The 72,089-nt window shown below is 42.5% G+C and overlaps 5 protein-coding genes across 5 annotated transcripts; 4 read left to right on the top strand and 1 right to left on the bottom strand.

Annotated features, from left to right (window-relative positions):
• Positions 1-9,358: 9,358 nt before the first annotated feature.
• Positions 9,359-12,402, top strand: LOC308376346 (macrophage-expressed gene 1 protein-like; the record flags this gene model as incomplete). Its single annotated transcript, XM_080852641.1, has 2 exons — positions 9,359-9,805; positions 10,699-12,402. The coding sequence occupies 2 exons, from the start codon at positions 9,359-9,361 to the stop codon at positions 12,400-12,402; spliced, it is 2,151 nt and encodes a 716-aa protein (XP_080708767.1).
• A 14,693-nt stretch (positions 12,403-27,095) lies between these two features.
• LOC308376522 (macrophage-expressed gene 1 protein-like) lies at positions 27,096-30,086 on the top strand (the record flags this gene model as incomplete). Its single annotated transcript, XM_080852891.1, is given in 3 exon segments — positions 27,096-27,542; positions 28,387-30,042; positions 30,045-30,086. Coding segments are annotated over 3 exon segments (2,145 nt in total).
• Positions 30,087-34,323: 4,237 nt separating this feature from the next.
• LOC308376525 (macrophage-expressed gene 1 protein-like) lies at positions 34,324-37,215 on the top strand (the record flags this gene model as incomplete). Its single annotated transcript, XM_080852894.1, has 2 exons — positions 34,324-34,770; positions 35,512-37,215. The coding sequence occupies 2 exons, from the start codon at positions 34,324-34,326 to the stop codon at positions 37,213-37,215; spliced, it is 2,151 nt and encodes a 716-aa protein (XP_080709020.1).
• An 8,015-nt stretch (positions 37,216-45,230) lies between these two features.
• prf1.5 (perforin 1.5) lies at positions 45,231-47,806 on the top strand (the record flags this gene model as incomplete). Its single annotated transcript, XM_080852640.1, has 2 exons — positions 45,231-45,757; positions 46,789-47,806. The coding sequence occupies 2 exons, from the start codon at positions 45,231-45,233 to the stop codon at positions 47,804-47,806; spliced, it is 1,545 nt and encodes a 514-aa protein (XP_080708766.1).
• Positions 47,807-49,638: 1,832 nt separating this feature from the next.
• Positions 49,639-64,508, bottom strand: smarcad1a (SNF2 related chromatin remodeling ATPase with DExD box 1a; the record flags this gene model as incomplete). Its single annotated transcript, XM_080852106.1, has 23 exons — positions 49,639-49,742; positions 49,950-50,059; positions 50,213-50,395; positions 50,474-50,592; positions 50,812-51,000; positions 51,238-51,353; positions 51,539-51,656; positions 52,877-52,969; positions 53,340-53,471; positions 53,741-53,876; positions 54,449-54,524; positions 54,626-54,685; positions 55,115-55,214; positions 55,414-55,504; positions 57,383-57,579; positions 59,276-59,768; positions 60,148-60,239; positions 62,291-62,431; positions 62,838-62,935; positions 63,141-63,207; positions 63,312-63,444; positions 63,596-63,692; positions 64,370-64,508. The coding sequence occupies 23 exons, from the start codon at positions 64,506-64,508 to the stop codon at positions 49,681-49,683; spliced, it is 3,042 nt and encodes a 1,013-aa protein (XP_080708232.1). The 3' UTR covers positions 49,639-49,680.
• Positions 64,509-72,089: the final 7,581 nt, after the last annotated feature.

The following is a 72,089-nucleotide window of genomic DNA, read 5'->3' as shown; positions in this document are numbered from 1 at the left end:
CTGTATATCCACTGTAAATGTGTACAATCACTGTATCTTAAGAAACTTGGCCAGCGCCATTTAGAGGGGCATAAATTGGATAAATAAATTTGCAAACACGCACACGCACAAAAAACAGACCAAAACTCGGTCTGAAGAAAATGCTTTTTCAAATGTGGTCCGCATAAAAGCTAGTCACTCTGTAATCATTCAGACGAAGACATTTAATTTGTGTAACCCCAACTCCCACACAAGTCAACCTAACAGGAGGTTGAACTAATTTCCCAAGGTTTTTCGGAAACATACAATTGCCCTGCATTCTTATCTTTAATCAGGTTTTCAGAATGATTTCAAAGACAAAAAGTAGCTGATAAGAGCATATAACATTTTTTTTTGTTTTAACTTTATTTTTCAGAGTTTTCACAGTACAATTATACATACAATAACCCTGATCTCACCCACCAACGGTACATATAATACATACAGACACACACATACACAACGTCAAAGAAAGAGGACACTTAAAAAAATATATGTATAAAAAAAATAAAAATAAAGATAAATAATAATGATAATGCCACCTTTGAGGTCAAATGTAACATTGTAAACACACCCTGTATAGACTAAGTTTTGATAGTGAATGACTGTAATGTAAGTAATGCAATTGTGCTGCACGCAGCGCCCCACCCGTCCAGCTGTCATGTGTGCAATTGAGGATCAAGAGAAGGATAGATTATCTGCAAATTGTAGAAAAGGACTCCAGGTGTTATGGAATCTATCTGAGGATGTACCCCTAGAGTACCTCAGTTTTTCCAGGGGTAGAAAAGCGAGGACTTCTTTTACCCAGCAAAGGAAAGATGGGGGATTAGCAGACTTCCACTGCCGCAGGATAAGTCTCCTAGCTAAAAGTGAAGCAAATGCAATGGCATATACTTGGGATGTAGAGGTCTGAACCTCCTCGGCTCTAACACCAAAGATAGCAGTGATAGGGTCTGGTGGAATGATATGGGGCGCCGTTTGTAAAATGTTGCACGTTCTAAAATCCTGCTCAGTTTTGGCACATTTAGCATTATAAAACGGGGGAAAAAGCACGACAATATTCACATGTCACCTTTTCAAACATTTAGAGAGAAATTGTTGTTTAAGTTTTTGTAAATAAATGTTAATGTTAATGTTAAATGTTATATGTAAATGTTATATATATATATATGTAAATGATAAATGTAAACGTAAATATTAAATATAAACTTAAATGTTTAATGTTATATATAAATGTTAAATATAAGTGTTAAATGTAAATGTAAAATATAAATACTTAAATGTAAACGTAAATGTTAAATGTATATCTAAATGTTAAATGTCCGAATTATGTTCAGTCTACATTTAAGATTTGGCGCCAGAACATTACAATATTTACGGTAATTCGCTCGTGAAGCAACGGGTTTTTTGAATGGAGAAAAGCACGGTCTTTTATTCACGAGATAACGACAAGACAACAAGATGGCAAGTCCAAATTAATTAGATTTAGCTTTAATTATAGAGAGAGCTGTTGCAGCTGGCGTTAGGGCGGCTCTCCAAAACCGACCTACATTGGGAACAAGTGCTGCAACCAACACCATATCCCGCTCCACGAGCGAATTACCGTAAATATTGTAATGTTCTGGCGCCAAATCTTAAATGTAGACTGAACATAATTCGGACATTTAACATTTAGATATACATTTAACATTTACGTTTACATTTAAGTATTTATATTTTACATTTACATTTAACACTTATATTTAACATTTATATATAACATTAAACATTTAAGTTTATATTTAATATTTACGTTTACATTGATCATTTACATATATATATATAACATTTACATATAACATTTAACATTAACATTAACATTTATTTACAACAACTTAAACAACAATTTCTCTCTAAATGTTTGAAAAGGTAACATGTGAATATTGTCTTGCTTTTTCCCCCGTATTATAATGCTAAATGTGCCAAAACTGAGCAGGATTTTAGAACGTGCAACATTTTACAAACGGCGCCCCATAGAATGAGCCTGCCACACATATGTGTAAAAGCCTCAAATATCTGGGTCCAGAAATTTAGAAGAAGTGTTGGGCAGGCCCAAAACATATGCCCAATAGTAGCTATGCCCTGATGACATCTCAAACAATGTGGGTCAGTGTTTGGGGTCAGTGTTTGGGTAAATGGGTAAATGGCAGCCAACCGGTCCCTAGAGAAATGAAGCCTGTGTAGGATCTTAAATTGTATCAGATTGTGTCTAAGGCACAAAGATGAAGTATGGATGAAATCTAGGCAAACTTCCCATGTCTTTGCTGAGAGTTGAACGCCAAGGTCCTGTTCCCAGGCGCATCTAATCTTCTCTGTTGAAGGCATACTGACATTTTTTAACCTGAACCAAACTCTTTATCTGAGGGGCTACCTTTATGTTTTCGATATCAAGACTTTGTTGACTGACAGTCTTAAATGTCAGTGTCAATGCCATTTCTCTTCCAATGTTCTCCATAATGTTAAGAGGTTCTTGTGCTAGATAAGAAAACCTACAAAACCTGGCATGAATGTGCTGTTTGGAACATAATGGCAGAGGAATGCTGCCACCTGTTGTTGCCACTCCCATGTGAAAATGCCTATAATTAAACACAGTGGTGGAATGTAGCGAAGTATTTTTACTTCGTTACTGTACTTCGTTACATTTTTACGTATCTGTACTTTACTTAAGTAAAAATAATAGTGCATACTTTTTACTTTTACTTCGTTGCATTTGGCAGCTATTATCTATACTTTTACTCCGCTACATTTCTACAATATGTGTCGTTATTCGTTACATTTTATGAACACAGTTTCGCCAAAATGTTGCCTACACGAAAATATGGATTGCGTTGCTTTAGGACGTTTCAACCAATCAGGTGGCTCTATCAGCTCTAATGACAGCAGAGTGTGTATTTGGCAGCAGCACTAAGGTAGCCTTGCCTGTTTTGCTAAACATTCGACAAACAGCCTGACTAACAAACAACTTTTCAGCATGGATTCAGATTCAGCCTCATCTGAGGACATGTTCAAGTTCAGAGGCCCAAAGAATAACTCGTGGAGGTTTCAGTGCGTTTCCCATCTACCTCATAACATTCGCCTTCAAATTTGGAGAAACAGGTCGAGTTATGTGGAGTTCTTGCTATGCTTAGTTAATGTCTATGACTTTTGCATATCGTATGCGGTTACTGACATGATTTTAAACTGTTATCTAGCAAAATACACGTTGACATACAGCAATAGCATAAAAATAACACGATTGTACCTTGATTATTTATTTAACGTAGTTGTAAGATAAAGCTGGTAGTTTAGCAATGTCAAGCTAACGTGAAGATTTGCCTTTTTTTTTATTGACTGGTTATTGCCTGGCATGCAAACTTAATGCCTAGTCTTGGGTTACTCAATATGTTTTTTTTCCTTTTCTGCATTCAATAGAGCATAAAACTCTGCATTGACCAGTTTAACAACTCCATTGGTTTTTCATGATTCATATTTCCATTTTTTACACGTTTACAATAAAATAAAATATTAAAAGATATAAAATTGTGTCTTTATTGGTTTGGCTTAATGGCAAATAATCCCTGGTAGATAACTTGTCATCTGCAGAATTGTAATTATTACTAGTAGTGACATCTCTAGAGGCATTTATTACCAGTCGCTATTTCTTAATCAAAATGGCACAGCCTAGACATTGAGAGACATTGCGTGAGTACTTTTACTTTTACTTTTAAAGTAAATTTAAAAGTGAGTACTTTTTACTTTTTACTTAAGTAGGATTGTTGACGTAGTACTTTTACTTCTACTTTTACTTCCATTTTCCTGGGTACTTGTACTTTTACTTAAGTACTAAACTTCAGTACTTCTTCCACCACTGATTAAACATAAGCTGTCAATTGGTACGTTCAGGGTGACTATCTTTCATATGAAATGCTTTTTACAGGAACAGGCTTAACAGGAAAAGGCTTAGGCCGCAATGATCTGCTGAACATAGAAGCCAGGTATTCCCCTCCACAGATGCACATGTTTCCATATGTCAACAAATCAGAAACATCAACGTTCCTGGTTTAGTGTAACCTGGCGATGGCCAACTCAGTTTCGGCTGCGTGATAATGCATTTGACAAAGCCAAGTAAGCTTTTTATGACTTTGGGAAATTGATTTCTCTCATGCTCTTAAGACGCCCTGTATCCCACGTTAAAATAATCATGCTCATGTGTTACTGGAAACGCATTTGTGCAATCGCAAATATAGTTTTTAATAACAATTATGTGGTGATTCATAGTATTCTACCTCAGACCACTAGGTGTCAGTATTGTTACTGATATTAATAGAATAGCTACTACTGTTGGTGAACAACATGTGGCTCTAACAAATAACATCGTTGTTATGTGATTTCTGTACTGGAAATCAAAAGATAATTAAAAAATCCAGTTCTTTATTGAAGAGAACAAAACATGTTAGCAGGAGTGAAACAGCTGTGAATACAGAATCTGAAGATTGAAGCGGATTGTGAACAGCGACATGATGGAAAGTTTGAAGCCACCGGCACACCTGAAGCTGACTGGGAATGTCGACAGCAATTGGCGTGTTTTTTTTCAGGAGCGGTTTCGTCTATATTTGGAGGCCATGGGACTGGATACAAAGCAGGATGCCAGAAAGGTAGCATTACTGCTTACAACAGCTGGCCCAGAAGCCGTCGAAGTGTACAACACTTTCGTTTTTGATGAGGAGGGTGATGGTGCAAAATTCGATAAAGTGCTGAGTAAGTTTGAGGCTCACTGTTCTCCTAAGAAAAATAAGACATACGAGAGATATATGTTCCGCTCTAGAATTCAGCAGGAAAGTGAAAGTTTTGATAGTTTTCTGACTGACCTGAAGATAAAAGCACAGTCATGCAATTTTGAAACACTGAGGGACTCGATGGTGAGAGACCAGATCGTGTTTGGCATTGGAGACATAAAGGTCAGAGAAAGGCTACTAAGGGAAGCGGAGCTGCCATCAAGATTTGCCATGCAAGTGAGTTGTCCCAAAAGCACTTAAAAACATTCAGTGAAATGGGAGTTGTTAACGTGAAAGAAAACGTGGATGTTGGGGCCATCTCAAGAACTGATAATGCTCGTCACAGTGCGCGCAGCAGAGAGAAGATGGACTCATTCTCCTGCAAAAGATGTGGCACACACGCTTTTGGTAAGCAATGTAATAAATGCCTGGGCAAATACCATTTCGCAAAAAAGTGTTTTTCAAAAAGAAATGAGAAGCAGAAAGGGAAATCTGTTAATGTTGTGGAGGAGACTGATTTGAGCGACACATTTTTTGTTGGCGAACTGAGAGGAGAAACAGATAACAGATCAGATATTTGCTGTTAAATGCTTTATCAATGAGTAAGTTAGATACACTAAAAACACCCCTGCCCCAATGAGTGGTTCCCTAGCGGTGCGCGAAACTAACACAGAAAATCATTCACAGCCCTGCATCCCAGTTTGCTTCCCACGGTCCCGGAAGACACAAGCAACCGGTGAGTACGCAGCTAAACATTTGGGACAACCGATCAATGCTCACAGAAAACCCATCTTGTGTTAATCACCCATCTTATCACATCTATGCACATCACACAGAATAATTACATCATCCAACGTTCATATATCTGTCCATCAGAACGTATCTTATAATCCGTGATCATGACCCGTGCCTGCGGGAAACCACCGCTTTACGTGACAGACGTTTACTCTGTCACAGCTTGTCTGAGCCACATCTGAAACAGGAATTGTGCAGTGAGGAGGTTGGCATAGCGGCAGCATAATGGGACCAGCATGAGAAGTAGCTGGACGAAAGTTCTTTTTCTATTGCATGTGGGGCTTGGATTGTATAGCCTGCACTGGAGCACTATTGCCACCAGTTTTCATTTTGTTAACCTGCTCGGCAGCCGCTTCCATCTCTATCGCCAGCGAGTCAAATCAAGTTCTAATAACAATCTTTCTCTTATTTTGTCATTTATCAAGTGTTCCAGCTGTTGATCTTGAAGCCAGCATTTTCCTAAAAGTCACATTTCACATAAAGCGCGAAGGGCAGCTATGTACTGAGCTACCGTCTCATGTCATAGTTGAGATCGTTCGAAATGTATGGCCACTACAACGCTCACTTTAGGAATAATATGGAGACATAAAGGTCAGAGAAAGGCTACTAAGGGAAGCGGAGCTGCCATCAAGATTTGCCATGCAAGTGAGTTGTCCCAAAAGCACTTAAAAACATTCAGTGAAATGGGAGTTGTTAACGTGAAAGAAAACGTGGATGTTGGGGCCATCTCAAGACCTGATAATGCTCGTCACAGTGCGCGCAGCAGAGAGAAGATGGACTCATTCTCCTGCAAAAGATGTGGCACACACGCTTTTGGTAAGCAATGTAGTAAATGCCTGGGCAAATACCATTTCGCAAAACAGTGTTTTTCAAAAAGAAATGAGAAGCAGAAAGGGAAATCTGTAAATGTTGTGGAGGAGACTGATTTGAGCGACACATTTTTTGTTGGCGAACTGAGAGGAGAAACAGATAACAGATCAGATATTTGCTGTTAAATGCTTTATCAAAGAGTAAGTTAGATACACTAAAAACACCCCTGCCCCAATGAGTGGTTCCCTAGCGGTGCGCGAAACTAACACAGAAAATCATTCACAGCCCTGCATCCCAGTTTGCTTCCCACGGTCCCGGAAGACACAAGCAACCGGTGAGTACGCAGCTAAACATTTTGGGACAACCGATCAATGCTCACAGAAAACCCATCTTGTGTTAATCACCTATCTTATCACATCTATGCACATCACACAGAATAATTACATCATCCAACGTTCATATATCTGTCCATCAGAACGTATCTTATAATCCGTGATCATGACCCGTGCCTGCGGGAAACCACCGCTTTATGTGACAGACGTTTACTCTCTCTCACAGCTTGTCTGAGCCACATCTGAAACAGGAATTGTGCAGTGAGGAGGTTGGCATAGCGGCAGCATAATGGGACCAGCATGAGAAGTAGCTGGACGAAAGTTCTTTTTCTATTGCATGTGGGGCTTGGATTGTATAGCCTGCACTGGAGCACTATTGCCACCAGTTTTCATTTTGTTAACCTGCTCGGCAGCCGCTTCCATCTCTATCGCCAGCGAGTCAAATCAAGTTCTAATAACAATCTTTCTCTTATTTTGTCATTTATCAAGTGTTCCAGCTGTTGATCTTGAAGCCAGCATTTTCCTAAAAGTCACATTTCACATAAAGCGCGAAGGGCAGCTATGTACTGAGCTACCGTCTCATGTCATAGTTGAGATCGTTCGAAATGTATGGCCACTACAACGCTCACTTTAGGAATAAAGTGTTTTGGTAGTGCTGCTACAGCCTGTTCTAAACTTGTACCTGAGTTGGGCAGTGCGTCCTTTGGTGCCAAGGCAGTGCAGTAAAGTCTCTTGCGGGTTGTTGGCCGCTCTTCGTCTAAAGCCAAATCTATTCTTCAGGTTCCAGCATTTTACAAAAGCAAGTTGGCTTTAAATGTGTGTTGTCGATCAAGTTATTTTCTGTCCCGTCGTTTGAAGCACACGTTTTAGCTCCGGCATTGATCTCCCATTATTTTACATTTCACGTTTCGATTGAAAGTCGAGTTTCAGGCTCTCGCACGCCCCCTTCATTGAGGCAAAGTTACTGTTTGCCTCCCCTCAGGCATTAAGCTTGTGAAAGTGGGAAAATCCATTAATAAGCCGCAGCATTGTATAAGCCGCGAGGTTCAACGCGTGGGAAAAAAGTAGCGGCTTATAGTCCGGAAATTACGGTAGTTGGATCTCGACTAATGTCTTCTGTCACTTTATACGCACGCTCCCTTATTCTTCTAAGTTTTTTCAGTTGTCTGTAGCACCGTTAAAGTGCCACTAAAACACCTTGAAACTGCTCTGTTTTTACGCGGTGTTTGTTTTCTCTGAATCACACTTCATTCATTTCAGAAAAGTTCTTAGATCAAATTAAGGATGGCTCCTACGCAACATTTTATAAATGACAACCCATGACTGACAGCAGTCTTAAAAATTATAAGGCTATTTTTTAATTCCCCTTTACTCCCATGTGACAATGCCTATAAAAACATAAGCCGTCCATTGGTACGTTCAGAGTGACTATCTTACATATGAAATGCTTTCTACAGGAACCGGCTGAACAGGCTTAGGCTGCAATGCTCTGCTGATATTAGATCCAAGGTATTCCTCCTGTGGTATTCCCAAGGGCGTAGGTTTGGTCTCAGCATTGGCATGGCAGAGATACTTTTTCTGATGAACCACGTGGCAGAGATACCTTTTCTGATAAATCACGTGGTAGAGTAGCCTTTTCTGATACATCACGTGGAGAGATGCGAATATATTGTAAACTTTTTTTTTTCCTATTAGGCAATTCAAATTAACTAAATATTTGTGAGGACAATTGTTACTTTCCCAAACTTTGGATGTGACTAGTCCCTATGGACCATATGCAAACCTACACCCTTGGGTAATCCCCTCCACAGATGCACATGTTTGCATTTGTCAATAAATCAGAGACATCAAAGTTCCTGGTTTAGTGAAGCCTGGCGATGGCCAACTCAGTTTCGGCTGCGTGATAATTGCATGATTATGGCAGCTTTCACCAGCTTGGGTCGGACAGTCGCTCCAAGTCTGTTTACTAAACGTTATCACCGTCTGTCTGGACGCTCGCAGGACTCACTCACTCACTCACAACCAGCCCAGAGCTTGCCACCACAGTCTCAAACAGCCGGGATTCCTGTGCCACTCAAGACTATTTCAAGACTATTTCTAACTCTAAAAGTTAAACAAAACAAGTTCACTAAATCAGTTGTTAGGTGTGAATTTAAGGATCTCACAATAAAACATAAAAAAATTTTTTGGGGGGGGCTAAGGAAACTTTTAGGGGTGCTCCATTTTGTCAGATAGTCCTCCGGGACATTTTATCACCTGGGTTATCATGCATGTGGGCAAAGTTCCAAAGCTTTATGCTCTTTCATAAAGTACCACTGACTATAATACATTAATGAGGACAAGAGTGGTGCAACTCTTAAGAGCTTTTTTAGAAGCAAGTCAAAGATAAAAACTGAAGAACGAAGAACAATTAGAAAGTCATAAGTTGGAGCTGCAAAAAAATCCTCAGTGATGAAGCGAAAGTGATTTATTTCTAGAGGTAAGTTTCATAAGGTGAAACTGTGGAAACCAAATTAACATTACGTGCTATTGTCTCGTGACTAGGGGCAACCATGCAGGAACATATTTATAACCCTCCCCGCCTTGTGTGGTTTGTCATTAGAGGACACAATGTCTCTCCGACAAGTCGTTTGGCTTGTTCTCTTTCTCAGTAGATCCATTAGCTCTCATCCACTCTCTCGCCAAACCAATGGACTTCGCGACTGTCAGAAAACCGTAGCGATCCCGGCTCTAGAGGTGTTGCCTGGTGGAGGCTGGGACAACCTCCGTAATTTGGACATGGGAAGAGTGATGAACTTCAGTTATTCCCAATGCCAAACCTCAGAGGACGGAGTCTATCTCATCCCCGACGAAGTGTTTGTTATTCCACAGAAGGTGAGTGAAGTGGAGACCACTTCGGATATCATCACGTCATGGCTCGAGCAACACAGTTCCACCTCTCAGTCGATCAACGCAGGTGTGTCTTATTTCTCTGACCTCAACGCAAAGTTCTCCTCAGAGAATCAACGAATGAAGACGCATCAGGTCAAAGAGACTGCTGTTACTGCCCGTATACAGGTAGGTGTATATCGGAGAACTAAATGGCACATGCAAATAAAGAAATGGATACAATTTACTACTGGTCAAGAATGGATTGCATAACATTTGTGTCTGATACTGTGATAGGCTACTATTTTGTCATTCTTTTTTGAGTAGTCTAAATTTCAGTTATAAAATGTTAAGTTTAGAAAAACATAAATCACACCAGAAATAAGCATATTGTAGTTTACTTCTAATCTTGTTTATTCTTCTAGTTATCTGAGAATTACCACCGCTTTTTAATTACCTTTGTAAAGAGAACAGATTGCTCTCATAGAAAACATATTATTGCCCTCATACACAACTCATGTTAAACAGTGTAATATGTTTTGTATGTTAAACAACATCACATGGTAGAATATTAGGCAACCCAGGGTGAAAAACTCATGACGATGAGTTTGTGGCAATTTGAAACGTCCCTGATTATTAAACAAACTCTAGCATCTTATCCTTCCCTGATAGCAAAACGCCAGTGGACCACCGTTGGCCCACTAGGGTCAAAGCTGACGGTCTGCTGGTGATTTAGAGACACACGGCCCACCGTCTTGCAACTCCCTTTCAAAACAGTTTACAGCCTGTATTTATTTATACTTCTTCAGTCATTTTGACAAACCCGTAACATTTTTTATTGACGTTACCGGTGCATAACATATGTCTTTAATTGTCAAAACTCATTTTCACTCTGAGAGCCTTCTAATAGTCTACCATGAACTCTTAAGCGGGTGACATTTTAAATAGACTATGACAGGGATATAAAGAAATTCCAGGAATAACATTTTGTATTATTTTATGAATATCCAATACTAGTTACATTATCTACCAGTGGACTGATATGTTTGCTATTTGGGTATATTCCTATTAATTTGTTCTAGGTGCGGAACCATCTCTACACAGTGAAGGTGTATCCAGACTTCACCCTGGACTCCCGTTTCATCCATCAGGCTGAGGAAATTGCCGATGCTATAGAAAACAATCATACTCGGCAAGCAGCTTACCTGTCAGAGAAGCTAATCCTTGACTACGGCACTCACGTGATAACCACAGTTGAAGCAGGAGCTTCTTTGGTGCAGGAGGACTATCTGAAGGCCTCTTATGTTTCCAATAGTGATACTTCACGGTCCACTGTGAGCGCTTCAGCCGGATTGAACTTTTTCAATAAAGTTAGCTTTAACATTGACGGCAAAGGCTCCCATGAAACGTCAGAAACTCGCAGTTATCAGGGAAACTTGACGTATTCTCTGACCCTAAGCCACGGTGGGGCTTTGTTCTACCCTGGCATCACTTTGCAAAAATGGCAAGAAAGCACCCTCAACAATCTGGCAGCTATAGACCGTGCGGGAATGCCACTGCCTTACTTTCTTACCAAGGCAGCGTTTCCTGACCTTCCTGAACCAACCGTTCGCAAGCTGGCAACATCAGTGCGTCAAGCTGTAGAGCGCTATTATTTCATCAACAGACGCCCAGGGTGTGTCAAGCCAGACTCTCAGAATTTCAATTTTCAGGCCAATGTAGATGATGGCAGTTGTGAAGGCCCAGCAACTATGCTGAGCTTTGGCGGCGTCTATCAGCAGTGCACCAAACTCACACCAGATGCAGATACGATTTGTGATGCACAAGCTCAGAAAAACCCAGGTACTGGTAATTACTCCTGTCCTGAGCCCTTCACACCAACCCTTTTACGATCTCAGGTGGTGGAGGAGGGGTATAGTCGTTATGAATGCCATCGGCAATGCCATACCTGTTGGTTAGTTCAAAGATGCTGCAAAGACGTTTGTGGCGACTCCTATTATGTCAGACGTGCCAAAGTTATTACATACTGGTGCTCTACAAACAAAGAAACAAATGCTTCTTCTGGTTATCTCTTTGGGGGTCTCTACAGCCCATCGGTACAGAATCCTTTAACCAAATCTAAAAGCTGTCCTCCCAGCTACATCCCTCTAAAACTGCTTGCCAACAAACTGATGGTGTGCCTGAGTAATGACTATGAGGCAGGCACTAGATTCTCTGTGGCTTTTGGGGGATTCTTCAGCTGCACGTCTGGCAACCCACTCATGGGAGGTCATCCTCGCTGCCCGCCGAAATTCAGCCAGCACCTAGCAGCCATAAGCGACGGGTGTCAGGTGCTCTACTGCGTCCAGTCAGGTATCTTCACCGGGGGGCAGCTGCTGCCCATCCGCCTGCCGCCTTTCACCAACTCCCCTGTCATGAACATGGCGGCCACCAACACGGTGGCGGTCATGACCGAGGGCGGCAGGGCCTGGGTCCGAATTGGAGACACAAAGATGTGGAAACTGGCCAACGCTGACGAGATCCAAAACTTATCAGAGCTGCCGAACTCAGAGATGTCCGTAGGGGAAAAGATTGGCATTGCTGTTGGTGTAATTGCACTGGTTGCCCTGGTAGTTGTAGGTGCGGTTGTCGTCATGAGGAGGAAGAAGAGGGGAACTAGGCTTCTGATTGGCAGCGGATATGAGGAGTTCTGGGGCAAAATGCAAACGGAGTCAGAGAGAGAGATCCAGGCTGGGCCGCGGTCAGAGAGTGAGGGTGAAAGCCCAACCCAGGACTTGCTCCCATAACTCCTCTCGGTATTAGTCTCAGTGTCTGGGCTCCCCACAAGGTTGAACTAATGAAAGCAGAGAGAAAAAGGTGTCATAATGAATGAATTTCTATTCTTTTTACATGTAATTTTACTCGTATTCTAGTTATTTTGTTAACAATGCTGCTTAAGAAGAATCTGCCTTCTTAAGCTGCCTGCATCAAGATACAGCTTGACTACATTTTTGTGTGAACATTAGGAGCCTATACTGTGGAATAAATGGTAATACGAAAACAAGAGTGAATGGCTTGATAGTTGTAAGAATGCAGGGGAGGGTACAGTAAAAAACTAAGAAAAGATAAAACTTTCACAGCTAGGCTATTTCATATTTGTTCTCAAATTAAATGCACATTTCTTGCACATGTTCCTTTTTATTGAACTTTGTACTAACAAACACTGAAATAAACACAAGTACAATTTTCCAGAACATGTGGATTATGTGGACAGATGCCTGTTTTTCACTGGCTTATTTATTACCTAGTTATATTAAGGCCATTCTGAATGAATGACACCTTTCCCTTTCTCTTGGTTCTTTTAATTGGGCTATATATACATTAGTGTTTCGATAGAAGTTGATTTCATTCACCAAAGTGAGATTAAATACATTTAAATATGCAGCAAAGACCACAAAATGACTTAAAGAAACGGCAAAACTAAAAGAAAGGAGAATAAAGAAAACTTAAGAAGAACAATAGTGTGCTGTCCCTACGGGCAAGCACACTAATAATAATAAGCAACAACATTTGTTTATTGGAAAGGTTGGTGTACTTATTGTGCTTACCCTCTGTAATACTTTTCACACTCTATCTCACAATTCTGCGGATGACAAGTTATCTACCACGGATTATCTGCAAAGTTAATACCACTAAGCCAAACCAAAAAAGACAACATGTTATATCTTTAAATATTGTATTTAATTGTAAACGTGTAAAAAATGGAAACGTGGAACATGAAAAACAAATGTAATTGTATAACTGGACAGAACAAGGCATGGTAGTTGACATAACTAACCTACCAGTTTTATCTTACCACTACAAATATAACAAAGATACAAGCATGTTATTTTGATGCTATTGCTGTATGTCAACATGCATTTCACTAGATAACAGTATAATATCATGTCAGTAACCAAATTAATATTCAAAAGTCAAGGACATTAACTTAGCACAGCAAGAACTCTGCTTACCGAGATATGCTACTTTAAATTTCGAATTCTTGAAGGCTAGCAACTCCGTTTTTTGAGGGAGACGCATTAAAACCTCCACGAATCATTCTTGGGCTTGGCCAAGTGTGGCTCATATCAGGGCTCAGTTAAGGCTGACTCTGGATCCATGTTGAATAGGCAGTTGATCAGGCTGTCGAGGTATGTTTATCTCCATTTTCTGGCCCATCGGCCACGCTCAAGGGCCAAGCTGCTATTGGTCAATCCGCGATTTCGACTTCCGGGTCCAAAAAATATGCACATTTTCAGCGCTTGCATTTCAAGAAACAAAATTAGTAGGTTTCACTCGATAAAATGGTACACAATTAGAGGTTAGGTAGCAGTCGATAAAAACGTTTTTCACGTTTATTCATTTAGCAGGGAGATGGGAAGTGTCAGTCGTCTTACCAGACGCTTCAGCAGGGAGACGAACCTATAGCGAGACGAACCTATAGACGAACCTATATAAGGATCTTCTCATCACTATACTGTTTCTCCTCACTAAACTGCTTCTCTACCTCCTACACCACTGTCTGGCCCCACCGTGAGATAGCTTGGCCCCACCTGGCTCAGCACATTTGAAAAATATTATATTATGCGAAAATCTTGCTCTGCCATCGCGCAATACTTTGGTTGCACTGGCCAATCTGGCAACCTTGTATGTCTGGCAACGCTGCTTCAAACGAGGCTTATGACTCGTCCACTTATCAACTACATTCGACGCGCAGGCCAGTCGAAGAGCCCGCGCAACATGTTTCAAACTGCGCACATTTTTCACACCGCATAAACGATTTTTTTTTAGGGTTTAAAAATCTGAGCATCAAAGGGGATGTAGGCTAGGTAATAAACATTTCAAATACTGACTTGTCTGACAACCAAGCCGGATGTGCGTTAGAATGTTTACATACAACATTTCCTTTAGCTCTCTTGCCGGTCTCTGCTCCAGCAGTTATAGGCTACCATGGCGAAAAGAAAGGCAGAGCAGGTGCCCCAGAAAAAGGTCTGCCTAACGTTTAAAACATGAGCGGCTACATGAAATAATACAAACTGACTAAGGTAGGATAAAACTTTCAGACATATTTAGATATGCTCGGAGGCAAACGCGAAAAGAGTTCGCTAGTGGGAAAACGTGCAGTGAACAAAAGTGACATTATTCTGTTCGTCCTTAAAGTTTGTGAGCACTTGGATGCCCCCTGAATGACGTGACCAATCTGGCGAAAGGGTTCGAAGCGCTTCTGGAGGAAGCATAATATGCGGTCCCGGGACGCATTTGTCGAATTCAAGTTCATGGTTATTGAGGTGGTCGCTGAAAAGTGAGCATTTTTCAGATCTGGTAGGCCTACAACTTCAACATTTGTGGCACATTCCAAGCATCTAGCGCCGACTGTGAACGCGGTTTAAGTCTAATGAATGCCACTAAGACAAACTCGTGAGGCGAGAAGATTTGAGGTAGAAATTTCCAATATTTTCAATTAGACCTATAAGGCCCTATTCAAAGTGATCTTGATAACTGCAACAACATTTTGACATATGTTTAGTCAGAAAGGTGTGTCTTCCATAGGCCTGCAGACAAGATGAGCCAAACAGCCAGATAGGCCTAGCTCCCTCAATGTAATTCAAATGACATGTTTTGTAGCTTAGTTTGTTGCAAACCACTCCAGTTATTACATTTTTTATAAAGGTTCCCTTTAGGAAAAAGTACACCATAATTACTATATTTATTGTAAAGCACTGCATTAGCATTTTTCTTTCAATGAAGTTCTACTTAAATGTTGTACCTGCTGAGAAATGACTAAACACCTTGGATACTTTTATTTTGTGTATATCATTATCATTCATAACCAGTGAACCAGTCATAACCTCCTTAAACCTTATTTCATTTCAACCAAAGATTCTTTAAGTTCAACTAAACTGACTGGTAAAACACCGTCATTAAAATGTTCCAAAGTCCAGCCATTATAAAGGATATTGAATAAATATCAACCTTGTAGACATATTGATGTATTTGCTGTCATCTTTTTTGGAAACCTATGGCAAACGCAGGCTCGTGGTCATTTTCGTAAGGTCGCGTGGTTTACGAATTGCTCACAGTGCTGAAATGTGCGCTCAGAATAAAAAATATTTGCTCAGTGCTGAAAAAAATTAGAGGGAACATTGGTCAAGAGTGCGGCCGAGTGCAATTCCCCGACGTTAAACCGGACATTTTGAGATGTTAATGAAAATTGGGAAAATCTGACCGATGGTTCTTCTGAAGTAGGTTGCTTAGATACTAGTCACTTAGTTCTTATTACTGTATGTTTTTGTGTGAAGTGAATGGGATGTGAGTGGACAGATCTTTATTCCGCCTTTGTCAGGTATATTTGTCTCAGTCTCTCTGTTACCCATCTCAAGCCAGTCTTTTGAAATGAAGAGTTTAAAATTGACTGTTGCAGGGGGAAACACTACTCAAAGCAAATCTAATACTGCAGCTCGAAAATGTATAAATGAACTAGTTCACCTCATATAGCGAGAAATAATGTGCCTCTGTGAGCACTGGGGGCTGGGCCCCCCTAAAGACCAGATCCTAAAATCGCCCCTGGTGCGGCCCGTACAATTAATTATTATTTATTATTATTAGTTAAGGCACTCTACAGGTAATATTGGCATGGCCCTTACATACACGGACCAGTTTAGGCATTGTAGAGGAAATATTCTTATTTTATCGACTGAAACCTAACCTCTAATTGTGTACCATTTTATCGAGTGAAACCTACTAATTTTGTTTCTTGACATGCAAGCGCTGAAAATGCGCATATTTTTTGGACCCGGAAGTCGAAATCGCAGATTGACCAATAGCAGCGTAGCCCTTGAGCGTGGCCAATGCCAATACCTGTACCTGTACAGTGCCTTAACGGCTCCGTAGATGTAAGGGCCATGCCAATATTACCTGTACAGTGGTTTAACTGGTCCGTAGATGTAAGGGCCATGCCAATATTACCTGTACAGTGGTTTAACTGGTCCATAGATGTAAGGGCCATGCCAATATTACCTGTACAGCGGTTTAACTGGTCCGTAGATGTAAGGGCCATGCCAATATTACCTGTAAAGTGCCTTAACTGGTCGGTAGATGTAAGGGCCATGCCAATATTACCTGTAAAGTGCCTTAACTGGTCGGTAGATATAAGGGCTATGCCAATATTTACTCTACAGTGCCTTAACTGCTCCGTAGATGTAAGGGCCATGCCAATATTACCTGAACGGTGCTTTAACTGGTCCGTAGATGTAAAGGCCATGCCAATATTTCCTCTACAATGCCTAAACTGGTCCGTGTATGTAAGGGCCATGCCAATATTACCTGTAGAGTGCCTTAACTAATAATAATAAATAATAATTAATTGTACGGGCCGAACAAATACCTAATAAATAAACTTCTCACTATCAGCCGACAGTGGTGTAGGAGGTAGAGAAGCAGTTTAGTAAGGAGAAGCAGTTTAGTGATGAGAAGATTGTAGGTTCATCTCCCTGCTGAAGCCTCTGGTAAAACGATTGACACTGCCCATCTCCCTGCTAAATGAATAAACGTGAAAAATATATATTTATTTCTTATTTTATCGACTGCTACCTAACCTCTAATTGTGTACCATTTTATCGAGTGAAACCTACTAATTTTGTTTCTTGACATGCAAGCGCTGAAAATGCGCATATTTTTTGGACCCGGAAGTCGAAATCGCGGATTGACCAATAGCAGCTTGGCCCTTGAGCGTGGCCGATGGGCCAGAAAATGGATGTTGAATGTTTAGTATAACATGCAAGACTAACTAGTGCGGCTGCGAAACGCACATTCTGCTATCATTGGAGCTTACAGAGCCGCCTGATTGGTTTAAACTTCCAAAACATCAACGCAATCCATATTTTTGTGTAGGCAACATTTTGGCGGAACTGTGTTCATAAAATGTAACGAGTAATGACACATATTGTAGAAATGAAGCGGAGTAAAAGTATAGATTATAGCTGCAAAATGTAGCGGGGTAAAAGTAAAAAGAATGCACTATTATTTTTACTTAAGTAAAGTACAGATACGTAAAAATTTACTTAAGTACAGTAAGGAAGTAAAAATACGTTACATTCCACCACTGCAAATGAATCATATTGTGCCAAAACCTGTATAACAGCATTCAGAGCATTCTGACAATTGTGCCTATCAGCACCTCCATGCCTAAACCAAGAACACAGATGCACACAGTCACACGCTTTCTCAGACTCAGGGCTCGGCGGTATGACATTGTAACTTCCACAAGACCATCAAAAGCCATGGACAACTGCTGCAGTTTATAGAATAAAGAAAAAACGCCAAATATGATTTAACAAAGTGTGTTGTAATGTGTGTGTTTGTAAAAGCTCTACGGGGCAAGGTAAAGGTATGCAGTGCCCTCCAGAATTATTGGCACCCTTTGTGAATATGAGCAAAACAGGCCATGAAAAAATGTATTTGCTGTTCATCCTCTTGGTCTTTCACTCAAAATATTGATAAAAATCCTACCTTTTCATTGAAGTAAAATTATTGAAAGAAATAAAAACATGTGTGCCAGTTTAAAGCAAGTTTAAGAAACAGCCTGGAAGAGGACGTGTGTGTACATTGACCCCACGCACTGTGAGGAGAATGGTTCGACTGGCAAAAGAATCTCCAAGGATCACAGCTGGAGAATTGCAGAAGTTAGTTGAGTCTTGGGGTCAGTCAGTTTGTCAAATGTTACTGGGACTTTCAATGGGACCGGTGTGGGTAAAATGGGTACCATTCTCATTTGGGAGTACCAGATTAGGTAGGTATCTTACCCAATGAGCAGGCGCCGGGTGAATGTGGGTGCAATTGTGTATGAATTGTGATATTGTCTTCACGAGGGCCACCAAGACACACTGGTGCTGTCCTTGCAACAGCAACAATATGTTGGTAATCTCACCCGATTGGACAGGGATCAACCATTCAACACAAAGGCAGATCAATTAAGTTGATAATCCACAAATCAGTCTCATTAAATATATCAGTCTCATAAAATATATTATACTATCAATTTGGAACTCTGATTAATAATTAAATTAATAACTACAAACACAGTTACCTTATTAATAGTATGGTTGAAGGTCATTGGAGTTCAGAATAGAAGAGGTTGACAACGTCCATTCTTGTGTAACATTAAATAAACCAGCGTATATAAATCAAAGTATTTATTAACACAATGATAAGAAAATAACACACAATATGTAATCTAGCTAAATGTATCTAACTAATGAATTGAAAAAGTATATGTATGTGTAAGGGAGAGGGAGTGTGTGTGTGAGCGAGCTTGTAAACTCGGTGTTGCGCTTTTAGGAGCGCGCCTGAAAGTATGTGTGTGTGTGTCCCTTTGTCCTGACCACCGCAGTTCCGCGTGCATGTGTGCACGTTCGTGAACATAAATGTGTGGTGAAAGAGTACGAGCCTATGTATGCACCGGGAAGTTCGAGTTTGTGAGCTTCGCGTGTGTGGCTACATGAAGGCCAATGTATTTGTTATCATATGTGATTTAAGATGCCATGTTAGAATAAAGAGATGGTTAGTAATGCATGCAAGACTCGTGTGTCTGATAAGCTATCCTAACGATTTCCCTTGGATGGTGTGGCGAAGCCAACTACCAACTAACAATGAAAGTATATAACAGTTATGTTCGGTAAACAAAACAGATACAATACATGAACAATGGCATATGTAAACAGTCCTATGCTTAGCCAGGTTGTGAATAGCTAGCTGCCCAGTCGAAGTTACCAGTCCTTTGGAAAAGTGTTGGCGCATCCGATGTTCCTGAGGCAGAGAAGAGATGAAAAGTTGTCCTTGCTGTGATGTCGTCGGTATTACACTGCAGTTTAGATCGGAGGATTTGATCGCTCGGAATGTTGCAGTTTCCGCGAGGTCTCTGTTGTGCTTTGTTCCCGTTGCAGAGTTAGCTGCAGATCTTTGTTAGCTGCTTTGCTAAAGTTACTTTGTCTTAGTTAGCGGGCAGTGTTTGGCTAACGAAGAGAGTAGGCCTTCACCAGATGACGGTGGAAGGACTGATGAGTCTGGCCAAAGCCAGTGGAGAGAGAGTGCGCAAAGAGAATGAATGTATCGTTTCAACGCAGTTTATAGTGAGAAAGTGCGTCACGGTTTGTAACACCTTGGTTGCAGCCAATGCTGTCTTGCAGAATGCAGATTAGAAAGTTTAGGTGATAAGGGAATTGTGGGTAATGAAGTCTTTGGTTGGACTACCACCGACATCCCCCCTGTGATCAGTTGATTGCACCGGATGTGTGATCCAGTGAGCACAACTGTGCATAGTCCATTTGTGGAAAGAGTTCATTGGTGAGACAGTCAAAGTTGTAACATCAGTACTGGGCATTTGTTGATACTATCTATTCTGGCTTAGCAGGTACAAGGTCATCAAGTTACAAAGACAAAATCAAAATAAACAGTAATGACAATGACATAGCATACAACAAATAAACCAGTGGATCGTCTACTCATCAGGGTTAGTGAGAATAGGAAAAGTTAGTGATGTCAACTTGTTAGGCTGAGATGCAGAGATAGTGGCACCTGATACAATGATAAAACCATTTCTTGAGAATCCAAGAGTGTGTTTGGTGAATCACTCAATAGATTGGATGACAATACTGACTAGTAGATGACTAGTGACTGACTAGTCTTGGCAGCCTTTGCTGTTTTTGTCCTTCAGGCATGTTCTGCTGCGGAAGGGTGTCATCTTGATCTCAAAATCTTAAAGCTCAAATGGCTGTATCAAGGTTTTGTGTGGCAGTATGGTAATGTCCTAAACTTGTGTTTGATGTGGACAGGTGCATTACTACCTTTGTCTGCGATGTATGAAGCTAGTGTGCTACTGCAGTAGTTTTAATGAAACTAGTTCAGAATCATGGAAGTTGCTGCTGTTGCTAACAAATCCAAGTTTGGCCTTTACAACTACAAGAAAAGTGAGATCCCTGAGCAAGCAGTTGTCTTACTGTCAGAGTAGTGGGCTTGTGTTGCTTGGCTCAACAGACAGTTAGTGGCGAACTCTGGAGTTCATGCGCTTGGAGTGTCGTCTGACTCGTGGCTCAGGGCTGTAAAGCTCGGGGTAACCATAGTCAGAGGGACAGTCAGAGGCACTATCACTGTCTGTGGCCTTGCGGCCATGGTCTGAGTGTCGGTCAGTGTACCGGTAGTCATCGTCCGTCGAATCTAGGGGCAGGTCATGTTTCTGGGCCATGATTTCGGAATATGGCCTTCTGCTGCTTCTAGGGGATGTATTTCCATTACGACGCTGATGATGGACATGGCGGTTACGCTCAGTGTCCCTATGTGGCCGTTTGTCACCCCCCTTTGATCTGTAGTGAGGGTGAACTTGTGAGGCCGTGAATTTGGTCGACGCTTTGTTATCTGAGCAGGTAGGCTCAGTTGTTTTCCCCCTTTCTTTGGAATTGACAACAGTTTCCCAAGCCATCTGTGTCATCTTCCTGATCTCATTCATTGAGGGGTTACCTTCATGCGTCATTAGGGAAACGTGAGTGCGCACACATGGGTGCAGGTTGCGCAAGAACAGAGACTTGAAGGTGGAACTCTCTTCTAAGCCTGGTGCATTCTTGCCCTGGAAGTATGCATGTCTCAAACGTTTATAAAAATCCCTAGGGTGTTCTCGACGGGTGTGTTTGACTTGGGAGGCAGCAACCAATGATGTGATCTCGTCAGCAGGAGAAGAGTATTCTTCTTTTAAAGCATGACAGAGCTCGGCGTAATCATTTCTGATACGGGGAGGTTGTGCCTGAATAAACTTGTGGACTGCTTTAGAGCTGGTTTTCCACATGAGTTTAATTTTCTCCCTTTGGTTTGCATTGGGTAGGTCAGTCATGTTATTGTCTAGTTCCCTAAAGTAATCGTCAATGTGTTGATCACGGTGGTCTGGGTCAAACATTTTAATGTCCTTAGCTATGAGCTCAAGCACTTCTAGACGGGGACTGTGTAAGGTCTTTTCTGAAGAAGGCGAGACTAATCTAGCATGGGAACGGACATGTCTATCACATTCTAATGTGCTTCTCTCTGGGTGAGAGGCAGATGCTGGACAGCGGTACTCACTCTCGTGGATGTATGGAGAGGAGGCTGAACAGTCTGTACATGACCTAGTCCTGCCTTCGGAGGGAAGGGCACGGAAGAAAGTGTTATTTAACAGAGGCTGAGAAGAAGGATGGGCAGTATATCTACTGGGGAATAAACTACCTGTTTCTTCTGTATCTGTTAGGGGCAAATGGGAAGTCAGGCTGTTAACTCGGTCTCTCAGTGGAGGTTGAGGAGCTGACTTCATTCCCAAGGACTGATGGTCAGTTGGGAAGTGTTCCCATCTGAATGAAGGAGGGGTAGACCTTTCACCAAGGGAGGAGTGTGAATCAGAGTAACCAGACTCACATCGGCTGAACGACTGTGGTGGGGCAGGGTGTTCTGACCTAACCTTCAGTAGCTCCTCCTTGTGTGAACAGAGTTCTAACTCTGTTGAGTGTAGGTCTCCTAGGTAGCGCATAGCTTTCTTGTTAGCTGTCTGTACCTCTTGGAGGAGACTAGCATTCTGCGCTTCTAATGCTGCATTGTTCTGAAAGGCAAGGCTGGTTTGCCTGTGAAAGTTCAGTAGCAAGCATATTAACAATGGGTCTTTGGATGCAGTCTGCACATCATACCTGTTATTTAGTAGAGAGTCTATCTCCTTCCTGCATTCACTGAAACTCAAACTGTTAATGAGTTCAGGGTAGCCGGGTTTCAGGCTTTGTGCTACGGAAGAGATATACTGATCTACACAGGGGTTATCCATTGTTATGTTTAGCTAGAGGGGTAAGCTAAAGTAATGTTAAATAGGGTAGGTTATGAAATTACTTAGGCGCTTGGCTATGGTGTTGCAGTGGCAGACACCTTGTAGTGTAACTGGGGCAGTACACTAGCCTAACCTAGAAGTGTAGTTACCTACGCTATAAGGAGTAGCTTCCTGTGAATGAGGTGTAGCTACAGCACCATCTAGTGGGTCTAGTGGGCATAAAAGTTTGGGCACACTAACTGAGATGCAGGGCAGTTACAGTTAGGGTCAGTCACAGTTACCTAAATTCAAGCTGGAACACGTGGTGGTAACAGCTAGGTACACAAGTGTTTCACAGGGCCGGTAGCTCGCTGTGGCTCTCTCTCAGTCTCTATTCCGATTACTGGCTGGAATGCGTGGCAGTAACAGTCAGGAACAAGCTCTCTTTCACAGGGCCGGTGGCACGCTGTGAATTAATTAAAAATAAGGGAAACAGTTTGATTAAGCACAGTTACAGCTGACAGCTTGACAATGTTGCATTGAATACGTGGTATTCAAATGCTGGACAGAAATTCACAATTCCTACAGAGTAGGTTTAACCTGAATGGCTAGCAGCAATAGCCAGTTCGAAGATTTCCAAGGTTTGGAAAAAGTGATAATTCACTAATTAAATATCAAATAGCTTTTAAGCTCAATTTGATATATAAAGCTTTGCACTTATTTGTAAGTACAGCTAGTGCTTAGTCCTATGACAGACTAGTGGCGGTGAGTGTAACGACTGTTTGCTTAGTCTAACACTAGAATATAAAATTCTGAATTTGGCCTGGAATTAAGCGGTTATTAATATTACACAAATAATGAATGATTGCCAACAGTACTAGCCTCACAGGGGGCACCATATTATGTGGGTAAAATGGGTACCATTCTCATTTGGGAGTACCAGATTAGGTAGGTATCTTACCCAATGAGCAGGCGCCGGGTGAATGTGGGTGCAATTGTGTATGAATTGTGATATTGTCTTCACGAGGGCCACCAAGACACACTGGTGCTGTCCTTGCAACAGCAACAATATGTTGGTAATCTCACCCGATTGGACAGGGATCAACCATTCAACACAAAGGCAGATCAATTAAGTTGATAATCCACAAATCAGTCTCATTAAATATATCAGTCTCATAAAATATATTATACTATCAATTTGGAACTCTGATTAATAATTAAATTAATAACTACAAACACAGTTACCTTATTAATAGTATGGTTGAAGGTCATTGGAGTTCAGAATAGAAGAGGTTGACAACGTCCATTCTTGTGTAACATTAAATAAACCAGCGTATATAAATCAAAGTATTTATTAACACAATGATAAGAAAATAACACACAATATGTAATCTAGCTAAATGTATCTAACTAATGAATTGAAAAAGTATATGTATGTGTAAGGGAGAGGGAGTGTGTGTGTGAGCGAGCTTGTAAACTCGGTGTTGCGCTTTTAGGAGCGCGCCTGAAAGTATGTGTGTGTGTGTCCCTTTGTCCTGACCACCGCAGTTCCGCGTGCATGTGTGCACGTTCGTGAACATAAATGTGTGGTGAAAGAGTACGAGCCTATGTATGCACCGGGAAGTTCGAGTTTGTGAGCTTCGCGTGTGTGGCTACATGAAGGCCAATGTATTTGTTATCATATGTGATTTAAGATGCCATGTTAGAATAAAGAGATGGTTAGTAATGCATGCAAGACTCGTGTGTCTGATAAGCTATCCTAACGATTTCCCTTGGATGGTGTGGCGAAGCCAACTACCAACTAACAATGAAAGTATATAACAGTTATGTTCGGTAAACAAAACAGATACAATACATGAACAATGGCATATGTAAACAGTCCTATGCTTAGCCAGGTTGTGAATAGCTAGCTGCCCAGTCGAAGTTACCAGTCCTTTGGAAAAGTGTTGGCGCATCCGATGTTCCTGAGGCAGAGAAGAGATGAAAAGTTGTCCTTGCTGTGATGTCGTCGGTATTACACTGCAGTTTAGATCGGAGGATTTGATCGCTCGGAATGTTGCAGTTTCCGCGAGGTCTCTGTTGTGCTTTGTTCCCGTTGCAGAGTTAGCTGCAGATCTTTGTTAGCTGCTTTGCTAAAGTTACTTTGTCTTAGTTAGCGGGCAGTGTTTGGCTAACGAAGAGAGTAGGCCTTCACCAGATGACGGTGGAAGGACTGATGAGTCTGGCCAAAGCCAGTGGAGAGAGAGTGCGCAAAGAGAATGAATGTATCGTTTCAACGCAGTTTATAGTGAGAAAGTGCGTCACGGTTTGTAACACCTTGGTTGCAGCCAATGCTGTCTTGCAGAATGCAGATTAGAAAGTTTAGGTGATAAGGGAATTGTGGGTAATGAAGTCTTTGGTTGGACTACCACCGACACCGGGTTATATGGTCAGATGAGTTTTTTGGCAACAAACATCAAAGGTGGGTTTGGCATAGACAGAAAGGCATACAGAAAAGCACCTCATACCCACTGGCTGTCTGGTGAAATATGGTGGCGGATCTTTAATGTTGTGGGGCAGTTTTTCTTCCAAAGGACCTAGACATCTTGTTAGGTAACATGGTATCATAGACTCCATCAAATACCAGCAGATATAAAATGAAAACCTAACCAGGAAGCTTAAAATGGGCCTTGGTTGGACCTTCCAGTAGGACAATGACCTGAAGCACACCTCAAAATCTACACAAAAATAGTTTACCAACCGCAGAATTAAGGTTTTGCCATGGCCATCACAGTACCCCGACCTAAACCATATTGAACATCTGTGGGATGAGCTGAAGAGCAGAGTCCACAAGCGTCGACCTCGGAATCTGAAGGATCTGGAGAGATACTGTATGGAGAATTAGCCTCAGATCCCATGCCATGTGTTCACCAACCTTATCAAGCATTATAGGAGAAGACTCAGAGCTGTTATCTTGGAAAAGGGAGGCTGCACAAAATGTTAAATGAAGGGGTGCAAATAATTGTGGCACACATATTGTTGAGAAGAATTTTTGTTTCATGATTAGAATGTATTGTTTCTTTCAATTATGTTACTTCAATTAAAGGTTAGATTTTTGTGAATACTTCGAAAGAAAGATCATTAGGATGAACAATAAAGAAATCTTTTCACATATCGTTTTGCTCATTTTTACTAAAGGGAGTTAATAATTCTGGAGGGCACTGTACATGGGTTCGCGCAGACAGCATACTTCTACGTACCTTCTCTAACCAGTTTTATCTTCCCTTTATATTAGTGTATCATCAATTACAATTTGAGGATGCTTTTTGACGAAAAGCTACCTGAAAAAAAGAAACACACACATTAGAATGGTAGCTCACAAATGTACCTAATGTCCCTTTAATAAAATGCACCCCAGGCGGATCCCATTGCATCAGAAGACGTGGAACCCCAACACTGCATTTTAGAGGGACGTGACTTGACGCAATTTAATTAAAAAAAAAAAAAAACAGCCCCAAACTGGGTCTGAAGAATATACTGTTTCAAATGTGGTCTGTATAAAAGTTAATCACTTTGTAATAATTAGGTGAGGACAGTAGGTTGAACACATTTTCCAAGGTTTTGAAATTTGAGATTGCAATTACCCTGCATTTAATCTTAAATCAGGTTTTCAGAATTAATTCTAAGACAGAAAGTAGCTGATAAGAGCATAAAACACATTTGAACCTGAACCGAATTCTTTATCTGAGGGGATACCTTTATGTATCAAGACCTTGCTGACTGGCTGTCTTAAATGCCAGTGCCAATGCCATTTCTTCTCCAATGTTCTCCATTATGTTATGAGTTTCCTGTGCTAGATAAGAAAACCTACAAAACCTGGCATGAATGTGCTGTTTGGAACATAATGGGAGAGGAATGCTGCCACCTGTTGTTGAATTATGCATGTTTTTGTTAGACCATTACTGCCAGTAGTCTTAAAAAATATAAAGCTATTTTTTTACTTCCCCTTAACTCCCATGTGACAATGCCTATAAAAACATAAGCCATCAATTGGTACGCTCAGGGTTACTGTCTTACATATGAAATGCTTTTTACTTCTGAACAGGAACATGCTTAGGCTGCATTGCTCTGCTGAGCATAGATGCTACCCTCCTGTGATATTCCCCTACACAGATTCACATGTTTGCATATGTCAATAAACCAGAGACATCAAAGTTCTTGGTTTAGTGTAGCCTGGCGATGACCAACTCAGTTTCGGCCGGATGATAATACAGTTGACAAAGCCAAGTTAGGTCTGTCTGACTTTGGGAAATGTTGGTAAAGTTCCAAAGGTTTATGCTCTTTTAATCAGGTAATAGTAGGCCTATGCTTTCATAAAGTACCAATGACTATAATACATTAATGAGGAAATAAGTGGACCAACTCTTCAGAGCTTTTTTAGAAGCCAAGTCAAAGATAAAAACTGAAGAACGAAGAAAAATTTAACTCAGAAGTTGGAACTGCAAACAATGCCAATTTAATGACAAAGCGGAAGTGATTTACTTCTAGGGGTATATTTCATGATGTGAAACTGTGGAAACAAAATTAACATTACGTGCTATTGTCTCGTGACTTGGGGGAACCAGGAACATGTTTATAACTTGTCTCGACTTGTGTGCTTAGTCATTTCAGCACACCATGGCTCTCCAACTAGTCATTTGCCTTGTCCTCTCTCTCAGTAGATCCATTAGCTCTCATCCACTCTCTCGCCAAACCAATGGACTTCGCGACTGTCAGAAAACCGTAGCGATCCCGGCTCTAGAGGTGTTGCCTGGTGGAGGCTGGGACAACCTTCGTAATTTGGACATGGGAAGAGTGATGAACTTCAGTTATTCCCAATGCCAAACCTCAGAGGACGGAGTCTATCTCATCCCCGACGAAGTGTTTGTTATCCCACAGAAGGTAGGTGGAGTGGAGACCAATTCGGATATCATCTCCTCATGGCTCGACCAACACAGTTCCACCTCTCAGTCGATCAACGCAGGTGCGTCTTTTTTCTCCGTCCTCAACGCAAAGTTCTCCTCAGAGAATCAACGAATGAAGACGCATCAGGTCAAAGAGACTGCTGTTACTGCCCGTATACAGGTAGGTGTATATCGGAGAACTTAATGGCACATGCAAATAAATAAATTAATACAATTTACTACTGGTCAAGGATTGATTGCATAACATGTGTGTATGATAGGCTACTATCTTGTCATTCTTTTTAGTAGTGTACATTTCAGTTATAAAAAAATCAGTTCAGAAAAATATAAAATCCCACCATAAATATGCATATTGTACCCTCTAATCTTGTTTATTCTTCTAGTTATCTGAGAATTACCACCGCTTTTAGCTTTGATAAGAGAAGATTGCTCTCATGCTAAACATATTATTGCTCTCATACACAACTCATGTGTAATATGTTTTGTATGTTAAACAACATCACATGGTAGAATATTAGGCAACCCAGGGTGAAAAACTCATGACTATGAGTTTGTGGAAATTTGGAACCTCCCTGATTATTGCACAAACGCTAGCATCTTATCCTTCCATGATAGTAAAACACCAGTGGACCACCGTTGGCCCACTAGGGTCAAAGCTGACGGTCTGCAACTCCCTTTCAAAACAGTTTACAGTCTCTATTTATTTATACTTCTTTAGTCATTTTGACAAACCCTCAACATTTTCTATTGACGTTACCAGTGCATTACATATGTTTATAATTGTCAAAACTCATTTTCATCCTGAGATCCTTCTAATAGGCTACCATGAACTTCTTCTCTTTAGCGGGTGAAATTGTAAATAGACTATGCCAGGGAAATGAAGAAATTCCAGGAATTGCTAACATTTTATATTATTTTACGAATATTCATGACTTGCTTCACTATCCACCAGTGGACTGATATATGTTTTCTATTTGGGTTATATTCCTATTAATTTGTTGAAGGTGCGGAACCATCTCTACACGGTGAAGGTGTATCCAGACTTCACCCTGGACTCCCGATTCGCCCATCAGGCTGAGGAAATTGCAGATGTTATAGAAAACAATCATACTCGGCAAGCAGCTTACCTGTCAGAGAAGCTAGTCCTTGACTACGGCACTCACGTAATCACCACAGTTGAAGCCGGCGCTTCTTTGGTGCAGGAGGACTATCTGAAGGCCTCTTATGTTTCCAATAGTGATACTTCACGGTCCACTGTGAGCGCTTCAGCCGGATTTAACTTTTTCAATAAAGTTAGCTTTAACATTGACGGCAAAGGCTCCCGTGAAACGTCAGAAACTCGCAGTTATCAGGGAAACTTGACGTATTCTCTGACCCTGAGCCACGGTGGGGCTTTGTTCTACCCTGGCATCACTTTGCAAAAATGGCAAGAAAGCACCCTCAACAATCTGGTAGCTATAGACCGCGCGGGAATGCCACTGCATTACTTTCTTAACAAGGCAGCGTTTCCTGACCTTCCTGAACCAACCGTTCGCAAGCTGGCAACATCAGTGCGTCAAGCTGTAGAGCGCTACTACTCCATCAACACACGCCCAGGGTGTGTCAAGCCAGACTCTCAGAATTTCAATTTTCAGGCCAATGTAGATGATAGTAGTTGTGAAGGCCCAGCAACTAACCTGAGCTTTGGCGGTGTCTATCAGCAGTGCACCAAACTCACACCAGATGCAGATACGATTTGTGATGCACAAGCTCAGAAAAACCCAGGTACTGGTGATTACTCCTGTCCCGAGCCCTTCACATCAACACGTTTACGATCTGAGGTGGTGGAGGAGGGGTATAGTCGTTATGAATGCCATCGGCAATGCCATAGCTGTTGGTTAGTTGCAAGATGCTGCAAAGACGTGTGTGGCGACTCCTATTATGTCAGACGTGCCAAAATTGATACGTACTGGTGCTCTACAAACAAAGAAACAAAAACAGATTCTGGTTATCTCTTTGGGGGTCTCTACAGCCCATCGGTACAGAATCCTTTAACCAAATCTAAAAGCTGTCCTCCCAACTACATCCCTCTAAAACTGCTTGCCAACGGACTGATGGTGTGCCTGAGTAGTGACTATGAGGCAGGCACTAGATTCTCTGTGCCTTTTGGGGGATTCTTCAGCTGCACGTCTGGCAACCCACTCATGGAGGGTCGTCCTCGCTGCCCGCCGAAATTCAGCCAGCACCTAGCAGCCATAAGCGACGGGTGTCAGGTGCTCTACTGCGTCCAGTCAGGTATCTTCACCGGGGGGCAGCTGCTGCCCATCCACCTGCCGCCTTTCACCCGCTCCCCGGTCATGAACATGGCGGTCACCAACACCGTGGCTGTCATGACCGAGGGCGGCAGGGCCTGGGTCCGAATTGGAGAAACAAAGATGTGGAAACTGGCCAACGCTGACGAGATCCAAAACTTATCAGAGCTGCAGAACTCAGAGACTTCAGGAGGGGAAAAGTTTGGCGTTGCTGTTGGTGTAATTGCACTGGTTGCCCTGGTAGTTGTAGTTGCGGTTGTCGTAATGAGGAGGAAGAGGAGGGGAAATAGGCTTCTAACTGGCAGCGGATATGAGGAGTTCAGGGGCAAAATGCAAACGGAGTCAGAGGGAGAGACCCAGGCTGAGTGTGAGAGAGTGAGAGTGAGAGCCCAACCCAGGCCCTGCTCCCATAACTCCTCTGGTTATTAGTCTCAGTCTCAGGGCTCCCAACAAGGATAAAGTAATGAAAGTTGAGAGAAAAAGGTGTCATGATGAATGAATCTCATTTCTTTTCTTTTTAAATGTCATTATACTCATATTCTAGTACTTTTGTTAACAATGTTGCCATTCAGAATCTGCCTTTTAAAGCTGCCTGCATCAAGATTAAGCTTGACTAATATTTTCTGACTTAATTTGTTTGTTTACATTGGGAGCATAAACTGTGGAATAAATGGTAATACGAAAACAGGAGGTATACAAGTATTTCAGATGAATAGAATGCAATGTTTTTTGAATGGTTTGATTGTTGTAAGAATGCAGGGGAGGGTACACGCCATCAGTGGAAAACTAAGAAAAGATAAAGAGGCATTTTACAGCTAGGTTATTTCATATTTGTTCTCAAATTAAATGCACATTTCTTGCACGTGTTCTTTTATGTGTTCCTTATTATTGAACTTTGTACTAACAAACACTGAAACAAACCGAAGTACAATTTTCCAGAACATGTGAATAATGTTGAGAGATGCCTGTTTTGCATTGGCTTATTTATTACCTAGTTATATTAAGGCCATTCTGAATGAATGACACCTTTCTCTGGGTTCTTCCAATCGGGCTATATATACATTAGTGTTTCGATAGATATTGATTTTATTCACCAAGGTTGGATTAAATACATTTAAATATGCAGCAAAGACATCTCAAAATTACTATTTCCGCCCTGTTTAGTCCCCCTCAAATGAATCATATTGTGCCAAAACCTGTATTACTGCAATACAGAGCATTCAGGACTTTGGTTTAATAAATTGTGCCTATGCACCTCCATGCCTAAACCAAGAACACAGATGCACGCAGGCGTGTGCTTTCTCATTCTCAGGCCTCGGCGGTATGACATTGTAACTTGCAGAAAACCAACAAAAGCCATGGACAACTGATACAGTTTGTAGTATAAAGAAAATACACCAAATATGATTTAACTAAGTGTGTTGTAATGTGTGTGTATGTAAAATCTCCACGGCAAGAAAGAGGTTAATATCATATACAGTGCCCTCCACAATGATTGGCACTCTTAGTGAATATGAGCAAAAAAGGCTATGAAAAAATCTTTCATCTCAAAATAATCACAAACTCAAAATCTTTCACTCAAAATAATCACAAAAAATCTACCTTTTCATTGTAGTAAAAAAAAACCTTGACATTAAATACATATTTTCCTCCAAAACATATGTGCCACAATTATTGGCACCCCTAGAAAATATTAAAATTAAAATCTAACTGAAGTATATTTCCAGTCATGTTTTACATTTTTAAGTTCACCTGTTTGATAAGGAACTCTTAAGTGGTCAACCATGATTTCCTGTTTCACTGGGGTATAAATGTGAGGTGACACAGGCCAAATTCCCATAGTCATTCATCCCTATGGGAAAGACCCAAGAACATAGTTACAATGTGGACAAGGCACAAATCAGGAAATGGATAGAAGAACATTTCTAAACTGTTTAAAATACCCATTTCCACTATCATGGCAATAATTAAGAAGTTTAAAGCGACAGGAGAGGTTAAGAATCAGCCTGGAAGAGGACCTGTGTGTACATTGACCCCACACACTGTGAGGAGGATGGTTCGGAAGTTAGTTGAGTCTTGGGGTCAGATAGTCTCCAAAACTACCATCAGACACCACCTACATCACCACAAGTTGTTTGGGAGGGTTGCCAGAAAAAAGCCTCTTCTGTCAATCAACAACCAACTAAAGCACCTACAGTTTGAGAAATGTTACTGGGACTTTAATTTGGACTGGGTTATATGGTCAGATGAGACCAAAATAGAGCTTTTTGGCAGCAAACATCAAAGGTGGGTTTGGAATAGACAGAAAGATTTTTGATGTTGTGGGGCTAATTTTCATTCAAAGGCCCTAGACATCATGTTAGGATACATGGTATCATGGACTCCATCAAATACCAGTAGATATTAAATGAAAACCTACCAGCCTCTGCCAGGAAGCTTAAAATTGTCTGTGATTGGACCTTCCAATAGGACAATGATCTGAAGCACACCTCAAAATCTACACAAAAAAGTTCACTGACCGCAGAATAAAGGTTTTGCCATGGCCATCACAGTCCCCCGAAGATCTGGATCTGGAGAGATACAATATGGACACTCAGAGCTTTTAACTTTGAAAAGGGAGGCTGCACAAAATGTTAAATGAAGGGGTGCCAATAATTGTGGCACACATATTTTTGAGAAGAATATTTGTTTCATGATAAGAATATATTGTTCCTTTCAATTATGTAACTTGAATGAACAATAAAGATTTTTGCATCTCGTTTGGCTAATTTTTTTACTAAAGGGTGCTTCTGGAGGGCACTGTACATGGGTTTGTGCAGACAGCATACTTCTACGCAACTTCCCTTACCTTCCCTGTGTGCACTACTTTCAATCAAACCTCGGCATTATGGAGCCTATTACCTAAGGGCCAAATGCCTTGGATTGCTAACACCAACAACAGTTTAGCAAGCACTGATAAAAACGTGGTCATACCTGCTCACGTCCTGGTAGTTTCTGAGCCGGGGCACAACGCCAGTAGGCTGGACTGCTTGTAAGCATGTCACTTGTTTTATCTTCCCTTTTTATGACTGTGTATCATCAATTTCAATTTGAGGATGTTATTGAGAAACGAGTACGGTATATTATAACGGTAGCTTGCAAACTAACATAATGTCCCTTCAATGTAGCTAATGCACCCCAGGCGGATTCCGTTGCATTAGAAGACGTGGACCCCCAACACTGCATTTAGAGGGGCGTCAATTGCCGCAATTTAATTTGCACAAAAAACAGACCAAAACTTGGTTTGGAGAATATACTGTTTCAAATGTGGTCCGTATAAAAGCTAGTCACTCTGTAATCATTAGGGATCAGTAGGTTCAACTAATTTCCCAAATTTTTGAAATTTCAGAAACATGCAATTACCCTGCATCTTAATCTTAAATCAGGTTTTCAGAATGAATTCTTAGACAGAAAGTAGCTGATAAGAGCATATAACACATTTTAACCTGAACCGAATTCTTTATCTAAAGGGGTACCTTTATGTTTCTGATATTAAGACTTTGCTGACTGACTTTCTTAAATGCCAGTGCCAATGCCATTCTTCTCCAATGTTCTCTATGATGTTATGAGTTTCCTGTGCTAGATAAGAAAACCTACAAAACCTGGCATGAATGTGCTGTTTGGAACATAATGGGAGAGGAATGCTGCCACCTGTTGTTGAAGTGTGTTTTTGTAAGTCCATGACAGCAGTCTTAAAAAATAGAAGGCTATTTTACTTCCCCTTTACTCCCATGTGACAGTGCCTATAAAATATAAGCCGTCAATTGGTACATGAAATGCTTTTTACTTAACTGAACAGGCTTAGGCTGCAATGCTGTGCTGAGCATAGATGCCAGGTATTCCCCCTGTGGTATTCCCCTCCACAGATGCACATGTTTGCATATGTCAGTAAATCAGAGACATCAAAGTTCCTGGCGATGACCAACTCAGGCTCGGCTGGGTGATAATGCATTTGACAAAGCCAAGTAAGGTTTTTCTGACTTTGAGAAATTGATTTATCTCATGCTCTTAAGACGACCTGCATCCCAAGTTAAACTAATCATGATCATGTGTTACTGGAAACGCATTAGTGCACTAGCAAATATATTTTTTAATAACAATTATATGGCTAACTGTTATCTTTAGATTACCTGACAGCTTTAATTAAGTGGATCGCATGTATTTTGCCAAATAGGCTTAGCAACGCCCCAGTGATGATGTTCACAGTCTCCTGTGTAGCGCAGCAAACCCCCACCTGGCTACGGCCTTGAAGTACAGTAGGCTTCAGTGGGCTAGGTGGTCGCCTTATTTGGTCGGAGAGTCTTCCGGGAGATTTTATCTTGTATTTGGGCAAAGTTAATTAATGAGGAAGTGAGTGGACCAACTCTTCAGAGCTTTTTTAGAAGCAAGTCAAAGATAATAACTGCAGAACGATTAGAAAGTCAGAAGTTGTAACTACAAACAATGCCAAACAATTATAAAGCGGAAGTGATTTACTTCTAGGGGGATATTTCATGATGTGAAACTGTGGAAGGATCATTAACATTACGTGCTATTGTCTCGTGACTTGGGGGAACCAGGAACATGTTTATAACTTGTCCCGACTTGTGTGCTTAGTCATTTCAGCACACCATGGCTCTCCAACTAGTCATTTGCCTTGTCCTCTCTCTCAGTAGATCCATTAGCTCTCATCCACTCTCTCGCCAAACCAATGGACTTCGCGACTGTCAGAAAACCGTAGCGATCCCGGCTCTAGAGGTGTTGCCTGGTGGAGGCTGGGACAACCTTCGTAATTTGGACATGGGAAGAGTGATGAACTTCAGTTATTCCCAATGCCAAACCTCAGAGGACGGAGTCTATCTCATCCCCGATGAAGTGTTTGTTATCCCACAGAAGGTCGGTGGAGTGGAGACCAATTCGGATATCATCTCCTCATGGCTCGACCAACACAGTTCCACCTCTCAGTCGATCAACGCAGGTGCGTCTTTTTTCTCCGTCCTCAACGCAAAGTTCTCCTCAGAGAATCAACGAATGAAGACGCATCAAGTCAGAGAGACTGCTGTTACTGCCCGTATACAGGTAGGTGTATATCGGAGAACTTAATGGCACATGCAAATAAATAAATGAATAGGCCTACAGTTTACTACTAGTCAAGGATTGATTGCATAACTTTTGTGTATGATAGGCCTACTAAAAAGAATGACAAGATAGTAGCCTAGGTACATTTATAAAAAAAATCAGTTCAGAAAAACATAAAATCCCTCCATTAATATGCATATTGTACCCTCTAATCTTGTTTATTCTCAGTTATCTGAGAATTACCACCGCTTTTAGCTTTGTTAAGAAAACAGATTGCTCTCTTACTAAACATAGGCTATTGCTCTTACCCACATCTCATGTTAAACCGTGTAATGTGTTTAGTATGTAAAAAGCGCATCACATGGTAAAATATTAGGCAATTGTGGCAATTTGGAACCTCCCTGATTATTAAACAAACGCTAGCATCTTATCCTTCCCTGATAGCAAAACGCCAGTGGACCACCGTTGGCCCACTGGGGTCAAAGCTGGCGGTCCGCTGCTGAGTTAGAGACAAATGAGTGACCCACCGTTTTGCAACTCCCTTTTTTTTCTTCAGTCATTTTGACAAACCCTTAACATTTTTATTGACGTTACCAGTGCAATTCAATTTTCACCCTGAAATTCCGGGAATTGCTTACATTTCAGGCTGTTATTTTACGAATATTCATGACTTGTTACACTATCCACCAGTGGACTGATATATGTTTTCTATTTGGGTATATTACTATTATTTTGCTTTAGGTGCGGAACCATCTCTACACGGTGAAGGTGTATCCAGACTTCACCCTGGACTCCCGATTTGCCCATCAGGCTGAGGAAATTGCCGATGCTATAGAAAACAATCATACTCGACAAGCAGTTTACCTGTCAGAGAAGCTAATCCTTGACTACGGCACTCACGTGATAACCACAGTTGAAGCCGGCGCTTCTTTAGTGCAGGAGGACTATCTCAAGGCAACTTATGTTGCTGATAGTGAGACTTCCCGGTCGACTGTGAGCGCTTCAGCCGGATTGAACTTTTTCAATAAAGTTAGCTTTAACATTGACAGCAACGGCTCCCATGAAACGTCAGAAACTCGCAGTTATCAGGGAAACTTGACATATTCTCTAACCCTGAGCCACGGTGGGGCTTTGTTCTACCCTGGCATCACTTTGCAAAAATGGCAAGAAAGCACCCTCAACAATCTGGTAGCTATAGACCGCGCGGGAATGCCACTGCATTACTTTCTCAACAAGGCTGCATTTCCTGACCTTCCTGAACCAACCGTTCGCAAGCTGGCAACATCAGTGCGTCAAGCTGTAGAGCGCTACTACTCCATCAACACACGCCCAGGGTGTGTCAAGCCAGACTCTCAGAATTTCAATTTTCAGGCCAATGTAGATGATAGTAGTTGTGAAGGCCCAGCAACTAACCTGAGCTTTGGCGGTGTCTATCAGCAGTGCTCTAAACTCACACCAGATGCAGATTCGATTTGTGATGCACAAGCTCAGAAAAACCCAGGCACTGGTGATTACTCCTGTCCCGAACCCTTCACACCAACCCTTTTACGATCTGAGGTGGTGGAGGAGGGATATAGTCGTTATGAATGCCATCGGCATTGCCATAGCTGTTGGTTAGTTGCAAGATGCTGCAAAGACGTGTGTGGCGACTCCTATTATGTCAGACGTGCCAAAATTGATACGTACTGGTGCTCTACAAACAAAGAAACAAAAACAGATTCTGGTTATCTCTTTGGGGGTCTCTACAGCCCATCGGTACAGAATCCTTTAACCAAATCTAAAAGCTGTCCTCCCAACTACATCCCTCTAAAACTGCTTGGCAACGGACTGATGGTGTGCCTGAGTAATGACTATGAGGCAGGCACTAGATTCTCTGTGGATTTTGGGGGATTCTTCAGCTGCACATCGGGCAACCCACTCATGGAGGGTCGTCCTCGCTGCCCGCCGAAATTTAGCCAGCACCTAGCAGCCATAAGCGACGGGTGTCAGGTGCTCTACTGCGTCCAGTCAGGTAACTTCACCGGGGGGCAGCTGCTGCCCATCCGCCTGCCGCCTTTCACCAACTCCCCGGTCATGAACATGGCGGCCACCAATACCGTGGCTGTCATGACCGAGGGCGGCAGGGCCTGGGTCCGAATTGGAGACACAAAGATGTGGAAACTGGCCAACACTGACGAGATCCAAAAGTTATCAGAGCTGCAGAACTCAGAGATGTCGGGAGGTGAAAAGTTTGGCGTTGCTGTTGGTGTCATTGCGCTGATTGCCCTGGTAGCTGTAGGTGCGGTTGTTGTCATGAGAAGGAAGAGGAGGGGAACTAGGCTTCTGATTGGCAGCGGATATGAGGAGATAAGGGGTGAAGTGCAGACGGAGTCAGAGGGAGAGACCCAGGCTGGGCCGCGGTCAGAGAGTGAGAGTGACAGCCCAACCCAGGATCTGCTGCCATAACTCCTCTGGGTATTGGTCTCAGTGTCGGTGCTCCCCACAGGGTTAAAGATCAGGGTTAAAGTATCATGATGAATGAATGTCCTTTCTTTTCTTTTTAAATGTCATTATACTCATATTATAATACTTTTTTTAACAATGCTACTATTCAGAATCTGCATTTTTAAGCTGCCTGCATCAAGATTAAGCTTGACTAAATTTGTCTGTTAACATTGGGAGCATAGGCTGTGGAATAAATGGTACTACGAAAACAGGAGTTACAAGCATTTCAGATGAATAGAATTTTAAAGAATGCTTTGTTTGATTGTTGTAGGAATGTAGGGGAGGGTTCACCACAATCAGTGAAAAGCTAACAAAAGATAAAGAAACATTGTACAGCTAGTCTAGTTCATATTTTTCTCAAATGAAAGGGTCCTTTTGCACATGTCCTGCACATGTTCTTTTATGTGTTCCTTTTTTTGAACTGTGTACTAATAAACACTGAAGAAATAAACTGAAGAACAACTTTCCAGAACATGTGGATTACGTGGACAGATGCCTGTTTTTCACTGGTTTATTTATTACCTAGTTATATCAAGGCCATTCCTAATGATTGAAACCTTTCTCTTTCTCTTGGTTCTTCTAATTGGGCTATATATGCATTAGTGTTTTGATAGTTATTGATTCACCAAGGTGGGATTTAGACAATTTAAATATGCAGCAAATACATCACAAATAACTGCAAAACTCCTTTTCAGCTACCATTACTTTAGTGTCATAATGATCCACTTCTTTAACAGAATGTTTTTATTTGTATTCATTAAGCCTTTGAACATATAAGCACATATATGCTTAGAGAAAAAGTTAGATATACAGTTATGTTATTTTAAAATGTAATTCAGAAATATATATATTTTGAAATCACATTGTGAAACATGGCATAATGTAAACATATGATAAATATACAGAATATTATTCACATAGGCATTTATAATTAATAATAACTGTATAATTGATGTACATATATGTATACTTATCCTGCCTGGATATCACAAAATGAATCATGAAGCTGTGGATTTTTGCAGATACACTTAGAGAAGATAGATAAGTGTAGTATCTGCTCCCTGTTTATAGACCGGTTTGATGAATGATAAGGGTTCAACACTTATCAAGGGCGCCACTTCCTCATTCAGAAGCCACTACCTGTGTGATATGTCGGTAAATCAGAGAAAGAGGAAGACTGGAAGTGTGGGGAAAGTCCAGAATCAATACTGAAATGTACCACAAACTTCACCGTGGGATAGATTGAGCTGAAGGCTGTCACAGGGAAACAACTCAGGACTACAGGGCCAGATCCTCATCACACCTCTTTCACTTCTCGCTAGTCATGTACAGATGCCAGCAACTGTAAAATTAAAATGTTTCATCCGGACACAGATGAAAACCCTGAAAGATATTGCAGCCGCATTTGAACACAAAGCCAAATTGATACAGTTTTTTCAAATGTAACTTTTTAATTTAATTTGAATTTTTTATAAACTTCTGTTTTCTTTAATGACAGGTTAAAAAACTTAAAAATACAAAGCATGAAATCGCTCCCTCCCTCAATGTTCCCACTGATCATCTGTCTGTGAAGTTATTTCCTCTGTCTGCGACATTATGCCACCTAGTGGCCATCAAAGGTATGACCTACGTATTTGTTCTGATAATTTTTTCAAGGAAAAAAAGCAGAAGCCCTGCTGGACATCAACAGTCAGCGCACATACAGCATCTCTCCCAAGTGACCTACTTCTGGTCCGTCACTGACCGATACTGGTAACCAATCATATGCAAAAGTTTGCAGCTCATCAGTGACCAACAACAACCAGCTTCAGGATGCAACAAACCAGAATCTAAGTGGTAACCCTGCTGCAGCTTCTTATTACAGTCCTGATTTGGTTTCCCAAATCAGTAGAACTGCTGCTGATCATCTGATGATCACCTAGTGAACAGTAAATCTGACCGTGACAGTTTAAATATTTCTTTTGGTAAATCTTTATGGTAATTTGTTGAAACGAGAGCTTAAGTTTCTCATTATAAAAGTGAGGCAAGGACAGTTAAGAGATCATATTTACATTAAGCTTAGAATCTGCATTACATTAAAGACAAATAAAAGTGAATCCCTAAAATAATGTCAGTGCTTTAGCCCAATCTGTAACCTGTGTGTTACCTGCTTAAAGCTAACAGATAATGACCAAAGACAAAGACAGGATATATAACATATTTTTTTTCAGAGCTTTGTCTGTTACAAGAAATCGAAAATAACAGTTTTCAACAGGAAGCTGTAGGTCACGCTATAAATATTATCCTGAGATCACACAAATCTTTGTCTCATGAGCGCAGGAAGTCAAGGTTGAGGTGACAAACTGATAGGTGAAAATTCACCCTAGTTAGTTCAGGACTCATGTAAGTACATTTATTAGACAGACAACAACAACAATTGTAATAGGGCTCCCCTCCCAGCACAAGGCTGAAAGAGAAGCAATGATAAACCCATCGCACAAGGTTTATATAGTCAGAAGTTTAGCTTTCAGCAGGGATGCCCACGTGGTGGATTTCTCAGGTCCGAGGCTCCCTGTCTTGCAAGGATGGCAGTTTTGCACAAGCTCGGAAGAAGCACAGTTCCCTTCTTGTCTCCTCTGGTCTAAACATGCTCTTGTTCATATGCAGACTAAGTGGCACCTAATATTGTAGTTACACACACAGAGAGAAAAGCCATGCTCCTGCTTTCATAAGCACATGATTCATACAAGGAATATATTAATACAAGGCACTTGATTATTATATTCTTAAGTCATTAACAGTGGAAATAATCTCTATCACAAACAGTCCCTCACTAGTCAGCTACCTGTATCACCTATACGCCACAGGCCGACTTTTGTACCAAACAATATATCGTGCTCGCCGCAGCTCAATCTGACAGACAGATTTGATCTTGTTTGGGAAATCTTCTCATGTCTTGGATCAGTGTATTTCTCTGTCTCTTCCCTGGCAAACCAATGGGCTGCAGGAGTGTCATGAGAACACCAGCCCTGGGTGTGCTGCCTGGAGGAGGCAATTATAAGGAAAACGCCACATACTCTTTCACACTGGGCCATGACATCAGGCATCATGCTGCAAAAATGACAAGAAAGCACCCTTAAAGGTGCAGTATGGAGGATTAAGAGTGATCTATTAGAAATTGAATTGTTCAGAAGGCTGCCGCTATCAGAGGCATCCAGCTGTGCACCCCATTGTGCAGGCCACTCACAAGACTTGGGGAACACAGAATGGTCACCCAATCAGGTATTCCTAGAGTTCCGTGGGGGCGCATGCACAAGGAAAACTACAGACAGTTTCTAGCCCCCAAGCCGACTTCAAGGCTCACCGGAGTGTGCAATTTCCCCAGTTAAGGATGACATTTACCGGAGGCAACGCCTGTGCTGGCCGTGATGGTCATCAGCCCCATTACTTAGATGACTACTTGGTTGAGCTTCCAAAGCGACAACTACCTCAGAAACACACACTCCAAGACCAAGCTGTTGTTGGAGACAGCAGGCACCTCGATGCAGACCCAGCGCCCCCTGCTGGACAGACACCGCCAAGCCTCCTCCCATTCCTCTCAGCCCTGAAGGAGATGAAGGATGACAACCTGCAGATCAGGAGAGAGATGCAGCAGATGTTCCAGGCCCTCTCACAGCGTGCATTGGCTGCACCACCAGCTTAATCCACAAGATACGATGCTCCACAATCAGGACTCCTCCACGTCGCAGACAGCGGGGTATCCTATGCCAGGCTTCCAGTCCCGGACTTCGCATCCACGCCGCTGCCAACCAGGCAGCCATTTTTTCAGCCAGCGGATGACCTGCTAGGTGTGCCATGGCCTGAGTCACATCCTTCTCCGCTGGCTGTCCAACCAGATGGTGACATGTTCCCGCCACCATCTCCGCAAGTGTCATACCACGACATGGTAAGTGCAGCAGCGCAGGGATCGCCGTGGCAGGTGCCACACTCACAGCGTCCGCCGCCACAGCTTGTGGCTGGGCTGACTGATCATATGCAGAGTAAATAGCCTGTCTGCTCCTGCTACTGCACCGCCATTTCAGGTGCCAACGCTGGAATACATGGTGCCATTTACTTCTCATCGTACATCATCTGCTTGTCCTCACGACCCAGCATCATACCCGGTTGCAGGACTGAGGTCACTGAGGCTGATGCGAGTGAGCGGTTCAAGTACCAGATCCTGGACGACCAGCTGAAGCTAGAAGATGCTCTGCTGATAGCAGACTCCTAGAGGAACAGCCGGTACCTATACAGCATGACCATGGTATTCCTCACAGAGCTGTATAGTCAGCTGTCAGTCCCCCTGCTCCACCTCTACCTTTTACCCTTCGAGTTCACATTGATATTGGACCAATGTGATTACCTGAGCCGTGCAGCGCCGCTGAGAATGCCCTCTGTTGTTAATGTGTCTGGATGGCATCTGTGCGGGTGCCCTCGGGCACAAAGGTTGGTGCCAAGGTATACAGAATAATCAGTCTTGCCATTTGTGAGTAGAATAAATTGAAGATTGTATGATTCAGATGTGTGCAGGTGTCCCAAATCTACTAACTTAAAGTTTGATTTCTATGACGAGTATAGTTAATATACAGCAAGGGATTGTTATGGATTGATGATTTTATGGATACCAATGATTCTATTGGTTAATTGCTACTAATAAGAAGACTGAGAAGTCTAAGTAAAATCATTTTCACACCCAGAAACCCAGGGGTTTAAAAGTGTAGTTTCTTTGTGCGTATCATTTCTTTGCTGTTAAGCACTTTGAACTGCATTGTTTTGTATGAAAGTTGTCACGTCCCTTTCTAGGGCTTTAGGACATGACAAATGTTTTAAAACACGGGCAGACAATGGAATGAAAATAACCGTGCATTTATTGGACAAAGGATAGAATAATTAAACTAAGGCTCAAAAATAACTTACCAGGCAAAAAACACAAGGCCTTGAGAATAGGCCTCCACAGCCTGGCGCTCTCTCCCGGTCTCTCACTCCGGTGAGCAGTGAATAAGAATAAGGCAAGGCCTGTGGATGGGTTTAGCGGCAACAAGGTGTGACAGACAACAGAAATGCGCGATTCCCAAAGCAAACCCTGTATGATGGAATCCGACCGCTTCTAAAAGGCCGGGACTTCTACAGTATAGGACCAATGGGATTACAACCCCAATCAGCTGCACACCAACCCGCCTGCAAGACACAGAAGACAAAACAGAAACACAAGCAAAAATACATAGACAGACCCACCGGGTCGTAACAAAGGTGCTATACAAACAAAGTTTATTATTATTATTATTATTATTATTATTCCTGAAAAGCAGCATTTCCTCACCTCCCAAAACCAACTGTGTGTAAGATGGCGATGTTAGTGCATCAGGCTGTCAAGCATTATTACAAGATCAATCGTCGTCCTGAATGTGTCAAGCCAATATAGACGATAGTTCTTGTGAAGGTTCGTCAACCCATCTTAGTTTTAGAGGGGTTTACCCCCAATTAAGTTGAATTAAGTTCACACCAGATGCAGATCCGTTATGTAATGACCATGCACAGGCAAATCCAGACACCGGTGATTACTCATGTTGAGAGCCATTCAGATATATTCTGAGATCTATTCAAGAGTTGCAAGAGCAGGGTTACAGTGAGTAGGAATGCCATGTCTAAGGGTCAGATGCTGGATTTTTCGCATGTGTTCTCGCATTGACAATTTCTGATGTTCCACTCCTAATGAAGCAGGAGTTTTCAAGTTATCTCATTGGGGAATCAGTATAGCCTTTCAATACCGGACCTTTTAACCAAATTCAACAGTTGTCTGTTGAAACTGTTGGGTTGATACTGTGGGTGAGTAATGACAATGAAGTAGGCACTAAATTATCTCTGCCTTTTGAAGGATTAATCTGGCAACCCTCTGGCTAGAGGTCTTCATGACTACCACCCACATTGCTGCTCATCAACTCGCCTCCTTTCACAAGACCTGCTCTAGTCAAAATGACTGCCATCAACACTGTAGTTGTGACGACGGAGGGAGTTGGGTCAGGGTTGGAGAATGAAGACGTAGAGACTGGCCAAGCCTGAGGACATCAGAAGGCTCTCTGAGTAGCTTGACCCATCTGCAAAGGCATCCTCCAAGTCGCCCTCAAATTTAGCAGGATGGCGGATACTTTGGGTCACTATGGCTTGCATCGTGCTTGCCTTTATGCGTATAGGAATTGTGCTATTGGCAAGGGGGAGAAACAAATAAAGAAGGAGGTCTGGGTTTTTCAGAGAGCAGAGAGTGTGAACGATTTGGCAACAATGGTCGAATTAGTGCTGGTGGGGAAAGTGAGGTAGAGTGCTTTTCAGTGAGACTGTGAAAGCAGTCCATGGGCACCGGACCGGCTGCAGAAAATAGAAAGGGGCAAAGAAAAAAGCAGATCAGGGCTATTTGAGACTGACAAACATTTTTTGACAGAGCCAGTAGTGTGTGACTGGGGTGGTGAATGGTTTTGTTTGCGTTTCTTGTGCTATGTCTCAGCGGGTTTTTGATTCGCTTCTGCTTGCAAGCTCGATTCAAATGTCCTTTGCTCTTTTTGAGGTTGCCAGAATATTTCTAAATGCTGTAGATATACACAGAACTTACTATGGGCCATTTCATTAAAAGGGTTGAGCTGTGTATGGTGGAGGGTGGAAACAGTGTTTAATTTGAGGTGGCCTTCTATTACCTGAGAGTATCATATTTTCATCTATGTTATATATTATATAAATATAGATTGTGATATTTAACAGCAGATGCTGCAGTTCTCCAGATAATTGTTTCTTGCCTGTTCTGTATCTGTCACTGCCAGTACACAAAATTCCTTTTAAAAATAAAATCTCAAATTAACCATGGTCTTTGAATAAGAATTACTTTGGCTGAAATATGCAAATAGTCTTAAACCAACACTGAGAGATATTGAGTGGTGAGATATTTTCAGATTTTCCTTGCACAAAGCTGCAGTATCTAATGTCTGTTTGAAAATTGCTCTACAAATCTGCCCATGCACTTCCGCTCATTTTCAGAGAGGAGAGATTAAAGGATATATTGACAATGAGTTTTTTTCTCCTCTCTCCCAGCTTAGTCATATTTGGTGAATCACACACCCACACATGCACACACGACACACACACATACACACACACACACTCGTGGTCTTGTGAGAACCTCCCCCACAGCACAGCTGGGGCTGAGGCAGCCGGTCAGTCCCGGCTCTCATCAAAACAAAACAGTTTGCCTGATGAACACTGTCTGACCGCAGGGAAAGGGGCCTGGCTAAGGGGAACTCCCTGCCCTGCCTCAAACACAAGGGATTCTAAAGCTCAAACACAAGGGCGTTTCAAAATGCAGAGGCACCAATGAGCAATAGACAGAGAATTTGCTTTTTCGAGAAAAAGATTGAAATAAATGGTCAATCATATCCAAGGCTGTCTATGTTTTATATAGTAGGACGTATAGAAGCTTCTTTATAGGAGACATAGCCCCCATCAACTGGAAATCTTCAGAGCAACTCCGAAACAACTGACCTACATTAAGGTAGGGTATTCCACAAAGATGCACAGTAGTGCATTTTTTGCTTTGTGGTGTCCTATTTATAGCTTGCAAAAATGTTGGTTTAGAAGTGTTATAAACTGATTTAAAGATGGTCCATAAAACAGTGCCATATAGCACTATAAAATAGGCAACTCACGTGTATGTCACTTTAGCTTTATCTTTATATCTATAGCTTTTCATGATTTATACGTCATGATATTGGATGTCAGGAGTTGTCAAGACAGTGTTTTTACTGAGGTTGAGGGAAATGTCTTGTGGTAACGTCCTATTAAAGGAACAAAGAAAGGAAAAGACTTAGCCGGTAAATGTGCTGCAAAACAGCACAAATGCTCAACTTAAACTTGGCTTATGTTAATTATTTGTATTCCTTTCTCTTGTCTCAGACCTGCGACGTTCTCGGAAGAAAATGGCCACACTAAAATGCGATGTGTTCCAGCTGATGTTCTGTCTTCTTTCACTGCTGGGCAGTACTGCTGCATGCAGGAGCGGAACTCCGTCAGAGTGCGAGAAGGTGCCGTTTGTGCCCGGTTACAATCTAGCCGGAGAGGGCTTCGATGTGGTTAAGATGCGTCGCAAAGGTGCGTACTTGATCAATGTCAAAACGCATATAACCGATAATGGCACCTGTACGCTGTGCGAGAACCGCTTCCAGGGTGGGCAAGTGCAGAAGCTTCCGGCCATGGTCCTGGACTGGAGACCCTTCAGCCGGTGCAGTAAGCAGCTGTCAAGCGCTCTCCATCACACGGTCGACTCCCTCGTCAAGAGTTCCTCCGCACTCATCAACAACAACTGGGGCATAGACCTAAACCTGGATACGTACGGCAAAGTGCTTCTGGGAGGCAGTCGATCGGACATCGCAAAGTTTGCTAGAACTCAGCACAACGTGGACAAAGCCACCTTTGCCCTCCATGAAATCACATGCACATACTACAGGTAAGTGATGCAACACACATTTGGGGCATATAACATGGGTCTCATGTAGTCCTATGGAACTTCAAGTAATACTATGCCACAATTTTACATTTTTTGAAGTATCGTTTAAAAGGCACCATTACCCTCCTCAAATTAATTTTGATTGCATATGGCCATGTAAAAGACAGATGAACACCTACTGTCTTTCCCACTAGCCATCCAGGGTATGCCCTATAGTTCTGTGTTCTGGGCTTAAGCACACTGCAACAATGGAAGAAAAGCTTTCACAGCCGGACATTGCCAGCTATACTGCCAAAAGATACCAGTTAAGTGTGTTGGCAAGCTTTTATTCGTGTCAACTGGGCTGTTAGTGGTGGTTGCAAGGTTTTTGCATGCCTTTTTTAAGGTAGTTAGCTTGAACGTTTTGGAACAGAACTCCTTATTGCTGCTTTAACTGCTCAGCATAAAATAATCAATTTTTTTTTTCCAGATATCTAAAAATTGTTACAGGATGAGTTTGTGACAGTGAAGGAAAGCCATGCCTAGTGCAAAACTGTTCTTTGGCTCGAAGGTGCCAGAGAACAGAACTATCATACATGCAACATTTAATATCACATACACTTAATATTCAATTGTATTCAATATCCCCCCTAGTTGAACTACTTTCATTTTTTTTTCATTTCCAGCTTATCTGGAATACAATAAGAGTGCTTTTGTCACTGGTCCTCACCATATTCAAAGAGGTTCTTATCTTACTATGAACATATGGCTTCAATTGTCCTGGTTGAGTGTGATTGCAGTTCACAATAGCAGGTCTCCTACAGAACCTCAAACCCTTTCTCACACTGTGTCTGGAAAGCACAGATAAGCTGTGAACAGAAAGTGTTTATGATTGTATTTTTGCTCCCATAGTTATGCCACTGTGTATGTGTTGGAAAGAATAATATTTTAACAGTACATAACACTCTTGTATTAGAGCCATGTTTATCTGTTTAAGGGGAGTGAGACCATCTGTGGTTATCAGTCATAAAGCCTCTTTATCTCCTCTGCAGTTACAGGGTGACTGATCATCCAGAGCTCAGCAGCGAGTTTAGTAAGCACCTCCAGAGACTGCCTAAGCAGTACAATGACCAGACCAAAGCAATGTACCGCAGGACCATTGACACGTACGGCACCCACTACATCCGCCACGTGCACCTGGGCGGCCGGGTGAGAAGGGTCACAGCCTTCCGGACCTGCCTGGCGACGCTGAAGGGCTTCTCTGAGACGGAGATTAAGAACTGTTTGAACCTGGAGATGAAGCTGGTGCTGGGCTTCCTCCCCGCCAACGCGTCCCTCTCCAACAAATGCATGGACATGCTGAAGGACAACATGAGCATGGGCTTCTACCAAGGCTTCATGACCCACAAGATCGAGGTGCTGGGCGGGGAGAAGTACTTCCCAGATGTCTTGTTCCAGCAGAGCCCAGGCGAGGGCTACACCAACTGGATGAGCAGCTTGCAAGAGAACCCAGATGTGGTCTCCTACGCCATATACCCCGTCCATCACCTTGTCAATGATCCAGACATCAGAGGTAATCTGAAGAGCGCGGTATCTGAGTACATAGAGGAGAACATGGCCCCCGTGGAGAGGAACAGCCAGTGCTCCCCTTCTGAAAATCTGGACCACAACTGCTGCCCCTTGAGGACTGCCAGGGGCAAACTCCTGGTGGAGATCCAGAGAGCTTCGGGCCTGAAGGCAGACACGTTCACCAAGACAGACGCCTTTGTCAAGATCTGGTACAACGGAAAGTATCGAGAGACCGATGTCGTTGAGAACGACAACAATCCGTCGTGGAACATCACCTACAACTTTGGCGCAATCGAGGTGGGCCACCAGATGATTCTTGAGGTGTGGGACAGTGATGTGCTCTACAACGACATGCCCGGGAGGTGCGTCCTGATCCCAGAGCGTGGAGTCCACACGCAAGGCTGCAAGTTGAGCAAAGGGGTGCTGTACTTCTCCTATGCCGTCCTGTGTGATACTCACCTGACAGGTTACCGGTGTGAGAGGTATTCTCCCAAACAGTAGTCACCTGTCTATCATTTGTCTGTGACTCTTTAAGTCTTAGTAACTGCTGTAACTGTGACTAGATCAATGTTTGGAAGTCTGTACCTTGTTGTATTTTACATAAAGTATCTTAAAATGGTATTTTTTCTGTGAATGTTGGGATATGTTATCGTGCCCCTCACAAAAACTGCACCATGTTGCTGCAGCAGGATATTCCTGATATTTTTCACTAAATATTTGACTTCTTGGTTTTCAAGTTTTAAATAAGAAGTGTAAATAAAGGGTTCTGTCCTTTTGTTGAAAATCACCACTATGCCGTTTATTTACAATCCCTGAATGCAAACAGAAATTAGGGGGTTAGGACTGAAAAAGCACAAGCATCATGAACAGATCCAGTCATGTGCCTGGTTGAAATGTGTGAGGGATAATGGCCCAGTTACTACCACTGACTATTTTGAGAGATGCTTATGTAAGCAAAACAAGTTTACAGAGGGCTGCATACTCAATACTCCACACACCCTCCTGTACATTCAGCTCGTGCCCACCTGGTGTCTGACCAGTTAAAGGCCCAGGTTCACTCAGAAGCTCTTCAGAAGGGTAATTTGCAGATGTTGCCCCCATTTTGTGATATCATGGGCCCTTTAGTTATCCCCAACCACATGAATCAGTTTAATGTGGGTCAAGTAAGTTAGCATACTGAGATTTACCACATTGTGGCATGGAGCATGGCCAAACCTGAAAGTGTCTCCTTGGAAACAACCAGAAAGTAGTGCAATCCTTAATGAAAAACCATGAGGCCAAGTGTGATTGTTTAATTTTGATATGCATGCCTTACACAAAACATACTTTTGATGCGGCAAAGGAGCATGTGGTATAGTAGGGGTGCACGATTCAGAAAATGTCACGATTCGATACCGATTTTTAGGCTCACGATTCGATATCGATTTTCGATTCAAAAACGATTCTCGACTGAAAAAAATTGATTCACAGTATGTAAATGTTAGTGCTGTCAAACAATCGTGATTAATCGCATTTTTGTCATAGTTAACTCAAAATGAATCGCGATATATCGCAAATGAATTAATCGCAAATTTTATTTGAATGCTCTTATCATGGTAAAGTGGATTGGCTTGCTTTATGCAATGTTTTATTTTATTGAAAAACAACATTGCCAAACAGGGCGGTACAAAATAAAATTATAAAGTGCACATTTCAGACTCAGCCTATAGTGCAGTTAAACCATGGCTTAATATTTCTTTTTTTTCAAGTTTGCTGTGAACATAGAAGTCAGGCCTCTTATTTAAAAAACAATGAACCGTAACAGTTAGGGTACCAATAAAAGGTAAGCCTACTACTTCTGTGCTTTCAGCCAGCTGCCTGTTGACATTTTCAGACAACAGTGAAGCTCGCTTCTTTTGCACATCACAACTTTAAACTTTCTATTCAGAAGCTTTTTATCAACCATTTCGCCGTATCGCGCTCACCATCACTCAAATCGTAACGTTAGCCTACTACACAGTTTGCAAAGCCAAAAAGAACGTTAATTTAAAAAAAAAAAAAAAAAAGGGGTTTTTTTTTTTTATCAATATGAATCGATTTTTGGAATTCTATGAATCGATTCTGAATCGGAAGCACTTGAATCGCGATACGAATGTGAATCGTTTTTTTTGCACACCCCTATAGTATAGTAGTATGCAGTACATTAAAGTGGCATATACCAGTAGAAGAGTAATGCAACTCAATGACACAAAATCCCACAGAGAGTTCAAGATATATTTAATTCCACAAAGATGTACAAGGCACCGACACGGACAACAATTAAAAACAGTAAAAATAAAAAAAAATAAAAAAAAGAAGAAGTCCTATCTACAGAAGTGACAATACCATCATTGGTTTCAAAGGCCCAGTGAGACCCTCAAGAGCAAAGCCATATCTTCTGGCATGGAGTTCTCGTCCCCTGAAAGAGAGAAAGGGTCAGACTTCAGTCAGCTAAAAAGATAATAACCCATAACACCAGACTGGACCACTTGAATCCTCCTTTGTTACGTAGTCTGGATTAATTCCTACAGTTGTTTTACGTGATAATAAAGCTTTCTTGTTTATCGTAGCCTGGGACAGTGGGGAAGAAAGAAAGCAAACCAACACATGGCTGGCCCGTGCTCACCAGTGTCTGAAGTAGTCATGCACTCTTCAAGTTTCAGTTTGTCCTGGCCCACTCGTAGCATGACGTCTTCAATGGAGTCTTTACTGACCAGCTTGATGACCTTCACAGTCCTGTAAATTAAAAGAGAACAAGAAAAAAAAAAAAAACGTCACACACTCTAAATTCACTTCTCACTTCACAGAAGGCACCTTCATCCCACAAAGGTCTGCCAGGTATTAGACTCTGGCCCTGACAGTCCACTGATGGCTGGTACAGACACCTACCTGGTCTGGCCCATGCGATGGCAGCGGTCCTCCGCCTGCTTGTCGTTATAGGGGTTGCAGTCGATGTCGTGGAGGATGACCACGTTGGCGGAGGTGAGGTTGATGCCCTGTCCCCCGGCACGAGTGGACAGCAGGAACACAAAGATCTCGGGGTCGGTGTTGAAGCTATCGATTAGGCCAATCCTGGAGCAGGAAGAACGGGAGAATTAACAACTTTGCTGACTGTGTGTGTGTGTTTGTGTTGAACTCCACACTCTTTACCTCTCTGAAATGGGCGTGGACCCATCCAGCCGGATGTAGCGGTGGTCAAGGTGTTTCAGGAGAATCTCCACGATGTCCAGCACCATGGTAAACTGGCTGAAGAGCACCACTCGGTCTCCCTGTTGATAGAGATGCCAAGGATTTAACACAAAAGCAATGATAAGAAAAATGAATGGGTCTTAGTGAGAGTATGACAAGAGTCTGACGGACAGAGAGAGAGAGACATTCACCAACAGAAAAATGGAGAGAAAAAATAAAAACACTGTGATGGACATTAGAAAACAAATATGAGTGACGGAGAGAGATGACAGTTGAGGGGATCTACGAGCTTGTGGTACCTTTTTTTTTAGGGAGGCCAGTAGTTGTGTGAGCATATTAAATTTGCCAGAGTCTAGCAGCACCTCGGTATTGAGCTTATGGCTGTGCACAGATGGGTACTGCAGACACAGGTTGTGCAGCTCAAAATCCGACATCACCTCCATATCCTCCTGGATAAGAGCAGCGTCTGCATCAAAGTGTGTCGGCTCCTGAACAACAAAGGATATTCACCCTCTTCAGATAAATGATGACAAAGCAATATGCAGCAGACAGTTTTCAGCCACTTGTGAAGGAGTCATCCTACCCCCTTATGACAAAACAGCTGAAATGCTGATTGTGCTCTTGGTGAATATAACTACAGGTGAATCAAATATCACAGAAATGGTTTGACTCAGAGAAAACACAATCTGAATGTGCATGAGTCAGGTGTCTAGTCATGTGCTAACCTTCAGCATAGCTTGACTCATGACTGCCAGTTTCTCGGTGGTGTAGTACTGCCGGTGCAGCATAGGGTGGTTGGCCATCTTCCGCAGCTGCATCATCACATTATTCAACTCCTTCTCTGAAGGACAGGCAAAAAAAAAAGACAGGGTCAGGATACAGTTAAGATGGCCGTCAGTGAACAAGAGCAACGGTGACATTTGTTGGAGACCCAAGTCAGACACAGTCCTGAATTAAATGTACATCTGGAGTTGGAATGTAACCACTATGGCTCACTGACTCTGTTGGACTTGGCAGGGGACCTACTTTCTCCAGGGACGTTACGTTTCAGCTTGTTGAACAGCGAGGTGTAGAGCTCCTTCTGCTTAGCAGTCATGCTACACCTCTCCACCTTCTCTTCCTTAGGAGGTAGCTCTTTGAGTACCTGAGGGAGAGAGGGAGAGGCAGAGTTAGAGAAAGAGAAACAAACAGGAAAGAAAAACACAAGGTGAGAAAGACTGAAGTAAAAAAAGGAGAGAAACAGAGTGTGCGAGTGAAAGAGAGAGAGAGATACAGTGCCTTGCAAAGTATTCAACCCCCTTAAAAGTAAATCACATCTTACAGCATAGTAGCCTACTTGGTGATGAGTTTATAGCTTACTTTGTACTTGTATTATATGGACAGTTTGTTAGTACTGTTTAGCCTATATGTTAAGAGGGATGTTCCAAGAGCTCTGGCAAATTCAATATAAAAAAAAATGGTTGATTGCTAAAATATTTATAGTTAGCTGCATTGTCAACAGGGGGGTTATAATAATGATAATAAAAAAAGGAGTTCTTGTATCGGTAAAATAATGTCCCCAACACCCCAGCACATTAATTCATGTATGAAGGATGCCTAAGATAGAGGAAAAGGTTTTTATATTCAATTGTCAAAGTGCTACTGCCAATGCCTCAAAAGACACCATCCCAATTGTTAAATATGACAGTGGTAACATCATGCTGTGGGGATGTTTCTCATCAGGGGAACCGGGAGACTTGAATCGAGAATAAATGGAAATAAATCCTACACAATATGACAAGAAAAGCTAGTGCAGTCTGTTGTAAAATGAAGACTTTGTAAAGGGATTACCCAGCAGTAGGACAATTAACCAAGGCAACACTGGCATGGCTCAGAAAGAGTAAAGTCAATTTTCTAGAACGGCCCAGTCAAAGCGCTGATCAAAATCCTACTGAAAATCTGTGCCACCATAATCCAGAAGCTCCATTCCACAACCCTAGATGATCTATAGAAATTCTACCAAGACAAATGGGGAAAAAACACTGCAGGTACTGTCTCACCTCAGAAGACCTGAGGCTGATATTGCAGTAAACCGAGGTCTCTACCAGGTATTGATGTATCAGGGTTGAATACTTGCACAAGTAGAATATTTTAGTATTTGAATCCCTTTTTTATCTTAAGTGAGAAAAAAATACTTATCTAGCCTTTATAAATATTCTGGAGAATAACTATTTACATTGGGAAAATATGTGTAAGTGTCCTTTTGTAAACTAGAGGATGGCTATAACTTGGGTTGAATACTTTTGCAAGGCCCCCGGTCGTGAACAGACAGTGATGGGAGATTTTCCTCGACTGGCCACGGTGTTTGCTCCCGCATCAGCTCACCTCACTTTTGACCCTCCTCAGGATGAAGGGCTTCATTATGCGTTTGGCCTGATCGATCCTGTCCATATTGTAGCTGCTCTCCTTGTCTCCTTTCTGAGCCAAACGGAAAAAGAAGGCGACCGTGTGAACGACCAAAATAGAAAAGACAAGAAAGAAAAGACAACGGCGAGCAAGAGGAAATGACAGATAAAGGAAGAGAGCGTGAGCAGAATGCCCAGACAGGAAATAAGCAAACAGGAATTTGGGATGGCTCAGCTTGTTTGATATTTGTTCTCCTGGTTGCCCCTCAGCAACAAGGGCAGGGGGGAGAGGGGGAGAAAGACATCAAGACAGAGACAGAAAGAGAGAGAGTGGTGTGGGCTCCTACATAGCCCACACCACCTCCACCTTCTCACAGAACTCCTTTAACTTCACTCATCCTACATAGCCCACACCACCTCCCCCTCCCCCTCCCTGTACTCACAGAGGTGAAAATTCTGGTGATCTGGGCGGTGCTGCTGGAGAACATGGAGGGCATGATGAAGTTGAGCAGAGACATGAGCTCCAGCAGGTTGTTCTGTAGCGGGGTGCCCGTCAGCAGCAGTCTGTGCTCGGCCTGGACAGGACAGAGTGGGTACATGTTAATATCGGAGACTACCCATGCTGTAGTTAAAGTGCTGAGCCATTAGCATCACTTATTTCTTATTAGAAAAACAAACCAGCTTTCTCTCAGGGTCGGTATGACCATGTTGGGTGTGAGCACAGTGTAGGACCCAATATTGTGTACTGCATGGAGAGTGGGCCCTCGTGGGCCCGCGTCTTAGCTCTTTTATCCTTTTTCATGACTTGTTTTTTATCATCATCATGGCGTAGTGCAGCACTCACGTTGACGGCCATGAGGTAGCGGTAGCGTTGGGAGTTCATGTTCTTCAGCATGTGACCCTCGTCAAATATGGCATACTTCAGTCGCAGCTTACGGAACAGGCTGCGGTCAAAATCAGTCCCCAGAGTCGAGTTATACCTGAGTATCAGAGTACACAGACCATCAGAACACGCACACGCACACAAACATACACATGTTTAAAGCAGATGTGTACAAAGACAAAATGCTCAAACTGTATTTGTAGTAGACAACGGCTATTACAATCACAGAACTACTTAGCATGGTGTCGTCCCATAGGCCAATCACATGGAGTAGCAACAGATGTATGCAGTTGATTGCACCGTGATTGACAGCATGTAGCAATCAATTATCATTAAGTGTTGATTCATCAGCACATTGCATCAAGTGCTTTCCAGGTGCGCAAGCTGCCACTGGGAGCGCCGAGCCCCTCTGCGAGGGCATAGAGGACCACAGTGAGAGCCTGCAGTTCTGTTTTGGGACATTAGATGGCACTGTCGTGCTTTGAAAAAGACAGATGGGGAGAAAGGACGCAGAAGCAAATGCAATGGTGGAAGAGAAAAAGAAAGAAAGAGAGAGACAAAGGGAGAAAGAGGGAGGGTGGAGGTTGACAAAGAGCAATGGAAGGTGGGAAGCAGAAAAAGAGAGAGAGCGAGCAAAGGGTGTAAAAAGCCCAAAGGGTGATTACTCACGTGCACACAATGACATTGAAGTCCACCTGCTTGTCGAGAATGTCACGGCGCAGGTATTTGCGGTCCTCTATAGAGCCTGAAACACACACACACAAAAATGGTGTCACCTTTCTCTGCAGAGGACAACGCACCTCCATAGGTTAAAATAGATATGTGCACATAAGTGTCCAAACTCACCATAATAGACCAGTACTTTCAGAGATGGGCACCACACCTTCAGCTCGCGGACCCAGTTATCTGATAAAAAAAATACCAGCACCAACATCAGCATCATGGCAAACAAACACATACATACATACATACATACATAGGGATGTTAGAGTTCCCCCTAACCTGCACTTGGATGACTCCTCAGCACTGGCCCCCAGTCTTCCAGTTCAATAAAAACTCCCATGCCACACTGTCCTTACGCACATAAACTGCACTACCTGCAGCGCTGCCAAACTGCTAGTGCAAGTTATTCAGGCTATAACACCACCAGCTGCTGCCCAGCCTTTGCCTCACACACATTTTACATTTATGACTGTAGGGTCTGGACACACACAAACACACACACACACACACAGAGACACACACACACACAGAGACACACACGTCTGCCAATTTAATAAAGGTAAATGTCAAACTGCTGCCTTGTTCCAAGTCTGTGGGTCTCGGGTGACTTACCCAGTGTGGAAGAGGGCACAGTGATAAGATGAGGGCCCGTTATGCCCTTCTCAAGGAGGTGGGCCAGAAACGCAATAGCCTGGACAGTCTTCCCCAGGCCCTGTGGGGGGGGGGGGGGGGGGGGGGGGGGGGGAGGGGAGGGGAGGAGAGCCTGTTAAGTGGGTAACATCAAACACTTTGTGCAAGGTTCACAGACTGCTGTACCATCCCTGCAACAATCTTTGTCATGATACTAAGCCTATGGATGCAGGGGTGATGGATGCCCTGATTGAGTGAAGTGTCTTTTCTCTGCCACTCACCATCTCATCAGCGAGGATGCCACTCAGCTTGTGTTGGTTCAGCAGAGTGAGCCACTTCAGCCCGATGAGCTGATAGGACTGTAACTTCATGCTGACGGGTCACAGTGGAACAGCCACGCACACCACGGAAACAAGAACAAAAAGGAACAGCACAATCAGAGAACTTTCAGGAGGTTGCGGATCATTCTGAGAACTGCTCATTCTCCCAGGGTTCATGCCTTCCCCATGGACAAACACCAGAGCTTTACACACCTACATGACACTTGTACTTAGTTATAAACTATGTTCAATTTAATTTTTTTATGACCTGGTTTAAGAAAACTACTTTAAGGTGTATGACCAAATACTAATTGTATTCATATATGTATACACACACACAAACACCTTTACGTATATACACTATCGTTCAAAAGTTTGTCCTGTTGTAGGAGGAAATTGGCTCCAATCAAGCGCTGTCCACAGGGTATGGCATGGTGTTGCAAAATGGAGTGATAGCCTTCCCTATTTAAAATCCTTTTTACCTTGTACAAATCTCCCACTTTACCAGCACCAAAGCAGCCCCAGACCATCACATTACCTCCACCATGCTTGACAGATGGCGTCAGGCACTCTTCCAGCATCCTTTCCCTGTTCTGTGTCTCACAAATGTTCTTCTGTATGATCCAAACACCTCAAACTTTAGATTCGTCCAGAACACTTTTTTCCAATCTTCCTCTGTCCAATGTCTTTGTTCTTTTGCCCCTATCAATATTTTCTTTTTATTGGCCAGTCTCAGATTTAGCTTTTTCTTTGCAACTCTGCCTATAAGGCCAGCATCCTAAAGTCGCCTCTTCACTGTAGAAGGTGACACTGGCGTTTTGCGGGTACCATTTATAAAGCTGCCAGTTGAGGATCTGTGAGGCGTCTATTTCTTAAACTAGACACTCTAATATATTTGTCTTCTTGCTGAGTTGTGCACTGGGGCCTCCCACTTCTCTTTCTACTCTGGTTAGAGCCCGTTTCTGCTGTTCTCTAAAGGGAGTAGTACACATCGTTGTAGGAAAAGTTCATTTTCTTCGCAATCTCTCACATGGAATAGCCTTCATTTCTAAGAACAAGAATAGACTGGTGAGTTTCACATGAAAGTTCTCTTTTTCAAGCCATTTTGAGAGTATAACCGAACCCACAAATGTGATGCTCCAGATACTGAACTAGCTCAAATGAAGGCCAGTTTTATAGCTTCTCTATAGCTGTGCCAACATAATTGCACAAAGGTTTTCAAGGGTTTTCTAGTCATCCATGAGTCTTCTAAGGCGATTAGCAAACACAATGTACCATTAGAACACCAGAGTGATAGTTGCTGGAAATGGGCCTCTATACACTAGATATTTCCACCTAGAAGTCATTTACCACATTAAGAATGTATAGAGTGTATTTCTGATTAATTTAATGTCATCTTCTTTGAAAAAAAACAGTGCTTTTCTTTGAAAAATAAGGACATTTCTAAGTGACCCCAAATTTTTGAACGGTAGTGTATATACTGTAAATGTGAGTATATGTATTGTTTGTTGAAGGTTTTGATAACGTTTGTACACCTATGTAGTACTCAATATAGCTTTACCAGCTTGGAAATCCATAGTTTTCAGGATCAAATTATCAAAGTATCATTCTTCTCCAGGCCTGCATAGGTCTTCCATCTTCTCAATTCCTCAAAGTCTCGCAGGCTAGCACATTCTCTTTGGTTTCCCTGCTCCTTGAAGCAGATCGGTGCTCCCGCTGTCTCTCCCCAACTCCAACCTGCCCTCTCTCCCTCCCATTCTCTCTCTCTCTCTCTCTCTCTCTCTCGCCCTCACTCACTCACTCTCTCTCTTTCTTTCTTTTTTTCTTTCTTACTTTCATTCTCCCTCTCTCTCTCTCTCTCTCTCTATCTAGTCCTAAGCCCTTCTGTGCTCAGGCTGCGTGAAGGAGACGGAAATTGCGGGGGGCTCACCTTCTGTTCAGAATGGCGGGCTGCTTGGTGGAGCCGGTGCCCCGCTCGATGAGGACCGTGGCGTCCTTGAGCATCTTGCGGGAGATGCCCTCGCACTTGCCCATGAGCTGCTGCACCACCTGTCTCTCCTTCAGCACCGTGCGGCAGCCCTCCAGCAGCCCGGGGGGCAGCCCATTTTCCCGGTCAGACAGGGCATCCTGGGGGACACACAGACAGACAGACCCACATATTAAAACCAACAGTACACACACCAAAGCAAAGCCCAGGCACCAGAATAACACGGAACATAAGAGTAAATACACACATGAAGACAAGCAATACACACACAAAATATAGAACTGTTTGGGTTTTTGTCTATATATGACCTCTCACACACCTCAAAGCCTCTCTCATCTCAAGTCAACTTTTCTATCTGTCAAAACCCTTCACAGCCTGGTAATCAAGTGACAGCTTAGGGAGAGCCAATTTTAACAGTCAGTCAGTTCATGCCTGTAGACCTTTGTGTTTCATTAAAAATAGATGTCTCACTCAACATCAGTCACACACACACACACACACACAGAGCTTTATCAATGTCATACATCTCTCACACAATCACACCCTCTTTCACAAGTCATCACTTCCCATCTACGTCTCACTTGCCCCTTCACTGGAAACACACATTTCAGAGATACCAACCTGACATTTTCCATTTTCTAATCTTTCATCAACACAAAAGTGGATAAATATTGGCACAAAATGAGGGCATTTCACCGACACATCAAACTGGAGCCGAAGAGGTAACGGGGACAAAGGCAGGATAAAAAGTCATATAAACACCACCTTATTGTCCAGCTAATCTCACTCCTGTGGCAAATATTCATCAACACAAAAAACTTGAGATCAGTCAAATTTCCACAAGATCCTTTAGAAACGCAAGACTGACATAAGCTCTGATTGTCGCAAGGAACTGCATTCCTTTTGCTCAAAAGCAAGTGTTTACTCAGTGACAGACCAACCCCTCTCTCCTGAACACACACAAACACACGCACAAGCACAAGACTGATGCAAAAGCAGCAGTAGTCAGATCTTGCTGACTGGCCACAACGGCACACCTGGCCTGCTGTTGAGAGGAAACTGTTTGACTTGGAGGACGAGGGAAACTCAAACAGATCCCCTCTAACAGCTGGCTGATGGAACTCTGAACAACTGCACTCTGACTAACTTGTGTTTTTCCCTCTCCAGATAAATCCATTTGTGACCGTCAGGGGCATACGCAGACAAAGACAACGCAGTGCAGTGCACAGATGAAGAAGCATTTTGATGGGGCAGACACCACAACAGCACAATCTGTTTGCCAACGCACTGAAGCTTAGAACAAAAGGAGAAGGCTTTTTACTTTCCTTATCAAAGCTGTCTCGCAGAACAAAGACTGAAATGTTGCCCAAAGGAAAAAAATAAGATCTACAGAGGTGTACATATTTTTCAGAAAGCTTTCATCACAAAACTGAAAAATACTAACACCTCATCATTGCACAGGTAAAGAAGACCTGCTTCATTGTTCTCTCCTTTCCACTGAGTGTAGGATGACTGTCGGGGAGATATATGACAAAGGGAAACACTGACAAAGTTGGCCCTTTTGGTTAGAGTAGCGAGCATACTGAACTGTGCAATCCATCAAAAGCAGCAGGAACTCAATTTGGCCCAGGCGCCCCACCATACACAAACAAAGGATTATAAATGGGCTTCATGATCATCTCAGAGGATGTTGAAGAATAAGAATAAACAAAAAAAACAAAATGGCAACGCCCCTTAAAAATGGACAATTCAAATATACAGTCTTAATGTAGATCTATCAAGTAGGCTGAAGTTTGTGTTTCTGATTCTCAACACCCGCACACTCATTCAACCTACCAGGTCTTTCCAGGCTTTGAAGGGCCTGAGCGAGACGATCTTATCGGCCCTCTTGACCGAGCAGCCAGAGATGAGTGTCAGCTCATGAACAGCGGCCTCCTGGAAGAACTTCAGGATCTCCTGCTGCTGGTCAGAGCTGATGGGCTCGTCCTCGTCAGAGTTGTACCCGTCCGTGAGCTCCTCTTCCCCCTGGCTGCTGAGCGCATCCTCATTCTCATCCTCAGACTCCACTTCAGCCTTCCGTGCTGGGGTGGTCTTGGCCGGCCCCTTCTTCTTCTCAGGTGGCTCTCTGTCTTTGGCCTTGCTGCTCTCGCCCTGCTTGGCCTTGACCTTCTGGGCCCCAGAGGAAGAGGGGGCCTTCCACAGCCACTGGGAGAGGGGGGATGTTCCGGCCTTCTTGCTGCTGCTGTTCTTGGGATGAGTCTTGTTCGGTTCACTGCTGCCTTTCTTTGCCTTTGGAAAGTTGGAGTTCTTTGGTTGGCTTGACTTGGAGCTAGGGTCTTTTATGGTACGACATGAAAGACATAAGAAAACACACAAATATCTGTTACATCAATTATTTTGTGTGGTATCAGTGATCATGCAGAAATCTCGCCTAAAGTGAATCCGGGCCTCATTAGTTACAGAGACCAAAACTAAATATTACGAAAACCTTTCACTTTGGTTTGCGTTTCCATGGTGACAAGTCACATTGCTTATTTATACCTCAGACAAAACAACAGCAAAGCAAAACATGTTCTCCTCAAAAGACTCAAAGCTATTTGGCAACTAAAGTTTATATTAATGAATTATTTCATTACTAATTAAAAGGGTGTTTGTCATGCTGGAGCACTGCAGCCTACAGACCAGCAACAGCATCCTGGCAGTATAACCAAGTTCCCTCACCTGAATCAGCAAACATACGCAGGGCTCCCAGAGCATCCTCATAGTGCCATTCATGTTCCTGCAGAACATCCCTTAGCACCTGCAAAGCAATAAATGTCATTTACATTCAACCGTTCAGACCTTCAATCAAAATTGCTTTCAGCACAGTGAAGTTGCACATTTCCTCTGCACTTTTGCCTAATTTAATCTGAACACATGAGCTTGTTTTTCATCACCATACTACAAAAGGGAGTGGAGTCAAACCACACCAAACCAGAGGTTGCGCTAGACTTTTTCATTGTCCGTCATTTTGACGGACAGGGTCGTAAAAAATCCGTCATTGTCCATTATTATCTGTCATTTTATTTTAACTTTTAAATGGTAATATAGGCCTAGGCCTAAGCTATAATGCTTATATTTAATAGCCTCACTTGTTTTTATTGACTTATTTTCATTAAAAAAAATAATTCACAGAACAAGCGTGTTTCAATAATAATAAATCATTTATTTTGCATTTCTTTCTGACGGTCCAAACTCGATTTTTCCGCTGTTAAAACATTGCGGCTGTTGTGCCTTAACATAGAACGATGGGCTATTTTTAGCTGAACGAAGACAATTATAGTGAAAATACAAACAGTCCACTTAGAATTCTTGAAATGGTAATCTGCTGTAGGCAGCTCAAACTTTCCTTCTTGCCCGCATGGATTTGAATAGTGTGCTTGCTTGCGTGTAAATCAAACGTATCGATGGATACTGCTGCCGAGGCGATTGTCATTAGATGCTGCGTCTTTGTTGTCTGGGAATTCCCTGCCCCTTCACTGCATTCCATTTGTTCAGTTGGTCTGGCCAACTCTCAACGGCGCTCCACTTCAGCCACCTGATTGGACAGTCCTTTAACCAATCAGACCAACGATACTATACAACGATACAACGATCGGTAATAAAGCAAACACATATTTTTTCTGTATGAATTGTTCCAGGGCAAGTTTCTGTTCTGTTTTCACAGAAAACTTGCCTTATCGAAGTTTTGCGGTGCTTCGGCGGCCACCATGTCCAATGTTTAAAAACTCTCCGTGCAGTAGATTTTGTAACGTAGCCATGGTAAGTTTAAATCCGCCAATGGCGCGCCAGGTAGCCAAAAGCCAGTTTGTGATTGGCTCCAAGGATTCTGGAAATCTTGAAATGAACGGGTATGCAAACTTGGCCAGACCCAGTTCTGAGGCAAAATCAATTTGGCCGGAAGAAGTGGGGCGGGACTTCCCAGACTAGCGTCTTTGCCTCCGACAGACGACTTCTCGTGGCAGTTTTTATTTTATTTTGAAGGCTGAATCCGCGCTCAGCTGCAACACTTGACACTGGGATAACCAGCGCCACTAGCGATTTATTAGTCTATCTGTCAAAGTAACGGACGGCCATCGGATTCTGCTGTAGGATAATTAGATGTGTGTGATAATTTTAAGTTTAACCACCCCCTGCACTATGTAGGCCTAAATGTTGGTTTGCCTGTACTTTCATTAAAATAATCGTAGGTATTCGAGCAGCCGTGATCCTAAGCGTCCTTAACAATAACAGCACTGATCACGTACAGGAGACAGAGAAGTGACACAAACGGCTCAATGCATCTCTTTTAAATAGCAAAATGACAATTTTCTGCAGATGGTTGAGAAGGGGAAACAGCCTACTGAAACATACATAGGTAGATAGCCTAGCCTACTGCAGCCTAGGCTACATCTCAGACTGTGCTAATGGTTTTAAATCGGAGCATGGCTTTGAGTGCGATGGAGCTGAACACTTGCGCAGCTGGCTACAATGTATCGACCCACTGAACACCAGAACTGCCGTAACTTCGGCTCAGATTGAAAGTTGGTGTCGGCAATGAAGCTTATGTAGAGTAAGAAAACTGTCACAACTTGCCTGTTATTTCACTTGTGATTTTTATTCTTCTGTTTATTATTGGTAATTGTCATTGTAAAATCCGTCAAAATGACAGACTGCCTTCAGATTTTTCTGTCATAGTTAAAAAATATCCGTCAATGACGGACATTTGTCGGTTAATGCGACCTCTGCACCAAACTATCCGCCCCATTTAAAGAAAAAAAAAAGACCTTCACGACTTTGAGGTAGAGAATATAATGAGTCACTAGGCCTTACCTCCTTGTCCAGGTCTGGGAGCTTCTTCTTCAGCCTCTGCACCAGATGCTCCTGTTTCTCCCGGTTTGGCTCAAATGACTCATCTTCCGAATCCACTGTATCATCTGATTCGGACTCATCTGATTCCTGGGAATCCTCAGACTGCATGAGGGGAGAACGCACCGACTCAAACCACCACAGCAATGGAATTATACAGCGACCTAATAGAAACTAAATTAAAATGTATTTCTTTATCACTGTGTCAATTGGCACAACTGAGATTTTGCCTGGGTATAGCAGTTCCAGGATTCAGGAGCCAAATGTTGCATAATTCTTCCTGCATTTCCTACAGTTTGAGATTTGACATTTGTTTTTCAAAGTGATACTGATTAACCTTTGTTCAGCTGCCCAGTCAGACAATTTAGGCACGATAACAAATAACACATATATGGTATATGCTGCCTGTAAAAATCTTCATCGGTCACCTGTGAGTAACCAGAGGCTATGTGCGACTCATATACAGTGAATACAGGGTTTCTGATGATCCAATTGCAGAGATGTTTCTTACTAAATTAGCCCGTCTCTTCTTTGTCGGGTGAGACAAATCTCCGTCATCCTCTTCATCATCCTCACTGAGGACATCCCTCTTTCTTTGCCTGGGCGTACCTGGTCAGAATGAATGAGCATTATACAGCAGGGTATTCTGCTTTTGAGTATGTGAGCATGTGAGCATGTGTGCATGCGTGTCTGTATGTGTATATGTATATATGTGTGTATATATATATAACCACATAAACCATGTAAATGTATAACAAAAGTTAAACAAATCAGTGATCATGAAGTAAAAACAAGGTTTTAACCCAGGCCATACCTTTGTCTCCATATTGCATCAGACAAAGTGCTACAGCTCCGTCTAAAGTGCCTGTGCATCTGATTAACTGTGAGAAGGCAAAAGCAGGTGAGGGTTACATGACTGCAGTGAAACGTGGAGTTCCTGAGGAATGTATATACTATGTACATGGAAGGTGCACACGTTGACTACCTCTAGCAGCTGGTTGCGGTCCCTCTGCGGAAACATCTCCTCCAGTGTCTCAAGTTTCTGGCTCTCTTCATCTTCTTCATCTGAATGTTCAGTGTTTTCCTTCTTGTAAGACTTTGTCTTTCCCTGGGACAATCTGACAGTACGTACATTGATCACAATCAAATAGTGCATTCATATTTCCACTTTGCATCTTCACATGACGGTCATGCACAGTCGTAATAGGCCTGTTGTTTACAACCGGAATATCATGCCAGCACCAATACAGAGTAAATGTTAAGTCTTACTTTCCATTCTGAAGAGTGTCGTCATCAGAATCATCACCTCCGACTTTCTTCTTGAATGGTTTTTTGAAGGCAAGTTTGAGGTCTTGTTTGGTTGACTCTGAATGACAAAGTGACGACAGAGAGGTTAAGCGACATAAATTCACCACAATACAATACCTTGGACTATGCTTTGAGACTTCATGTTACTGACACGACAGTACTTCTGTAGTTTACAAAGCCAAGGTGTTGATGCAACAACCACTCTTGACCATGGTTAGCTTGCTACAAGAAGCGACACGTTTGCAATCCCAAAAATGATGAAATTGCAGACTGTAGTAACAGTGTTTCGGCTTTTTGCATCACGGCCATCAGCAGCACAAAGTAAAGCACAGAACACTAACTCCAAACAGCTGACTATATAACTTCATCGAACAGCTACTGTAAACACGACTGGAAAAGTTAGCTTGCTAGTAAGTAACCGAGGTAGATTTTATGGAAGACATTTGAAGCAGAGAACATTTTTAAAGCTACGAATAAATCTCAGGAGTAACGCGAGTTTATAAACGAATCATTAGACTGTCACCGTAGAGATAAACGTCAGCTATTTTAGACCAATTAACTAAAAATCAACTCTACTTCTCGTAGCAAGCTACACCAGCTACTGTTAGCAAGCTAATAGAAATAGGAGCCAATTTCAGCAGGTCAACGAATGAGAAGAAAGCAAGCAAGCTTGCTCAGTAATGCGTCGTGCTAGTAGCTGTTAATGTAAGGTAATGGTAGCTCAGACAGTCCTACCTGGTTTGTTCTCTTTATCTGAAGTGGGGCTCGCTGAGTCACTGGATACGTCCTCTTGGGTGGATTTCTTTGACTTTGGGAAAGAAATGGTCCCTTCATCCCGTTGGAAACGGAACCGGTCCAGGTTAAATAGACTCATTCTTGTGCAGCTGAATAGACTAGCCGGCTGTCGCTAACAAGCCGGTTAAAGAACGTTAGCTAGCTATCTAGCTCTCTTTGTTCCCTTGAGAATGCCACTCTGAAGCGCAACAGGAATCACAAATGCTGCACTCAATCTGACGTTAACGAAATCATTAGTTTGATTTCAGCACATCCAATCAAGTCATGTATTGATACTTATTGACCTGAAACAGACAAACATTACAGTACTACACAGCTTACTACACAGAGAGCAACCGGGTTGACGGCCTTTCCCGCCACACGAAGAGAGTGCGCCTTTGGTGTTTCCTATTCGACAGAGCGCAGCATCCTAAGAAACACAAACCAATAGGAATGCTGGAGACACACAAATATGAAAAGGGGGCGTGCACATACTGATGGGCATATGAGAGCTGGGAGACTATCTTTCTATTCTAGCTAGACGACTATCTGTAAAGAATGAAAATAATAACATGACAATTCAAGCCCCCTTTCCCATTTTGCTAACAAAATGAGAAAAAAAAAAAATGAAATAACTCAATAGCCTTGCAAAAAGTGTTGACAATGGATTTCAACATCTCAAACAGGCCACAAAAAAAAAAAATTCTATTATACCACCTCAAACTGTAAAAATGATATATATATATATATATATATATATATATATATATATATATATATATATATATATATAATCTGACCGCTGGAAAACAAAATATTTTGTGTGCCGCCATTCTGGTACAATAAAAAGTATACATATGTGAATTCAGGCATGTATTACAGCACGGCCTACAGGGCCCAGGGGTCCAAGAGCTCAGGGGGCCCGAACGGGGTTAACAGGTGAATGTATTTCTTGTAAGGCCTATGTGCTGCTTGCTTTAATTCACTATGCACGCACTGTAAATCCTAGGTTGATACAGGTACATTTATTTCTTGTTAATACGTTAATAGTTTTGAGTGTTCAGGCTGTGCTGTAAATCCTGATTGAGATGCAGGTGAACATCCAAGTTAGGCCATTATGCTGGCCTTATTTATGCATATACGCCTGAAGGGGCCCGTCACATCATAATCGCAAATGCGTGAATTAAAGGCACAATCTGCGATTCTGGCTCTGTAAGAGAAACAAACATAGTGGCTTGGACTGAGCCACATATTCCAGCCAATCAACACGTAGCATCAGGAGAACAAAAGGGAGGGATGTCATTTGATTGGCTGCAGAGCTCAAATATCAACCCCCTTTTGCCAGAATCACAGAGTGTATCTTCAAGGACTTTTGTCCTAGCCCTCCAGCTCATGCACAGATGTGCTTCGCCTGCGCTCACAAATCAAACTGACTTCGCCTACTGGCCAAGTAAATGTAAACCAATACCCTTTTAACAAGTGTGATCAATTTCAGCCCTTAGTCCAGAATTGATAGATGTTGATGTTGTACACAGTTTTTTCCTAATTGAGGGGTACTGCCCCTGACACATATGTTTACAACACACACACACACACACACACACACACACACACACACACACACACACACACACACACACACACACACACACACACACACACACACACACACACACACACACACACACACACACACACACACACACACACACACACACACACACACTATTGATTATCAAATATGTCTAGTTTTAACTCAAGTTTCTTCATGAAGCAGATGTTATTCCTCATCTTTAAAATCCATTTCCCTGGAATACTAATTGAAAAAAAAAAAAAAAAAAAAAAAAAATCCACTCTGCCTTGCACTTCTAAGGTTATGTATAGGATGATAAAATGCACATACAGAAAACTGATAAGAACAAGGATACACACAGCATGATGTCAACATGCTTTAGCTTGGTGCGTCAGCTCAGTGAGTCCTAAGGCAATTACACTTAGAAATCTGAGTCTAGCAAGTCTGCAAGTAAAGCATGGTATTAATAATTGTTTTTGGCAGACTCTCTCAGCACAGCATCTCAGAGTGGCATCGCTGTACATTACCAGTTAGGTGTAGAAATCAGAGATTAAGTTAAGTTTGTCTCTTGTCCTTGAGTATTGAATTGAGTATTAGTACATTTTTTTCCTCAAAGCATACTATTTTGCTTTAAAAACATATCATTTTTGCATTAGCCATACAGTTACATTTTATCAACACGTCAGACCTAATTCAAGTAGCCTGTCTCATACTGAGCAGTGACAAGAACTGTAACAACAGAGTGTCCACAAGGTGACAGGCTTGGGCAACAATGCCAGCAGTAAATGGTCTTATCCCAGGTTTATGTGAGCTGCAGGAGGCACCATATCTGTCGTACCCCATCAGAAAGAGACAATTTTCCAAAGAGATGGGATTTACTTCATTATTTCAGAACCGTTGTCACTTGTTTATGTGGTTATGATAACCAGTATTCTCCAGTACCCATGCTACTACAATACACCATCATCAGCTGCAGCTCATATCACTACAGCAATTTTCATCTTATAATATTTGGTAGTTGCACAAGAAAAAAGTTTTTAAATGTGCATTTTATTAACAAATTACTCAGTAAAGCATGTGTGTGTTTCAAATGAGTGACTGTTTATTGAATTATCATAACACGTATCCAATTCCTCAATTACTAGCTAGAGTAAATGCAGGTTAAGGCGAAGTCACAATGAATATGACCACAACAGCTAGACAAATATCTTACTAATATTTCACATAACCATTTGTATCTTTACATGTTTTAAATGCCAAGATATACTCGTGCCAAAGATGAATATGGTTGTAAATTAACCCGGAGCACACACTACTCTAAATACAACCATATTTATATTAATGTTCACTCTGGAGTTTTCACATTTGTATTGTACAAGTCCAATCACACCTCCTCTTAATGGGGGATTAAAACTCACTCCTTCTGATGTGCTGTAGTCAAGCGCCACAATTGTGTCCTTCCCCTCGCCATATAAATGTCTGTGTTCCTCGGCACTGTGGGTGATGATGCAGAGGTGGGCTCTGATACAGTAATGTACAGTCCTGACTTGTGTCAGCAGCCTCGCTCACTCCGTGTCGCCACTCTGTCTCCCGGCGGCCATCACTATGGAGACCTCTATAAGTTACACTAGTGCCGCAGGGGGACAATGGGCTGCACTGACACTGAGTTTGATCAGGGCCCTGACCCCCAGGCAGTGGGATGCCACGCCGTGGCTCCTGCTCAAGTTTGCCTGCAGTTTTATTCTACACATAAATTGATTGCGGAACGCCCTGTGTGGTGGTAGATGCTCCTGTAAATTAGGCAGACCTGACATTTATATCCTTCCCAAAGTGAGGCCGCTGTTTTTTTCCGTTAATGTAAAATACTACGCAGCCAGCCAAGAAGCCTCATAAACTGGAGAATAGAGTTCAGTCTAGTGTGTTTGCACGCCTAGAATGTCTTCAGGACATAGACAAGAGATGTAAAAATGTTAGGAATTGTGATGCCTTCGCTTTGAGGTTTGAGCAAAAGACTGGAACTTACAGAAACCAAGAATATGAGGCTTCGGGGCATGATGTCTTTTTTCTGAAGGGACCATATTTAAGTCGACAGTGTTGAGCACAACGTTTGTGAATCACGTCTCAAGGTTGACCGATATCTCAGCGGATTTGTGGACACTGTGTCTGTCACCATCCAGTCGCCATGACTCCCCACATGTGCGAGACCCGACGGCGGCAGGGAGTACCTTATCACCGTGACAACATGTCTGGGATTTGACCCACCCCCATTCCATAAATGCACAGTAGCCCCTCCCTATTCAACCCTTTCAGCAGGCAATAGCATGACAAAATTAATTGCCATTGTCTAATTTAGATGCCATCATATATTTATGATAGATTAGATGTTAATGGTGATAATGTAGATTTTACAAATTGTGTTATATATTTACAGTTTGAAATGTATGGTCAAGATACTATTTTGGCTAAGGATCATCTTATTTGATCATAAGAACATTTTACTTCTTTATTCTAAAACTGATGAAAATTACTTTTATGACTATTCAATGGCCATTATATACTTTAAAGGTCACAGAAGTTTGTTCTTTAGGGTAGTAATGCAGGGAATAATAAATCTGCATATCTTTCAAATAAATCTCCATATCTGATGTGTCAGGGCTGAAGATTCCGTAATGAGTGTCTGATCTCAGGGCCTGTGTTATTGTGTGTGTTGAAGTGACATCAAGAGCTCGGCACAACAGTGGCTATCATGAGTACACCACTTTCTCCTTGTTCCCAGCGTGGTGTGTGTGCGTGGGTAGGGGGGGAGGGTCTGCTGTGGATGACACACAGTCTCCCTGCGCCCCGGCAAGGAGCCGTACCCTGGCGAGCCGAATCCCGGGGTGGTGGAGGTGGCGGAGACTTTAATTAAATCAAGTCACAATGAGGAAGGTATGGAGGAGGAGGTGGGGGTGATGAGTGTAGTGATGGTGGCGGCGGGGTGTGGGGGTCGGCAAGGGGGGATCCGACCATCTCCAGGGTAAAGCCAGTGTGGGAAGAGAATGTGAAGCTCCTGCCTCTGTCTCGTCTTTGTTGTCACGCCGCTCGCTCCCTGTGTACTGTGGGAATTCCCAGTGGGACGGAGGTGAGAGGCAGACGCGCAGGGATGACTCTGATAGTAGTTGTCATATTGCTGTTGGTCTAATGGAGCAGCGGTTTAATAGCATCATGTGCGGAGACTACAGTCATTGGTAATTACGCTGCTGTTGTCATCCGTGTAATGTCGTCATGGTGGTTACCAGGCTTCGCTGCTAATCATTACTGCCGATATAAAGTATCAATTTGAGGATGCAAATGGGTGTCGTATAATCACTAATTACTCACTGTTTGTGTGAGGCCAGAGCAATTTAGCGAGCTCAATTAGTTTGGGTGGGGCTGTTTGTTACATGAGCCGTGTCAACCTATCCTCGCACACCAGACCATAATATATGGCATTGCCTGAAAGCAGAGCTTGTTAAAAACAGCTGCTGACAAGTGTCCCACTATGGAGTAAACTGGACCACTGGTTGGGGTTCAATTACCATCACCTGACATGGATGTTATGCGCTTTTTGGCGCACCGTCGCACGTGCATTCATGATGCTGGCAAATGTCATTACTGGACTGTGAGATTACCTTGAGATGACGTAGTGCTTAGTCATTGTACACTGAGCTGAACTGTATGGATTTCCTGACAATAGTTAGAGTTATTTACTAAAAACCCTGATTCAAAGTATTTATCCCTGGTATAGAATTTACTGTCGACTTGCAGTTCCTGTCTTCTTAGGTTTTTGGCACAACAGAATATTTCTTGAATGTCACAATAAAGGAGCATTTACCCTTAAATACTGGACAGTACTCCATTACTGAGCGAATCCAAAAGGAGTCCATTGCCTTGGTGCGACGAATACAGATGATATCTCAGAGCAGCTCAGTGGTTTAATGTTTGTTCAGGAATATGCCCAATCCAGAGGTTATAAAAACCCAAAGGAGTGCTTTTGTAAGTGACTTAGCTTTTGAAAATATCATCTGAAAATAAAACAACTGAGCCTTCTTTGTCAGAAACAAATTACCGACGTGTCCCCTTTCTATCATGGCCACAAAGAGAGTGTGAGGAGAGGAAGTCATTCTGCTCACAGGGTGCCCTCTTTTAATCGTCCCACACAGTGAGCGAGAGAAAGCGGCAGCCGAAATGGACCGAGAGACGGACGCATGCGGGGGCTGCAGGGTTAGGCCCTCTCAGACAGGGACGAGGCGGATGAGAGATGGGCTCTCACCGGCTCCCTCTCTCTCTCTCTCCCTCCCACTGTCTTTCTCCTGGGCCTTTATGGATGGCAGAGTCGCAGAGATGGCCTGGGCTGGGAAATATAATGGCGGGAGCAGGCCCCCTGCAGCTGAGGACTGGTGGGGTTGAGTCTGTGTTGGGACGAGCCAGCAGGGGGGTGGTGACAGCTCTGGAAGAGGAGAGGCAGGAGATGGAGCTACGCAATGGGGGCCGATGTCTGACATGACCCCTCCCAGCAGGGCCCGGCAGGGAAGTAGGGAGCCCATCGCCAGAACGAGGCTGGGGCGGTTGCCATGGTTTCCCTGCTGCCAACATTCCACCTCTGTTAGTTGGAGACTTATACACTTAACCTGTCGAAATAATGAACCAAAGGAAAGCTACCTAATCGCATGGTAGACCCAACTGAAGGAATTTTGCTCAGGTTATAATTGTGGATGTGCAAGTTTGTGAAAAAGAGAATTATGTATTTTATCCATCTCCATCCCTTTGGATTTCTGAACTGATGTCTGGGTGAAGTGATCATTATGAGTTATGAGCAGTTCCTCTTGTGTTGCCCCATAAATCTTGTTCTGTATTTGCACTAATAGATTCTCATAATGATTAACTGGCAGACTATTAAGAGCTTTTTAGAGTGTGTCATCGTCCGACAAGGAAAGTGATTTATTTCGCCATAATTGTGGAGTGAAAATCCTTGGCCTGTGTAACTTCAGCTTTGAATGAAAATTATGTTTGAGATGAAAAACTCAGACTAGTTTGCAATATAACACATAATGCACACATTGGTGACCAGATTTAGCTGGCTATTCATCATCATCAACATCATTATCGTCATCATCATCATCATCATTATCACCATCATCAATTCTTTATTTAAGCCTTTGGAAAACACAAACACAACTATTATTGGCTGGTTTAATATCTATCAACATTCTGTCCCTAAAATATAAAGAATCAAGTAAAAGTGTCCTTCAGATCAGGTCTTTTTGACATAACTACTCATAACACAACTCTTGTCATGATGTCTCTTTATGTCCTTGTCATTGAGAAATTGAAGTATCTGTCATAAGAGACATACATAAGTGTGCCACCTGAGAATGTTTTTACCATCTAATGTAACTAGCCTTTGACGATTTGTTTCATGGCATGCCTTTGACGCATATGACTCATGACATGTCGTCACAATGGCACCATGAAACTAAAAGACTCATAAACTCTATTCACTTTCATGACTCATAAATGACTCTAACCACCAATTACTGTCACATGAAAACAACTCATTTGTGACACATTTCTTACAGCCTTTAAGAAGATAGCATACAATCTCTTCCAGAGCGCCCCCATGTTCTCGTATCATAACATTATGACAAAAGGTTTTGTCGGTGGGAGTGTTTCCCAGTGTTCAGTGTGAGGGTTCATGTAGCGATTGTGTGTGATTCCTGTGGACCACAGACAGGAAGTTCCTCAGACACTTTCTCTCTATTCTCAGCGACTCTCTCAGACTCGGGGAGGCTTGATGGACATGACAGGAGTGCTCTTGTGTAACTGAAGCCTCCGAGTCAACACCCCCCGTAGACATGAAGTCTCTGTGGCTGACCTTCTCACTCTCTTTCTTTATGCCCTCTCTCTTCTCTCCCCCCTCACTCTCCCTCCTCTCTCTCTCTCTCTCCTCCCTCCCTCTCTTTTTCTCCCATGACTGTGCACTCAATTTAGGAATGTGACCCAGGACTATTTTGCCCGTTGCATTGCATGCATTGCATGTCCACCTCGTCTCAACGATCCCCCTCTCTCTCGCTCTCTCTCTCCCTCCAC

Source organism: Sprattus sprattus (assembly GCF_963457725.1).
Source record: "Sprattus sprattus genome assembly, chromosome: 15".
In the NCBI taxonomy this organism is placed as follows: Eukaryota; Metazoa; Chordata; class Actinopteri; order Clupeiformes; family Clupeidae; genus Sprattus; species Sprattus sprattus.
Note: the sequence above shows the minus strand (reverse complement) of the source record. Positions and strands in the feature narration are given on the sequence as shown.